This window comes from Nelusetta ayraudi, unplaced genomic scaffold, assembly GCF_046127955.1.
Source record: "Nelusetta ayraudi isolate G7.1 ecotype Tasmania unplaced genomic scaffold, CSIRO-AGI_Nayr_v1 ptg000004l, whole genome shotgun sequence".
Taxonomy (NCBI): Eukaryota; Metazoa; Chordata; class Actinopteri; order Tetraodontiformes; family Monacanthidae; genus Nelusetta; species Nelusetta ayraudi.
Window position 1 is genome coordinate 7,380,366 of NW_027466054.1, and position 72,089 is coordinate 7,452,454.

General features: G+C 46.6%; 1 protein-coding gene across 9 annotated transcripts; it reads right to left on the reverse strand.

Annotated features, from left to right (window-relative positions):
- Positions 1-778: 778 nt before the first annotated feature.
- On the reverse strand, positions 779-42,855 carry lef1 (lymphoid enhancer-binding factor 1). Of its 9 annotated transcripts, none has more exons than XM_076032178.1 (11): positions 41,690-42,853; positions 39,679-39,745; positions 38,409-38,533; positions 20,519-20,644; positions 17,221-17,312; positions 15,451-15,570; positions 14,646-14,808; positions 13,627-13,734; positions 11,596-11,635; positions 11,041-11,076; positions 779-2,389 (listed from the first exon to the last, which is right to left on the reverse strand). In XM_076032178.1, exons 1-10 carry the CDS (start codon positions 41,897-41,899, stop codon positions 11,048-11,050), a joined length of 1,080 nt encoding a protein of 359 aa, XP_075888293.1. In that variant the 5' UTR covers positions 41,900-42,853; the 3' UTR covers positions 779-2,389; positions 11,041-11,047. The 9 variants fall into 9 exon arrangements, with proteins under 9 accessions (XP_075888293.1, XP_075888291.1, XP_075888292.1 ...); XM_076032176.1 differs by having other exon boundaries at positions 11,041-11,082; XM_076032177.1 differs by having other exon boundaries at positions 11,596-11,638.
- Between the last annotated feature and the right edge of the window lie 29,234 nt (positions 42,856-72,089).

The following is a 72,089-nucleotide window of genomic DNA, read 5'->3' on the forward strand; positions in this document are numbered from 1 at the left end:
ATAGCCCCTCCACAAAACGATCTCTTATAATCAGGATATAAAGTGTCAGAACTTCCTAATAAAAATGAAAACACTAACAAACCCAGACAACCAAAGTAGCAACACTAGGAGATCACAAAGGTGCTTTCCTATGTTCATTTACTTCATACAGTACCTGTGTCTCTATGGGCAATAAATGGACTGCACTCTCCAGCACTGTCATGGTACACCAGAGCACTTCACAATTGTCTCTCATTCACCCTTTCATACACCAATCTGCAGCTGCTGCAGTGCAAGGTCCATTAGGGTTCAATATCTTGCCTTGTGTGGACAGTCAGAGCTGGGACTTGAACCGCCAACGCTTCGATCACTTGACAACCTTCCCTACCAACTGAGCCACAGCCGCCCCAGTAAATCAGGACTGAACTCTTGTTGTTGTGACTGATGAAAGAAGCCCTTGAGTTGGAGCCCGATTATAGTTCATGCTCAGATTAACCTTGCTAGTTGTTTCAGGGACAAAAGGGGGCGCTGTTTTACTTCAGAGGACAAAATTGTCTATAAATAGTTTTTTATGGGCAGCGTTATACTGAGAAACTGAAATATAGGCAGATCTCATTGTTAAAATCATGACTAACCAGATGAAAAGAATATATTCAGACTACACCACTTTCACTTTTCATCTTTCATTTCTATTACAATGCTATTGTTTGGGTCTTTACATAGACCAATTCAGGTGTCACAGATGGAGACCTGTCAGTCGCGCATGTTTCTGCTGGTCAACACACAAGTGATCACATGAGCCAATGGTGCCTTTTTTTATTTTTCTTACAAAAAAAATGTTTAAACAGTTCAAAATGACCACTTGGGAAGCAAAATGCTAAACCAAGATGACAGTGACCCAAAACATGATAATAAAAAAAAGGAATTTATCAATTAATACTAAAATATAGCATTAAAATTAAAATGTTACAGAGATGCTTGCATGGAATAAACAACATGGCAAAAGACCACACTATTAACTACCAGAGAGAAAAGACAAAGGTCCATTGCATTAAAAGAAAGACTGCCAAGTGCTGGGGTAAATATATATATCTGTCTCATTTGTCATGATTTCCAACAATAAAATATAGGCCTCTGAGCTGTCACTCTCGCCTTTTGTCCTAATGATGCCTGCAAAAATACCGAGAAAATTGACATATCCTGACAGTTTTTAAAAAGTACACATACTGAGCATTATTTTACATCTGAGCAAGACTCGAGGTCACTATTTGTTACAAATAGTTATCAAAAGAAGCCTTAAGTTTTGATTTTCTGCAAGACGCTTCAACAAGAAAAATGGCTTTCCTGTGTCCAAAGCTTATTTTTATATATATACCACTATATTAAAAAAACAACAAAAAACAATTAAAAAACACTGAAATATACACCAAGAAACTGAAACGAGGGTTCGAAGTACAAAAAAAGCATTCAAAATAAAACAATCCGAGACAAAAAAAAAGCAATCATTTTGAAAATGTTGATCCTTTTTTTTTTGTTGCACCAACTGGTTGGCAAGGAGCTAAAAGAGCGTCTTGAGGACATTTCTTCGACGAGATGAGATCCCTCCATCTTCCTTAGTGCAGTGTTAGAAGAGGTGTTTGGTCAGTCGGGCCAAGAGCCCAGAAAATGGTCTCAAACAAAAATAAAAATAAAAGTAAAAAAACAACAACAAAAATAAGGAGGGACAGAGAGACGGAGGGAAGGTGTTGAGAGGTCAAAGGTCAGCCTGATGAACTATACAAAGGAATAAAGGTGACAAATAAATTACATTAACTTAGAGGCAGGTGCGTGGGGTGTCTGGGCGGTGCAGTGGGTGACTTGTTGATGTTTGTTTTTTTTTGTCTTCTTTCGTTTTATCGTTTAGTTTTTTCTTTCAGTGCAGTGCGCTGCAGTAAAGCTGAGAGGAAAAGGAAGGAAAACGGACGCCAAACTGGAACGTTGGGGGGCGGGGGGTGTACTGTTTTGGGTGCTCCGACTCGTCGTGATTGTCTTGTTCAGTTCAGTTCAGTTCAGTTCAGTGTCTCTTCCAGCAGGCGCCGTCACCAGGGTTCAATCAGTGGAGTGTGGACGCTGTGGACGGCGGGGTGTGACTGCGTCAGCTGGGGAGATGCATGGTGCAGGTGTGTGGGTGCGAGTGTGTGTGTGTGTGTGTGTGTGTGTGTGTGTGTGTGTGCGTGTGTGTGTGTGGGGAGCCGTAGTGTAGGAGGGTGAGAGGTGGAGGTGGTGGGGTTGGGGGGTCCCTCTGAGAAGCGGAGGCCTCAGTTTCTTTTTTGGAGGATCTTCATGGAATCTTAGCAGGCCTCCATCTCCAGCAGAGGCCCCGCAGCTGCTGCCTTTGCTTTGCACGTGGAGAAGTTGCTACGTTTTCCCCCTGAGAGCCGAGAGAGACACAACAAGGAGGGAGAAAGAGACGGGAACGTCGGTCAGCTGAATGAGTGACTGTTTAAATACACAGTGAGCCAAAGTTTCAGTTTCTCAGTTCAAATTAAAAAAAACAAACACATCTAAATAAATAAAATGTAACTAAAAATAAAAATCATCTTTTTTTTAAGGAATCTGGAAGTGCCGGCATAGCAGTGAGTCACAGTGTTCACGTCGTCGACTGTAAAGGTCAGTTCATCCTGGAATCCAGGGTCACACAATTAATCATTCAATTAGATCTAATTAGATTAAGTCTAATTAGCCCTCTGATTGCAGTCCCCTGAAAAAAAATACTCTGGTGTCTCTTCCTGCTAGAACTGATGCTTTGTTCTACCTACGGTGGGCAGAACAAACAACGGCGTTGTGCCCTCTACGACGTCACAAAGGGCAGATTTTTAACCACAGTTGACAAATACAAACAAATCCATCGACAAGTTTGACACGCACGCACGCACGCACGACTTGGAGCACAGTGGTCCAGAAGTCGGAGTTAAATGGGACTCGGAAGCAAAACCAGAGAGAAGACGACTTGAAGGAGCGACTTCACAGCCAAGTTGCGTCCAAAGTTCAGCACGGGAGTTCAGCACGGGACACAATCAGTCACTATTTGAGTGTTACCCCGCCACCCCTCTCCTCAACCCCCCCCCCTCCCCCGAGGTGTTATGACGGACCGAAGGAAGCCGCCCCGGCGCTGCGGCGGTGAACTACAGAGCGGGTTAGAGGTCAGCGGCAGGATGTGGGCGGGTCCAGCTTTCATCTGCTCCTCCACCAGGGTCGCTGTGACCCAGCTGGCAGCCCCCCGAGACCCCCGCTCCTCCACCCTCCCGACTGGCTCCACCCACCAGCTTGTGGCTGACATTTTAGGCCGGCGCCGCTGCAGGTGGGCGCGGGGGCGGGGAGAACGGGGGAGGACGGGGGGAGGGGGGGATGGGGTTGACATGCTGACCCAAGCCGAACCGAGTTCACAATACTTTAGCTCAGCCCACTTCTCCGAGGAAATGGTTTGTCAAGCCGCTAAAAAACTGATGATCTGCCGGCACCGGACTCCAGACGGAGCCGAGTGAGCCGCACATATTGACAATGGGAGCTATTTTCAAATAGAATCCCTGATCAAAGTGGAGCGGCAGAGACGGAGGTGGACAGAGGCGTCCCGCCACTGAAAAAGACGAGTGTTTTGTGAAAGTCGGGGAGAAAAGAAGAGTGAAACTCTATTATATTGCTTTTCCCTGGCGGCAAAAGCCGAGAGTGTCTTTCTGTTTTCTCGCAGGAGTGAAGTCAGCTGGGCTGCATCCTAACACTTCTTAAGGCACACGCGCACACGCACACGCACACGCACACACACATGCACACACACACACACACACACACACACACACAGCAGCCGGGGAGGACTGGCTTGGCCACATGTGGATAAAAGGGATGTGGGACAGAGGCCACCTTCCCCGAGCACGCCGACCCCGAGCACCGGCTGAAAGGAGCCGGGCGCCCGGCGAGAGAGAAGAGAGAGGAAGAGAGAGAGAGAGAGAGAGAGAGAGAGAGAGAGAGAGAGAGAGAGAGAGCCCCTGTCGCTTTTATTTACCTCCGCCGCCCTCTCGCTCTTTTCATCCTGGGATCTCAAAGCGGCCCTCACGCCCGGCACTGCGCCCTGTTTCCTGGGGAGCTTTTTTCCTCCCTCTCTCCCTCTCCCTCTTTCTCCCCTTCCCCACCGCAGACATGAAAAGCTCTGGCCTTCCTGCCTGGGGAAGAGGCCCGAGGGCCCGTTGGCCAGGAGCGTGTGCGAGTTTTTTTTTCTTTCTTTTTTTTTAAAAAAAGGGGGAAAAAGTGCTAACAGCAGGGGTGTGTGTCTGCGTGGTGGCTGGTTTTTAGTGGGGGGAGTGTGTGTGTGTGGGTGGGGGGGCACCAGGCCAGCCCTTCACAGGGTCCAGCCGACACAAACACTGGGATTCAGGAGCAACTTGACCCCCCCCGCGCCTCCTCCCTCTACATTAGCGCTCAGGAATGCTGAACGGAGAGAGAGGTTTTTTTTTTCAGGAAATGAAACGCTCCTCTGTTCGGACGGACTCGCGTAGGTTCAGCCCCCCCCCACGCAGGACGAAGGAGGTGGTGGTGGTGGTGGTGGTGGTGTGTGTGTGTGTGTGTGTGTGTGTGTGGGGGGGGGGGGTCGGACAACTTCTCGGCCGGCGTTTGAAGTGTGGGAGGTTAAGATAACTGGCACGGGGCTCGCGTCTCAATCGCCGCTTTCACCTCCTCCGGCCGAATCAAAGCGGCCGCAGCTGGGGTCTGCCTGCCTTGTAGCCCCCCCCCCCCCTCACACACACACACACACACACACACACAACACTACCCCACCGAACCCTCCCTCCCCCCCTCTCTGGGGGCTTTTTCTTTTTCCTTTTTTTCTCCCCCGGTGCCATTAAAGAGGAAAACACCGCCGACAAATTGCACTAAAAATAAGCCAAGTGGGGAGAAGTGAGTCGAGGTCAGAGGTACGGAGGAGCAGCGGGTGGAGGAAGAGGGCGGAAAAAGAAGAAGAAGAAGTAAAAGAAGAAAAAGAAGAAGAGTTGTGTTAAAAAATATGAATCTTTGAGGGTTGATGAAACTGAAAATTTAAAGCCAGCGATGTTGAGAGGTGTGACTTGCAAATATCTGGGGAACAGGAGACAGCAGGCGCTGACAGGACGGTCTGACACTTCATACATTCCAGTCGAGAGGGCCGGCAGCCGCTGAGTGGACCTTTCACATGAGCTGCGTTTCCATTCCACCTAGAATTACGCAAAACCTAAAAAGTGGTAATGGAAACACCTAAACTTGGAAAAACCTCTCAAATATCGCTAAAAGGTCTCATGAGGTGGTTCTTCAGACGGGTTGATATAGAGGTATATCACAAAACTGCAAATCGCAATTGTACTTTGTCGAAATTTTAGAAATATTGCTGTTATTTTGTGAAAAACTGTCATGGAAACGCAGCTATTGAGACACTTCAGTGGCCTGAAACTGCTGAAGCTTGTGCATTAGTTTTAGGAAGGAAGTCCAGCACGGAGGAGCCGGTCTGAGCCTTTGGACGTCAGAGACGTTTGTACTGAACTGAACTTCCAGCAAACTGCTCACTGTTGCACCGTTACGCAGGCAAAACATTATTTTTGCAAAGAAATGCAAAGGCAGCGGACTTCAATTCTGAAGGCTTAAAATCTGGGGAACGGCTGGAAGCAACGTGAGGGATAAAGGGAGAAGACAGAGAGGGAGCTGGTGCCACAACGTGAGGAGGAGATGGGGGGTTGGGGGGGTGGAAGCAGCCAATGACGCAGGATGACCGAAGCCTCCTCCAGTTATGGAGTAAAAACCCCGGAGTCCTCTGGAGTCGCCGAGTCTTTGTCATGTTTTGTCGTAAATGACTGAAAAACGTCCTAATCAGCGGCAGTCACAAGAACCATGTGAGGGATTTCTCTGTGGCTTGGCCAGCTGCATTCCTGCGTTCATTCATACATTTCATTTGGCTCAGACTGAACGGAGAGCAGCACTTCTACACTTGGGACAAACGTCTGTGAGATCCCACCACCCCACCACCACCACCACCCTCCTCCAGCTCAGAGCTCAGAGAAGACCCGGGAGCTCGGCCGCGTTGATCGTCGCCACGTTTTGCGTCTTGCGAAAATGTCGCTCGGGCGCGGCGTCAGCCTCGGCGGCGCTTTCATTCCGCCAAAAGTTAAAATCCGTGACATCAGGATGAGCTGGGAGAAGGAGAAGCACCTGAGGGCAGAGCAGCGTTCGAAACAAAGCGCTCGGCGCAGTCAGCGCCTTCTTCGGTTCCCAGATACACAACAACAAAGACTTTGAATTGTGTAACCTCCAATCAAAAAACAAAAAAAGCTGAATGGGGGGGTGGGGGGGGGAGCTTTCCCGACTTTGGCTATCACAAAGTTCCTCTGCAGTCAGATTGGGGGGTCGGTGGGGGGGGTGCCAGGGTGGAGGAGAAGGGAAGGGCGGGTCTGGCTGTGGTCAGAAAGAGGTGGTGGTTGAGTGGGGGGGGGCACCCTAACCCTAGACCTCAGGCATGTGTGGGCGGGATTAGGGGAGTAAAGCGGCTGCGGGAGGAGAAGGGAGCGAGGGGGTGGTGGGGGTGGGGTGTCTGTAACGGGAGGCGTCGCCCACATCTGAGGCGGCGGCATCACGGGTGGCGGCGGGCCGGGCTGGGGGGGCTGGGGGCGGTAGGGGTTAGCAGAGTCTGAGCCGCTGGGGATTTTTTTTTTTTCCTTTTTCTTTTTTGTAAGGGGGGGGGGGGGGTCGGGTGTTTGTGCCATTGCTTCCCCTCTGCTTTCTGTGGTTTGGGCTTCAAAGGACCTCCTCCCTCCTCCTCTTCTTCCTCCGCCGCCACTTACACTCTCCGTGCAGACGGAACAGACATAGAGGCAGGAAGAGTGAGGGAGAGAGAGAGAGAGAGAGCGAGAGAGAGAGAGCGAGAGAGAGAGAGAGAGAGAGCGAGAGAGAGAGAGAGAGCGAGAGCGAGGCTCCGCCGCCGCCAACGCCAACGGCCGGCCAGAGTGAAATAAAAGTAATGGCCACTTCCTTCTGCACCGCTCTCCACTTCCTGTCCGAGCGTCCTGTGGTACCCGGGGTGGTGGCGTGTTCAGTCAGTCAGGGAGGAGAAGGAGGAGGTAGCATTTTATGGGGTCAAATGCAACAGCCGAGTGGAGCAGCGAGCGCCAAGAGGAGCCGTGGGGTCGAGCGTGGTGGAGGGGGGGGGGGGGGGGTTACAGATGGAAGAGAGAGAAAGAGAGAGGGGAAGGGAGGAAGTGGAGGAGACATCACAAAAGGGGGAGGAGGTGAAGACACTGGGACCCTCATGCTGCTGCTGCTGCTGCTGCTGCTGCTGCAGCTGGACGGAGCGACACAATGGGCCCGTGACTCAATCAAAACACGCTCCCAGCCTCAGTCTAAACAACGGGAGCACAGCAGCAGCCGCCTTTATTTTTCTCTCCCACACGTAAACACCGGCCCTTTAAGAGGGTCACAGCACCCCCTCCTTCGCCTGAGACCCCCGCCTCCAAACACACACACACACACGCCGCTCCTCGAGGTGTCAAATGAGGTTTCCCGGCCGCAGATTCGCACCTCTGAGCCGAAGCCAACAGCAAGGTGTACGGTGTACAGGGTTCGCCGCGCTGCCCCCTGGTGGCGGCGTCCGCACGGCGTGGCAGCTGCCGGCGGTAGTGGTGACATGGATGTCAGATAAGAACTGGATACCGGACTGCTAATATGGTGGAGCGCCGAATTTCCCCAGTGGCCACTCGAGGTACTGCAGCAAAAAAAAAAAAAAATCCCATGGGCCCAAAAAGTATTTTTCCCATAGATCGCAATACAAAAATAAACGCCTTGAAAACGGCTGACCGAAAGGAACATTGGCTAGGGCATTGCTGTGCCTCAGGTCCAACCACACCACCCCCCAACCCCAATCACCCCCCGCCCTCCGTCCAATCATCCCCCTATTACCCCCCGACACCCCCACCCCACCCCACTCACGACTGTTTTGAACCTCCCCGCCGTGGACGTGGAAGCGCCACTGTTTTAAAAACACGCTTTCACATCTCGCATGCCGCTCAGGGCAACACCCACAGTCTTTTTCTTAACCCCCCCACCACCACCACCACAAACCTCCCCCGTTTGAAAATTTTGGAATCCTTCCCCCACCAATTATCCCCGGTCACTAATAAGGCGTGCGGAGCGCGGAGGCACTGGGCTGTTGCCGCGGTGGCCTTGAGGCTCGCCGCCAAATTGAAACGATTCGGGGGGGGGGGGGGACGGAGGCTGGATCTCGACTTTAATTGCGAGGAGCGAGAGGGAGGCGAGACAAGAGACGAGGAGAGATGAGGGTCACGGCGAGGAGACGAAAGAGGCAGTAAATAAAAGGAGGAGAGAGAGAGGAGGAAGGGAGGGCCGGAGAGAGGGATGGGATGAGTGGCAGCCGAGCGAGAAAACGGGCGAAGTTGGGGAGGACGAGGGATTTTCTTGCTGGCCTTCTTCTTCTTCTTCTTCTTCCTCTTCCTCCTCCTCCTCCTCCTCCTCCTCCTCCTCCTCCTCCTCCTCACCCTCCCACTTCCCTCCGCGCTCATCAAAGCCTTTGACAGCTGACTTCTGGCTGCACACATCAGAGGGAGCCGAGGCAGGGCCACGGCAGAGGCAGAGAAGGAGGAAAAGATGGCAGCCACCGAGAGCTCCCGCCTGAACAAAACTCCCTTTCATGCGTCTGAACCCGGAACGTGCGGCTTGCAGACGACCTGCACTCCGCGGCTCTCTCCGAATTTGCATTTTTTGAGGCAAAACGATCGAAGTGGGTTTTCTTTTTGTTTGTTTTTTTTACCTTACGAGAGTTTGCAAGTGTCTGCGACCCCCGCCAGCTGTATTAACAGGCCATCTTTGTTAGGAGCGTCCCCCCCGCCCCCTCGCCTTGGCTGAAAGGTGGAGGAAGAACTCCAGGGTGAGAGTGAGTCCCGGCCGGCCAGATTACTATCTCAAAGGCGGTAAATCAGCGGGATTAGTCAGACAAAAGGAGCCAGAGGGAGAAACTGAATTAGGAAGGGTGCAGGGTCGGGAGGAGAGCTGCATACTTCCGAGCCTCCATGAAGTAAGGATAAAAATAGTGTGACATGACAAAGGTGAAAGAATGGAATCGCTCACTTCTGCACTTGGCAGGTCCGGCGTTTAACACGTCGAAGAAAAAAACAAGCGGAAGACGCTGCAATGCCAGAAAACAGAAGCTCCGCAGCTCCTGGTTGGTGAGAAACCCAGCGGAGGCCCAGAAATATTTCAATATGCAGATTTACTGGGTCAGAAACCCTACCTGGAGTTGTGCTGACTGCACAAGCACAAAAATAGAATCTATGGTAAACAGTATGAACACGTGTCTAAATGGCCAATGGGTTTGACACAATACGACGAATAGGAATTGACAATTGATTTTTATTATTTTCAGACTGTGGTGATGGAGGAGAGTCCAGAGCAGATGGAGGGGGGGGGGGGGGGGGGGGAGAAAAATCCAGACAAACGAGTTCATTTAAAGATGTTTTTGGCGTCTACGCCACGCTAACCTCAATCCAGCTCTCCAGGATCTGCATAAATTGAGGGCTCGGAGAGTTGTGGCAGTATCCTCGGTATTATGCATATTAGTTTAAGGCTGTCACTGAGAATCAGCAAGGGTGTCCATCCCGCTGCGGCTAGGCACTGCTAATTACTGGATCAGAGATAAAGTGCTTTTTTAGCGCACAGTCCGTGTGCTTTAGAAAAGCCCGGCTGCGGCGAGAGGGGAGAGAAACGAGGGAGGGGGGGAGTTGGGGGAGGTGGTGTGGCGATGGAGGGGCCCGGTTGGTTGGGTTCAGGGAGAGCCACTGGGTCGGGAATCGATCGAGTGGAAAACCTTTGTCTGGTAGGGGCCGATTTCCACGTTAGAGCAGATTTGTCACATCTGCCCGGCTTTTTCTGCCCTGCGAAGAGCGAGCGGAACGACTGGATGGAAAAGCGACTCGCAGGGGGAAGGAAGAGGGGAGGGGTCGGAGAGGGAGAGGGATGGAGAGCACGAAGAAGCAGAGAGGGAGAGAGAGAGAGAGAGAGAGAGAGAGAGAGAGATGAAATAGAGATGCCTCAGCCACAAATTGGGAACATTAATCCTTCTTTCCCAGTGTGAAAAAAAGGGGGGGGGGAAGTGGCAGTTTGGTTTTACATGTCATCTGATTCAATATATCTCAACATATCAGTCACCTGGTTAAAAAAAAGAGGAGAGGACTGTGGAGTGTCTTTGTCAGGAAGGTATTATAGACATCCCCGAAACCCCAGAAAGCGTGAAATCTGGTTAAGGTATAGCATCTCATTAAATTCCTGCCAAACAAGCTGCTGAGTCCTGCTCCGCTGCACAAAGATGCAGAGAGCGAGAGAGAGAGAGACAACACATGTGGTCCACATGGGGCCGAGATGACGTCTCAGCTCCCACCGGCAGTGGAGAAAAAGAAAAGAAGAAAAGAAAAGAAAAGAAAACAACAACATTTTGGGGCTGGCAAACCTGTTTTCGAATGAATGACTGTTAGTCTTTTTTTTTTTTTTTAGAAAGAGACGATCGAGTCTAAATGAAGCGGATGATTCGTCGAGCAATTTATTTCAACTGACTACACACACGCGCACGCACACAGACACAATGCAGTGAGGAAATAAAATAATAAAAGCGAAAAACTTCAATGTGAAACATGTCTGACAAACACACACATGCACGCATGCACACTCACACACAAACACCAGGGTACACACACACACACACACACACACACACACACACACACACACACACACACACACACACACACACACACACACACACACACACACACACACACACACACAAGGGACAAAGCCTAATGCCTTTTGTGCTGAGGCCTTTGAGCAAACTCGGCACACAAAGCGCAATCCCTCTTTGGGCCGTAACACCAGTGACACGGGGACCATGGCGAGGTGAGGTTGGACCTTTTTTAGGATTAGTCTTCAGTCAGTGTTTAGCAGTTTGCAAAGACTGAACAAATAGTGAACTGATCAGACACGGAGGGGATGGACGGGTTCTCTTACCATTCTCTCAGATGTACGCCGTTTTCATTCTCTGGCCTGTACCTGCAGAAAATTGCATTTTTAATTTTTTGGACGGCATGTCTGTGTACCCTCCGTCAGGCCAAAAAAGAAAAAATACATTTTTTTTTAATTCTCAGGGTTCTCAATGGATTACATGTGCAGTGCTGAGAAGGCTCGTATAAGCGCAGCTGAAGAGGGTCAGCAGAAAGAAACAGCGTGGTGCGGAAGCCAAAAAATATATACTGCAAAGCCCAGGGATTGTAAAGAAGTCAAATAGAATGGACAGACTAATCCCAAAGTAGGTGTAAGATGTGAAGACAGGAACGAGGGAGAGGAAGAATACAACAAATGGATGAGGGTGCGACACAGATACAGTCAGCGGGAGAAGTGAAGGGCTGCGAGACTCGTCACCTCTCTAGTGAGGATACATAGAGTCTGTCCTGCCCACTGGGAGATGTTGAGAAGTTTTCACAGCTTTGCAGGATGTTAATGACGCACACACAGAAAAGATGGCGCGACTAGCGGCCGTCAAAGACGAAGAGTGAGAGAACTCACCGGTGGCCGTTTCCTGCATCTTCTCCCTCTTCCGCTTCTTCTTCTTTCCCTAAAAAATATACAGAGGAACACATAAAGTGTGGCTCCAGCACTCACGCTCACTAGACCACTCTGGTATCCTGCTGCTGACTGCCATGTTCACTCATCCCCTGCTGGACGACCGAGCAGCATCCCTAATGCTCCGGACCGGGCAGAGCACAAACTGTCACGCTGAGGGAGGTGGACGGAGGTGGACGGAGGGGGCCAAGCTGAGGGGAGGAAAGTGTTCTGTCTCCTGTATGTTTGTCTGATTTAAAATGACTTGATTTGGGAAAAAAAAAAATTAAAATAGATTATTTTTTCCCGAGGTCTGGGGCCATCCTGTTCAGACACAGGTGCAGCTTTGTCCTGCCTTTGAAGTCCCTGATCGTGACAAACATGAACCTGAAGTGCAATTAAAACATTTAAAAAAAATCCCAGTGTGGTAATTAGGCTGGCCTGGCTCAATGACGGAGATGAGCACCACTCTCCTTTCCGGCGAGCTGGTGGGAGTGCGGAAGGATTTATAGCTTATGCTAAATCCCCCGGGTGTGTGTGTGTGTGTGTGTGTGTATGTATGGTAGGGGGTTGGGGGGTATAGGTATAGATAGCAGCGCCGGAGTCGTTCTAGTCAAATATGAACAGCACTTTGGTTTCCTGCTGCAAAGTCTGCTAATCCACTTATTCATGAGCTAATCTGGCTCCTACTGCCGTGGCAGCGAGGAGACGGACTGAGCATGTGTGTTTGTGATGTGTGTGTGTGTGTGTGTGTGTGAAGAGTGAGGGGCGGGGATGTGAGCATCACGGCAGAACCGTATGTGCGATCCCTGCCAGCGTGGTACCCACTGTGGATGATTCCAGGCATGACGTAAGGATTTTATTTGTAGGTTGGAGGGGAACAGGAGGGGGTCACGGCGGCCCAAATACAAGGACAGCGGGAGGGAGAGTCCTTATCCTGAACAAGATGGCGCCGCTCTGATAGGCCGCCTGTTGCGGCAGCTCCCCCACGTCTGTGTCTTTTCATACTTTTTCTTGCGTAGCGTCCCAATATGGGATCAATAAAGTTCATCTGTTCTATGATATTCTATTCTTAAGGCTGGAGGACCGCTTGGCTAATAGCTAATGGCTAATTTCCATGAGTCAAGGGAAGATGCTGAGTGAGAGAGGGGAGTTGTTGGAGGCGGTCCGTCAGCGTGACAGTCTGGCAGCGGGGGGCCGCTGGAGGCAGAAGGGCGAAGGGATGCCGCCAGTGTCCGAGGAGAAGCAGATAAACACCACAAAAGCACTTTTTGGTGGTGGAGTGAACGTGAGTGCCGGAGCCACACTTTTAATGAAAGCCGGTGCTCTTTCGCTCACACACACACACACACACACACACACACACACACACACACACACACACACACACACACACACACACACACACACACACACACACACACACACACACACACACACACACGATCCATCCACGCTGCTGACCCACGAGAAACAAGGACACACGGTTTTGTGCTGACACAGAGAAACACTCGGCTACATCTGGAGTCAGCCGCCAGAAACAATAAAAAAATGGGGGAAGTAGGAAGGTGTTCTGCTCGGGTGTGTGCGTGTGTGTGTGTGTGTGTGCGTGAAATCTAGCCTCCTTAGCTCAGTCCAACAGGTGCCTATTACCTCCGCGGCTCCCCCGCTGATACGGGACATCAAAGACGGAGGGCAGAGGGGAGGAGGGATTGGGGGGGCATTACCAGGCAGTTTTTCACCCACTGCAGCACTAACAACGTCCAAAACCGACAATCCATTTTTGGCGCAGACAGTGAATCACAGTGTTGTGAATCACACGTGAAGCTAAAACAAAGCCGGGAGGCGAAGCCGGGATTCTAAAAGTGGCGGCCGTGGCACCGTTTTGTAACCAGTCAGGCAGACGTAAGGGGACCGACAACACAACAACAACAACACAACTCAGCACAACACACTCATGCGCACCTCTTGCCAGTCTGTTCTGTTGGTACTTACATAGTTGTCCCGGGCAGACCAGCCTGGGTAGAGCTGCATGTGGAGCTGCCGTTCCTTGCGGGCTAACTCATAATACTTAGCTTGCTCTTCCCGCGATAAAGCATGCCACTGTTTTTAGTACAAGGGGGAGATTAGGGGAGAAAAATAGCACACAGTCAGTCGCCGACAAGCACTCGCATGTTCGTAGGCAATTAAGTAGCATGCTTTGGGAGAAGAGACAGAGAGAGAGAGAGAGAGAGAGAGAGAGCGAGAGAGAGAGAGCGAGAGAGCGAGAGAGAGAGAGCGAGAGAGCGAGGGGAGAAAAGTCGGATTTCGGCCTCCGAAAAAGAAGGAGGTGGCACACACGACGAAGAGATTAACGTCCAGGAAAAGGGAGAGACAAGGGAGAAAAAAAAATCTTTGATTTCATATCAAAACACTGGTTCCAATTTAGCAGTCGCTTCTCATTCAAACTGTGTCAGCAGGCAATTACCCTGTGCAGACCACAAACAAGGCTTTGCTGTGGCTGGCTGACTCAACCAGCGGGCTCATTCGTTAAGGCTTTTAACATGGCTCTGCGGTTGCACTCTTTCCCCCCTCCGATCCTCAAAAGGAACAAATTTTGTCATTTCCAACCGTGCCATTAAGCCGGCATATTTTATTAGGGCCAATTTGATTAAATGTCAGTTAAGCGGGCGGGTTCGCCGCATCGGCCGTGCCGCCGAGAGAAGCACTAATTGGTCGGGGGCTATCATTACGACAATAATCACAGCGACTTCCTAAAAGACTGCATTTTAATAGAGAGACGATTCCTTGTACTTTTTTTTTTCTCTTCTTCTGAGCTAATTGGGGCGCTGGTAAGACAGCGTGGGCTGGCCCTTTAAAAAGGCCCGGAGTGTGATCTTTTAAGTTATCGTGCTCAAATCAGCTAGCTGCGAGAGACTTGAGCGCAGCGGAGAAGGAAAACGAAAAAAAGAAAGAAAGAAAAGTGGGCCAGAAGCGCCGGGCCGGCCGGCCGGCCTGCCTGCCTGCCTGCCTACCCTCCGTCCCAGGATCTGATTGATGGCGGCGCTCTCCTTCAGCGTGCACTCGGCGACCACGTTGGCACGCATCTCTTTCATGTAGAGCATGAAGGCGTTTAGCGGCTTCTTGATGTGCGGTCTTTTGGGCTCCTGCTCCTTTCTCTGTTCCTGCTGGGGTTTCCTGCGAAGGGCAGAAAAATAAGATGAAGAAAAAAAAAGGGGGAGCTGGAACGGCCGCAGTGGCGTCGGAGAAGCGTAGCGGGTCTGGATGCTGTCGCCCCCCACCGCCTCCCTCGCCCACCCTCGCCTCTTTAATCATGGGCAATTGCACTTCATGCTAAGAGATTACTCTGCCAGTAATGGCAACCAAACCTCATCCACTGCACATTGGAGTGGTTTTAAAAAGTGCCGCACACTCCCAACAACACTCCCGACGCTAGCGCCAATCAGAGGCGGGAACAGTGGGAACATCGGGGGGCGGGCGGGGGGTTCACTTTGCTCCGCAGCTCATCCCAGGCACTAATCTGGGACCTGCATCTTACGCCGGCGGAGTTTGCTACCGTCCCCGGAGCCCAATGAGGCAAAGGCCTGTTATCAGCACCGCAGTGGGGCAGAGTTCCTTATCTGCTCCCATCAAGGGAGCCGCAACACAGAGCTGCTGCTGCTGCTGCTGCTTCAAAAATACCTGGAAGTGTGTCATCACAGGGAGCTGGAGCCCAAGAGTGTGTGTGTGTGTGTGTGTGTGTGTGTGTGTGTGTGTGTGTGTGTGTGTGTGTGTGTGTGTGTGTGTGTGTGTGTGTGTGCATGTGTGTGTGCAACTTACATGTGCATGATGTCCGTTTCATGCAGAGGCTCATGTTTGACCTGCGGGTTGACGATGGCTGGGTGGGGGATCCCTGTGGCGTGAGGGCCGGGCGGGCCGGGCACCATGTGGTGCGAGAACCTGCAGGAACAGCACGCGGGTTGGTTAAAGGTGGAGGAGAGCGCGCCACGTTTACAGACACGCACTTCATTTCCTTCTTATCGCTTTCAGTTTCTTGTACCAGAAGAGCAGAGGGAGAACAGAGGAGAAAAGCAGCAACAACATCGTGCAAAATGGTTACAGAGACAGAATTTAGTGGAGTGTGACGCAGTTGCCCGGTATGTATTGCTGACACACAAAACTAAGCTATGCGTGAGATTTTTACCCCCCAAAAAAACCCAGCTGTGCTCCACAAAACAAAAGCCAACAGGGTTATGCAGCAGTCTGAGTCACCTCACAGCCTCCATAAGGCCACTTCAAGTTCTGTTCACATCGATGTGAGATCACTTAAAGAGGTGATTAACACTAGCAGGTATTTGACTGGGTTCTAACTTCTGTCACTGTGGGAACCTTTTGTGATTTTGGACACAAGCTGCAGCGAGAACGGCCAAAACAAACAAAAAAAATTGCATCGAGTTTAAGAAGGAGAAGAATGTGAATCGCTGTGCCACAGGAACCAAGTCAGTTGTGCTTGTTTATCTCACAGAAGATCAAGAACAATTGAAAAAAAAAAAAAGAAATAGGAGCACAAGTAACAAGTTTTGAACAAGTTTTGAAAATGTCCATAAACTAGTTTAAAGGCCACAAAAGCAGCTTTAAATGCCACTTTCACGCTTGAGATTTGTTGTTGTTGAATGTCGCCAAACCTCATTGCAGCTCCAGTGGAAAACTGAAAAGAAAATTGTTTGCTTTTATTTTATAATGTTTCATCTCCGGTTTTCCCACCGTAGCTTTGGTTTTTATTGTTTCGTCACTCACTCCATCACACCGTGGTTCAATTCTCTGTTGTTTTAACTACATCCGCGACAGAGACAAGTGTCCGTGTGAAGTTTTAGCTGCAAACTCGATGCTTCCTCAGCGTGAAGCTCTTGCAGGAAAGGCATAAAACAACAGCCACGGGGGCCGCACATTCAAAATCATAGTCCGAAAAGTGAGGAAAAGTTCTCAAATTTATTGGGGCAGAAACAAAGCAACAACAACGAAAAAAAGCAAAGGTTTTAGAATTCCCGGGCAAGAAAAAAACAGGGAGACAGTCTTGGCTTCGACCATTGCCTGATCCCCGCACATCCCATCTGGCTTCACTCAGCGTTTGCCTACAGCCTCGTCTTAACAAACATGGTGCCGACAGACACGGAGATAGTTGGGAAAGAACAAAGGACGAGAAGAAGAAATAGAGAAATGAAGAGCAGAGGCAGCAACCACACAAGAAAAATAAGACAGAAATAAAATACATTCATCTAAAAATTGAACAAAAGTGTGACTCAGACAGAAAAGTGCTTCCAGGGAGTTTTTGATGGGGCTGAGCGTCCATATGGTTTCACATGTGCCACGATGTGTTTGGCGTGCTGGCCAGGCAGAGGGACTGGTGCAGCCACCACTGGGTGGACGCAGAACAACTGATGTGAAGAGGCAGCAGCGTAATCGCTTCTTGTTTACAAGGATCAACGGTGCGTGTGTGTGTGTGTGTGTGTGTGTGTGTGTGTGTGTGTGTGTGTGTGTGTGTGTGTGTGTTGTGTGTGTGTGTGTGTGTGTGCATGAGTTTTTGGGGTTTTTTTCCTGTCCGTGACTCACCAGCCAAGCGGTGGCGTGATCTGGCCAACTCCTCCGGGGGACAGGGAGTAGAAGTTGGTCATGTCTGGTCCGGGGTGCTGCCTCTGCATCCCTACGCAAACAACAAGAGCAACGACAACAGCGGTGCGTGAGTGGTAAAAAGCTGCGGACAAAAAAGACGGGAATGTCAACAGAAAATTGTAACTGGGGGAAAAAACAGTGCTTGGATATGGATGGCGCCTGGGGATGAGGGGTTGTGACACGGAAGTGTCTGCAGTAGTTCCTTAAAACTCACATTAGCTGCGTTTCCATTACCCCCCAGGATCGCTCAAAGCCTAAATATCGCAATAAAAAACTGGTCATGGGAACAGCTCAACTTCGCGTTAGAAGGTTTTGATGCTGTCATGAGGTGGTTTTTCAGACGCATCGATACAGAGGTATATCGCAAAAGTATCATGGAAACACTTTTTTCGCATTTGCACATCACCAGACGTGACGTACAGGGTTACGTGGCCAGTTCACTTCAAACAGCTGCTCCAAAACTCCAAAAATGTTTGGCACCTCCATCCTCCTCAAAGTGGGGTCTCGCAGGACGGGGATTTACGAGAACTACGGATTATGCGCTTCACACCATTCAGTGGAAACACCTGCAAATCGCAATTGTACTTTGTTGAAATTTTAGAACTATTGCTTTTATTTTGCGAAAAACTGTCATGGAAACGCAGCTAATGTTGCCCCTGTTTGCAAACATTTTGGTTGAGTGTCGCCATGATGGGAGCAAAAACGCTCTGAATTTCTCTCACTGGGGATAAAAATGAATCTTCGCGTTTACCGTCCACTTCCTGCTTCTTTAACGTTCCCTCTTTCCTGCTCTGTGTGCTTTAGGACAGTGCGTGCGTGTGCACATGCACACCTCAGGACTCCCTCGCATAATTCAGCCGGTTCTAAAGGATGATATTTTTGCCTCTCTAAGCCGGTTAATTGAGGCGTCCTCTGCTGCGACCACAGGCCCGCCTCTCCCCGAACACACGGGATGGATTTGGGGGGGCGGGGGGGGACTGGGCCGAGCACCTCCGTCTCGCCACCTCGTCCACCGGGCTTCAAGGTCGAGGGTCTCTTCTCATCTCAGCACAATGAACTGGAGTCGGGCTGAACTTGTTTAGCACTTATTTGCACTTCGCCGACGAGTTTAAGTCTTGGCGTGTCACAGAATACGGCACATAAATAGACAAGTACAGCGTGTTTATGTGCCAGCTCACACACACACACACACACACACACACACACACACACACAGATAAAAAGAGGGCAAATGCCTCCAGATTAGCACCATCCTCTAATCCCTGCCGGAGCTGCTCTTTTCTGCCCTCCTCTATCTTTCCTCTCGCCACGCTCGGGTCTGAAGGGGCCTCCCTCCCCGGGAGGAGGCGGGCGGGGCGGGTGGGTATCTCCGAAAAGCCAGTGTTGCAACACCGGAGTTACGGCGTGAATAGCACCACCAGCTGCCCGCTAATCCGCCGCGTTACACTCCTGAGGGCTCTCCCGAGGGCCGGAGGGGAAGGAGGCGCGGCGGCGAGTCGCAGGGGGACGAGGAGGCAGAGACCCCAGCGAATTAACCCCGTCACTCACCGCCCCGAGCTGCCTGATTACACCCCCACCGCCCCCTTTGTTCACGTGCAACACTTCGCACTTCACGCCCCCCTCTTTCTTTCCCTCTCCCTCACTCAAAACAAGCAACGTTAAGCGTCTCGCGACGTGTGCGACGTCTCTATCATAAGATTCTAAGATGGCAGGAGCAAAATAATTGAAAAAAAATAACACACAGACACACACAAAACATCTACATGAGGTGCCCCTCCACGAGACGCATAAAAACAAACACGCGCCGACGCCAGCTAGACCTTCCATTTTGTATTGGGGGCCCCGCGCATATTAGAGCTCATAATGAGAAAATCCATGATTGTTTTTCATAATTAACGAGCAGATCAAAGTCTAAGCCCACTGAGGAAGGACAGAGCAGCAATTGGTCGATATGAGGGAGAGAGAGAGGAGGGCGGGCGGGCGGGAGGGAAGGGGGGGGGGAGAGACGGAGGGGGGGTGGGCGAGAAGGAGAAAAAGAGATTTTAGGATCTTCAGCTCAGCTCTGATGATACACACACACATACAGCATACGCCTGGGGAAATCATTTTTGCTGCTAATTCTGCAATTAGGTCACTTGGACATGGATTTCTGTTGTGCTGCAAGAGCAAAAGTCAAATATAGTAAGACGAGACGATAAAAGAGCCTCACACATTTTTATTTTTTTTGTTTTTTTCCTTCCTGCGGTTCGTTTTCCAAGTCGCACTTCGCCAGAGACGGGGCGGCGCCGACATCAATTGCGCAACGGTGACAACAGACATTTTTTAAAAAATCAAAAGTGCGCTTTGGACGCTTTGTATTCACCGCCTGACTCGTGTCAGGACGACTCTTTCCCTCCTCCAGAAATGACAAAAACACACGACAAGACGTGTCGGACGCGTGATTCTTCTCCTGACATATGTGGAGCGCAGTCAGCCGCCGTCTCCCGTCTCTTCATCCTGCCACGCCGCGCACCCTCGCTCCGTGTCGTTATTTATAGCCGGTCCCCTCAGAACCACCCCGACTCGTCTTCCTCATCCTACATCCCGTCTGATCCCTCTCCTCCTTTTCAACTGGCAGCCGGCAGGGGAAGAGAGAAAAGGTGTCGGGACCGAACTGAGGAGGGGTGGGGGGGCACATCTTTTCTCATTTGGCAAGAAGCTGCCAGCGTCTCCAGCTGTGAGGTTGCTGTGCAGCTCATCCCGGCTGCTGAGACGCTCCTTCTGCAGCTGTCAGTGCGGCGGCGTGACGCCGCTACCGCGGGGCAGAGAGCGCAGTGGAGAGGGCAGCCGAGCTCGGGGTGCCGCCCCAGAGGCACTTTTCAAACGAGTTCACGTGAGGAGAGACGACTTTGACTGTGACACTGTGGCTTTGTGCGTCTCTGCTGATCCCTGGCGGCAGCTGACGGTGACAGATCCGAAAAAAAACGCTCGAGAAATCATCTTCTATTAGACGTAAACGCAACTTTGTTAGCACAAATATAATGTTTTGAAGAAAATCCCATATACCACTGCCCTTTTTTTAATCAACAGCATGTATTTTTGGACTGTCATGTGTGTGCATTTGCAGGATTAGGTCATTTCAACTCTAATGTACTCTGAAAAGATCAAATACATTTAAAACAGACTTGCAGCATTGTCATTTAGAAAACATCATTGTGTCACTGCATCAAATCACTGCTCGTACTGGGTCCCTACCTTGTTTGTTGTTGTCCTGGGGGTGATGACCAGAATGGGACCCTGGGGCAAAGTGCTCGTCACTGTACGTGATCAGAGGGGTGAGCGGGTGGACCGCATGGGACGGCTGCACAACGGGGACTTTGTTGGACTGCGGAGAGAAATGCAAGAAGGTTTTAAAATGACACGAAGGAGCAGCGACATTACAGACAAGCTCCGATTGCGTTATCGGAGGTCCCATTTTTTCCCCGCCAGACGATCTGAGGGGCAAAGTGGCGCGCCTCTGGAGATTCGGACAAATACATTTTGAGGAGAAAAATTCTTTGAATTCCTCAGTGAGCCCACCTCGACGCCATGTTTAGCTGGGGTCAGTGGGATGAATACACTCTATCCCTTAAGAGAAAGAGGAAATAGCAGCCAAGAGAGGTGCACGAGCGGGCTTTAGACTGCAAAAACAGTGAGACGTCAGTTGAGCTGGGGTGAGAGGGGAGAGAACAAGCGGCAGCAGACCAAAGAGAAGGGAAAAAGAAAAGAGAGATTCACAAGGTAGAGCTACAGCAGAGGTCTTAGGCGGGGAGATCAAAGGCAGTCATTAGCTGGTGAATAAGGGGAGTTCATTACAGAGCAAGAGCCGGGGGAAGGAGATATGAGGGATGGAGGAGGAGAAGGGGGAGCCGGCTATGGAGGGAGAGTGAGACAGATGTCTGCAGTGGTACTTATTGCAGAGGGTAATCACGTAAACAGTGGCCCGGCCACAGGCCCCGACTATCCCCGGCTGACTCGGAGAGAAGTGCCTTCCCACAGCTGAATGAGATCCAGCAATGGCCAAAAAAAAAGAACCCATAGCATCCAATCCCTTCCCCCTCCCGCTCCCCCCAGCTAGCAGCACTTACACGCTTCGGCGGCAGCAAACACATGGTAATGCTTAGCCACGCTACATCTACCATTCACCATCTGAGCCCGGAGCTGGGCTGGAGTCAAAATATCACCTGGACAGCTAATCTTAGAGGCATCGTCGGGTGAAAACATTCGACCCCAAAATGCTTGACAAACTTTAAAAAATAAATAAAAATAAAAAAAGATTTGGTGTTGTATGATGAATTAAGGGTGAGTGGGTTTAATGAAACACCGGTTCCTCCTCCTAGTAAAGTTGGAGACATGGTGACATTCTCGCATTGCTAAGTCTGCAGTGACTGGCGGCCCTCCTCATTCGCCCACTCAAACACATACACACTAAATTCATTGGACACAAAGGTGGCTGGAATGTCTGCATTTCCTCGGACCTCTCGCAGACTGGCACCAAGCTCAACTTAAGACCCTCCACCCCCCACCGACCCCCCTGGTCTCCCCACCTTCTGGGAATGTTCGGACTTGGAACTCAAACTGTAGAAATTAGCAGTAAATGTATCCAAAAGAATCTGACAGTCAATCATATGGAACGTCTGACTCTTATCAGGTTGGCAATCTTGTCTTCAAAGCGATGTTTCTTTTGTCTCTTGACTGTAAGTACAGACATCACTTGGTGGAGGACACATGACACCATCTGAGAATGTACCTCAGCGATACCACAACAAACCCTGCCTGGGACCGAATCGAGTTTGGATGAAGAGTCTTTTTCTCCACGCTGGCCCAGGTGAGCGTGGCTCTTGACCCCGGTCAACAAGAGTCAAAGGTGATGAGATAATCTGTCGGAGTGGGAGTGTCAGACCTCCTTCTACAAAGGGAGAGGCCTTATTAGTGAGGGCTGCGAACCCTCAAGGAGGACTAACCAGGACCAGGATGACTGGGACATGCCTACACCAGGGGCTAAATAATAGCATTCGCACCCATATTATTTTACGCCTCTCCACTCCCATTTGTTATCCCGTAGGAATGAGATAAGAACCTGGGGGATTATTACTGGGGCTGGAATTCCTCTCCAACTTGAAGCAGACGGATCACTAAGGGGAGAGGGGACAAATTGGGGACAAAAGTCGCAAAGTCACACAATGTGATCTAGTAAAAGAAATATAAACAGTGATAATGATGGCGGTTTTTGACTCAATACCACCCAAGAAATACAGAGGTTTCTGCACCAGAAGTGAAGCAATCGTTTAGGCTTTTTCCAGTTCCAGCTGTCAAATCCCATTATTCTCAACTTCTTAATAAACTGTGCCCATTGTGGCAAAATCCGCTGAAGAAAAACCTGTGTGACCAATACAGAATTTATGGTCACTAGGTGCCAATTTACATAAACTGCATGCCACAACCAACCACAATATACGCTCTGACAGTTAGGCTTCTCACATTCTCATATCTTCCTCAGCCTTCACGCCACACCGAGGGTAAGAACTGTATCAGGGTTAAGTAAAATCATCCTACTTTCTCTCCTTTTGAAGTCATTTTAAAATACATTCAGACAGCCTTAGTGGAGCAACAACTTGAATTGTCCCAGGTAAATGTCACATCACTAAAAAAAATCTGCAAATATACTAAACAAAAACAAATGACAAGCGCTCAAGAGACCACAACCGCCCATCGTCCGGAGGCCTCCGGCTGTGGCAACGTGGTGTTGTGATGTGTGGTGGCCATACAGGAGGTCCCTTTCATTGTACAGGAGAAATAATAGGCTTAAGATCTATCTATTCATATTTTTTCAGGGCGAGCGAAAGAGGAGAGGCTGCGAGGATTGAAAAGAGAATGCTCCAATTGGAATTTCATATCCAGGCTTGGCCGGCCTTTCTGAAAGAACCTCTCAGATGTGGTTTTAAGAGAAATTCATTGTGCGGATCTGGGGCTGGCAGGGAGCCCTTCATGGTGGAGACACTCCAGTGTGTTTCAGCACAGGCAACCAATGACTTGGCATGCTGTTTGAAATGGGGGTGGGGAAGAGAAATTGGATGTTTCAATTTTATTTCTTTTTTTTCTCTTCTTGACGTGTTTTTTTTCCCCTCCTGAGGTAGGGTTTTAGTGACGGCATGTTGCTGTCTCTAAGCTTGTCAGGTCTCACCAACATCCTGCCGTGGCTGCTGGAGCAGAAGTGCGTGTCTGTCTACGCGTGTATGTTTGCATGCGTGTCTGTGCGGTATATGCACCATTCATCCCTGCAATTTGCCTTTTTTTAGCATCTCTCCCTCTGTCCCCTTGCAGCACTGCTTTTGTACTCTACTCAATTATGCCACTTCTGCAGAGTGGAGTGGAAAAAAGGGAAAGCGGGAATTTTATAATAATCACTTCCCACTTCTGTAATTTATATGCAATGAGGACTCTTCGTGCCTGCAGCTACAATCAAGTGTGTAGAAACCATGTGAGGTGTTTCACAAACAGCTGGGGAGATGGCAGCTCGAGTGGTAGCGATGCATTCCCATGCTGCTAAATCTTTTCACTAAGAAGTCCTTCTCACCCAAAAAGCCCACCTCATCCCCTTCGTGAGATTTTCTGCACTCTTGAGAAAAAAGAGGCTTCAAAAAGGCAAAGGGGAAGGAAGGGGGAAAAAAGGTTCTGCGATTACTAACAGTATCACTGACTTTGCCATACATTTCTAATAAAAGGGTGCCTGCCTTTCCATTGACTAGCAGACAGTACTTACCCTACTTTGACCCGACTGTTTGGTTAAGATTTGATCACAAAGAAAGCCTTATTCGAGATTTGAAAAAAAAAAAAAACACAGATAGGAGTGCGAAATAAAAGTGTGCCTGATACTAAAACTGTGCTCACTCTCAGACGAGGTGTTCATGGTGTTTGTGTGCAAGTCCTTTGTCCAACAACAGTGGGCGAACGTTTTCCCAAAGCAGCTTCTGAGCGCAGAGAAGAAAAGGGACAGCACCTCCCCTTCCCCTCCCTCTTTACCAAAACCACTGGAGAACAACCTGAGGAAGCTTAAATAAATAACCAATTACCATTCGCGGAGCAGGTTGAACCCCACCAGCTTTGAGTGGTGTGCTAAAAATGGAATGTTTTATTGGCAGGATGGCCCCTTGGCCAGGGGGCTTAATGTAACGAAACCCAATTAATAGAGAAGAAAGCTGGGCCGCCAGCAAGCGAAGGAGCGCCACGTGCCTGGGGTAATGAATCGAGCAAAGCAAAGCCAACTGCAGGGACAGGAGTGGAGGAGGCTACAAATAACAGGAAAAGCCTGCCCTGGAGAGAAATTTACATCTGCAAAGCCCTCCAATCTCTCTTTCTCTGCCTTTCTTTTCAATCATAAATTTTGTGTGTTAATCAGAGCCTAAAAGTTGCACAGAGACCAGAAGAAGAGCATTGTTAAGATATTTACAAAGATAATACAAACTTTACCGTTTAACTTAAAGAGAAGTAAAAGTTGCACAAACCATACCACATATACCATCCTACTGTATAACGGCTCATTATTTATGATGGGAAATTTTCAATCTTTTCTCCAAATACCAACATTTCACACATACTATTTGTTGACACACATGACCAGTAATTCTAAACACAAGTAACAAGTAACACAAGTATTCTTAGAACGTAACTAAAATTTGGTCATGGTAATCTGCAACTGTGATAACCACGCATGTAATAAATTTAAAATATATGCAGGATGCGAGCACAAAGAAGCTATTAACGGTTGACTGTCTGCTTTCCCACCAAAGCTAAGAACAACTGAAAAGGATGAGGTGGATTACCAATCATCCTTCAGTTGGCATGAAGAGCATGTGCTCCGAGCAAACCAATCACGCTTGCTCTTACACTTCACAATCTGAACGTGCAAAGCAGATAATTTGTGTGAAATATGCCTGCCCCAGTTGAAAAGACATTATCCGCTTTTGAAAGTGTTCTACTCCTAATTTCTATATGTCACAGAGCTATTAAAAAAAGCAGGGGAAGGCAAGAGAACGGTAGAAATGATCCCTGCTAGTATTTCTAGTTCCCGTTGAGCTTCATCAACTTTAGTATGTTGTGGTTTAAAAAGTCTCACAGGAGGCTGTGAAGCAAAGAGTTATTTAAGTTTTGGCCAAAATGCATTTAATAAAACATCATATTGAAGCTATGTAATATTTTCAATATTCTTCACTGTTTTTCATAGGTATTGTTTTTAATGTTCAAGGGCTCGTTTACACAAAGACAGGTTTCACTGAAAACGGTAAAATTCTCTATTGTTTCGTCTTTGTGATTACACGAGCCCGACGGTTCACCAAAACCGCACATCTTTGAAAACGGACCCCCGGATGGGAACGTTTGAAAACACTGCTCTGCTCTGTCCATCTTTGTGTAAACTGTATTTTTTGGGAAACGCTGATGTCACAGGCCCAACCCTGCCTCGCAACCTCCCCCGTGACACGCAGAGAACTACTCATCACAACTACTCATGACAACAACAATGACGGGCAACAGATTTGTGTTACTGCTACAAAAGATAATTAGCCTGAAATATTCTTCTTCTCTACAATAAGGAGCAAACAACAGTGGACAGTAACTTACGATGCTCTTGGACCAACTGTGGATTGCGTGTCAAGTGAAAAAGTGATTTCTAGAGCACTTGTTTTTATTTTTTTCCTTCCTCTGGGTAGGCTGGCTGGGATATTGAGACAAAAGAAACCTAAATGACTAAGATATAAGTGAACTTTGACTGCCACGACTCCCAGTCAACCTTATCATGGAGCTCTGCGGCTTTGTGTTCTAAAGTAACTCCAAGCACAAGTTCAACTTTGTCGTCTGTCCTCACTGTCTTTTGCATTATTCGGCATCGTGGTAATATGTTAGCGAACAACTCCAAGTCTTCTTCTCTGCCTTCAGGGAGTAAATTCACAGTGCCACTCAAGGTCTGGCCTAAGTTCTACAGTCCCTTCAGTCGTTTACAGTGGTTGCATCTAAATGCTAATATTTTTTGGAGACTTCGTCCTAACAGTTTTATTCTAAAACGGTTCAGTAAATGGTCGGTGACAAAAAAATACCATCTTTGTGTAAATGGGGCCTGATGTCCCTGTTAACATGGTGCAAGTATTCAACACTTATTTTGCAGTTGAATTCTTTTGGGAACCCAACAGCCTTACTGGCAGTTTAAACTGAACGAGCAAAATGCCATGAGATTGAGGAGATGTCATGGATCAATTCTCCCGGGCGCCTTGCATTTTTCAGTCAAACAGCCATGCACGAGTGGGATGTTTTCTGGACAACAAGCGCTGTTGCGGTGGATTATGGAACTGTGCTTGCGTGCTCTTCTGACTGACACGTTTATTTGTCTCTGTCGAGATGTGGACGTGACGCCGCACAGCTGTGATCAGTGAAGCTGATGGTTGTGCACAACTGTTTTCACGTGTCCTTGCCGCTGTCATGTTTGTTTGTACTCACAACTCCACAGTAGGACATCTTATGTGCAGGCACGCTGTGTTTGTGTTCCGGTCCGCTCCCATCATAGGCTATTTCACCGCCGGCTATCGCCCTGGCATGTGTACTACAGTTTCCTTCAAGTAGACGTCAAGGCACAGAGGAAAGTCCTTTACGTTTTCAGCGGCTCCCATCTACACACAGCCTGAGTGTGAATGGCAGAGGTGTGGATGGGGGTTGGGCCGCTGCTCTGGCAGAGCCCTAGGCAAACTGCATGATATTCACCTTGCGACGGGGCACGGGGCTCATTATCACAGCAGGACATGGTCACATCAAAGGACTAAGGAAAAGGGCAAGCACTCTGCTGAAGTACCACCGTCAGCAGGCTTGCAAGCCCCTCAGCAATCGCACAAAACACAAAAGGCAGACACCCGCACCTCCCCCAAATAAACACAAACGTGGGCATTACACAACTAACACTAACTCCCTAAAAAGTACAGAGATGCAGTCGGTAGTGCCATCATTTGCCAAGGCAGCTTTACCTTCAGCCACAGAAGACACAACTAGCTGCATCTCCGGACACACCGACTGTGACCTATTGTACTGCCGAACTTACCTGATCATTTAAGCATTACAAAACGAGAGGAAAGTCATTCTAGGGGGGCTCCTCGCCTTTTTGCAGCGGATCAAGAGCAGAAAGTGTTTGGGACTCGCTTGCTTTCTCTAAATCGTGAATCAATCGTCATCACTCTCCTGCGACTATTTATAGCTATGCGGCTGCTGCATTAACACACTGCATGAGTTATTGTGAGGAGCCAGCCCCAGTCTGCTGAGTAGCTGCATTCATGCCAGGCAGCTCAGTGGTGCCAACATCCACATTCAACAAGCAACACACGGTAGGCCCTCCGAGATGCACATGAATAAAATTTGCAGCACAAGCTAAGTTTATGGGGCGAGCGTGTGAAAACGTTAGCCGCAACACAATACCGGAGACGGGGAGAGAAAACAGTGCAGAGTGGAGGAAAGTGCTGATGAGTTGCCTCATGCAGGGGCGCCGTAGAACCATTGAACAAGAGAGGATTTGCCTGCGACACCTAGATAGTGCACCCCCCGCTCAAACCACCCCCACCCCCTTCAGCTTTTCGCCCAGGTATTCTGGGCATGAATGGCTGTCAGTTTGGATTTGGGAGCTCAGCGCTAAGGAGGAAAATAGAGTCTGGTGGGGGTCTTTGTGTGCTTCTACCTGTGGAGACGAGGGCTAGACGTACCACACCAGCGCCGATGCAGTCATTCAAATAACATCTCTGGGAAAGCAAGGGGTTAGTATTTGCACCGCGTGCTAGCCACGGGGAGAAACGGGCGTAGCCAGACGGCAGCAGGCTGTGGCTGTGCCACCGTGCTCGTATGGGAGGTTTTCAATGGCACAAACCAGGAAAATGTGCACAGGGGAGGTGATTTGAATGAGAGCTGGTACTGCCTGAGCTGTAGAGAGTATTGACCTAGATTTCCTGCTGTATTGTATTCACACACACACACACACACACACACAACCGCAGACACAATGTATACAGAAAAAAAGGACTGAACAAAACTAAAACCATTGACAGACAGATGAAGCTGTGTATCATTAGTGGTAGAAGAATAGAAAAACATGTATAAATACCAATATTTTGTTAAGACTAAACTAATGGATAGTCTATGATGTAATGTGCTGATGTAATGTCATGAAACTGAAAGGTTGAAAGGTGTGCTGCAGCCTCTGGTGTCAGGGAGCTTCCGTCTTGCCGCCAATCTGAGCTTCTAATCACACAGTTGCATGATTAACCTCAGAGACACTTGCACGTGGCCTCCTTTTGCTTCAGAATAAGATAATGACACAGGAACCCAGACTAAAGTGCTTTAATTTTAACATTTTGGTTTTGGTTACAATGGGGCATGGCTCATGCTGCAGTGTTAAGACGAGGCATTCAGGGGTGTGGATCACATTGCAAACCTTCCGGCTTATGTGCCGTGCCACAATAGCGGCGGCGGCCCACTGTTTGGGTGTGATTCCACGTTTTTAAAGGGATTAACTGGTAAAGACTACCAACAACTGCCTTTCAGTCTGGAATTTCCTCATTAATCAAACCACACATTTTGGGCCTCCTTTCCAGCCGTGCACACACGCCCCTGTCAACATCTAAATGAAAAGCACAAAGCTATTCAAATCTGATCCCCTCCCTACAAATGGCTTTTCTCCGTCCAGAGACGCAGAGGACCCTTCAAGAAACCTCTCCGAGGATCAGAACGGTCACATGCCCCTGTCAATTAGCTTTGAGGCAGGGTTTTGTGGGCTTTTAAGACAAACAAAACAATGACCATGTATAACATGGCGAGGTATAACAGCTACTTATCCCTTGATACCCCCAAAGAAATGGTAATAGTGAATTTCTAGAGCACAAAAGGGACTCCTTAGGCTCAGGGCATATGGTTCGTGCAACAGTATACGGCACACTCCTGCACCTGAGGCTGTTAATCTGAATGATAAGCTATTCAATGAACAAAACATGGCTGTAATTCAGCTCTTAGCTATATTTATTCATAGAGGACGGAGCACTGGGATCAAAATAATCTAATTTGTCTACTGGGAGAAGGACGATAGATTGAATCGCATTCTAAATGTTAAAGTCTGAGGATTGAATTACGCATTTTTGGCATCATAGTACAATAAACTCAACTGGACTCTGGGTTAACTATGTGCAACAATTTTGAAATAACCGATAACATTAACACTCCAAATTCTATAATATAGCAGTGCAAAAAGTGCACTGAAAACGAATGAAAGCTCAAAATGATTAGCCATTCAGATAATAGAAAGAGTGAACCAGCGGAAAAAGAAATCAAACACTGCCACCATCTCAATTTCTTATTGTTAATTAGAACTGTTGGTATAGGGATTTATTTTGTCTTGAAGCTCCAAATTGTTCTATTAGTGTGAAATGTTAAAATATTCATACACTGGAAAGCTGCTTTCAACTTTCAAATCTAAAGACATGTAAGGTTGGGAAAACAGTGGGAATACATTATAGTATCACTTGTCAATGTTAATCATCGAGAAAGATAAAATGCAGATTTCCAGCATGGTGTGCAGGGGTCTCTTACACCTTCTTCCGCAGCTTTCATCTCCAAAGATATGGAGGCCGCGGAGGTGGACTGATTTGATGTTTTGATGCATTGTTTGATGATGTGCAGCACAAAGTGGAGGAGGCCTCTGTGATGTGTCTCCATTGGAGGACATGAAAAGCGTCACCTGGCCCTGAGCTGAGGGTTAGGGCGGCTGGTGGATTTGAGGGCTCCTGCAGAGCTGGACGGTGGCTCCATTGATGCCACATAATCCATTCAGCGTGACCTTTATATTTTTAGTGTCAGCTGCACATCCCTCTCGGTCCTGTTAGAACCATCAGCGGTGCCAGAGCCCTGATCGACCAGGTTCTGTTGTCACGTGAGGGTAAGTGTAAATTATTTAGTTTGTGTACTGCACAAAGAAAATAAGCAATAGGCGTTATCGCCAATGCAGAAGTCCAATGATCAAAAGAAACACCAAGCACACAGAGAGCTCATCAAATAGGCGAAGACATTCTTGCTGGATATCTTTGTGGGTTTCATCATCCTGCATCAAGTGACTGGTGAGGAAATAACAAAGCCTTGTTCTCATCCCTGTGACATCAGCGCAGGCAGGGCGCAGGGGAAGAATCAGACCGGAGGCAACCTTAGACTTGGAATCAATATCAATAACGTGAATCTGAAATTTTCCCTCTGCCTTTTTCTTTACCATAAATTAAGTTAAAGAAAACACATAAAATACCAAATCAAAAATACCATGGGCTTTAAAAAGAAGTCACACACGCAAAAAAAGAAAATAATCTCATAACGTACGCTAGTGGCATTAGTCATGAGCATCAAACTCCTACCTCGTTCTAGATTTGCCTAAACGAGGAGCACACATAATTGGGGTAAATCTCCTCACTAAGCCACATTAAAAGGCAGAAGGGTGTAAATTGTTCCACCGCTGTGTGTTAAGACACTGAAAAAGTTGCACAGATGAGACGAACCGCGACGGCGGTGGCGCTGGTGGTGGCGTCGGGGGAAAGAGCAGCATTCAAGCCCGCCTGTTTTCCTCTGTGACTTGGGGCCACTGAGTTTTTCACCAGCCATAGTAAATTGGGCGCCTGGGGCAGGGAGCCTTGGCCAAGCTTGCATTTCGGAGCTGACTGTGGAGGGCATGAGGGATAGAGATATGGCACTGGCAGAGGGTGGGGGGCAGGGTGGCAGAGAATCGGGTGGGGGTGGAAACAGCAGCGATGGTGACATTTTGTACAAGTTTCGACGCAGAAAGAACCCCGGCTGGCCGGAGCACTAACCAGCGAGCTCCATGGCGATCGGCTCTCAGCCTTCAACCCGCTCACATTATCATAAATATGGCTACATCTGCAAGTGTAATTACTCTATTGTACTACGATTTTCTGCTCTGCTGGACAGCAGAGCGCTTTTCAGTCTCTCTCTCTCTCTCTCTCATCCTCCCACCTCCTACCCCATGAGCGCGCCCCGCCCGCCCCCACCCCTACCCAAAATGCCCTGGCCTGTTCCTGGCTACTCCGTTACCGGCGAGGGCCGGTAGTGTCTCACAGATTACAGAGCTCCGGTCGCTCAGGTAACAAGAGTCACTAATCTGGCCAGGGTTGAATTACACATAATTGCCTCGGCACCGTGATTGATTTCAGCCCTGGAAAGGAAGAGACGACATTCCCTCCCTCCCTCCCCCCCCCCGCCTCCACCCCCAGCCCCCGCTCCAAAAACACCCCCACCTCCCTCCCTCCCTCCCTGCCTGCCTGCCTGCCTGCCTGCCTGCCTGCCTCTCTCCAGCGTTCACGAGCGGCAGCCAAGACTCTCCATCTAGTAGGAGGCAGGAGGCTTTGAAGAGATCAAAGCCAAGGCCGGGAGCAGTTGCGCGCCCTGGGAATACGGGAGAGAGGCTTTCTGCTCCTCAGCCCTATTTTCTAGCGTCATGTCGGATTGCAGCTGTATTGCATTTCGCCAGTTTTCTTAATGCTCTCGGTTTTGACTTTGACATCAGTGATCCCCCTCGGTTTCTTCAAAAACAAGGGGGGAGGGAAAAAAAAGAGAGCGACTGAAGGAGAGAAGAGAGAGAAAGCTGGGGAAAAAAGAAAGAAGAAGGGAGGGAAAAAAGGATCGGGGTAAAGGAGATGTACAGACTAATTTTTATTTTCACAACTCTATAATTGGCCAGTTCAAAGAGAAGGAGGGAGGAGCGTAGCATTTGTTTTCAATTCTGCTGCCGATATGAAAGGAGCGACAAACTTTTATGGGTTTCCCAAAAATTAAAGACAGACTTTTTCACAGTCAAAGAACAGGGTGTTTTTTTATAGCCGAGACCACACAAAATGAATTGATAGTAAAGCCCTCCCTCTTTGTCCTCTCGCACAACGAGGCACAGCTTTGCGTAGCTTTTACACTCATGCATGTGCACGTGCATGAGTAAGCTAGCAAGCCTGCTGCCAGAAATCACCAGCTCGGTGCATGTGCTGGGGATCGTCAGACGAGGGAAGGGTAGTTTGATGTTAAAAATACAAAGGGGGCATTAAGAAACAGCGCAAGCTATATCCATCTATTCATTTAACAGCTTGGCTAATAAAGCCTGGTGGCAAGAAAGCAGCCTTTGTACTGGAATCCGTGCAGGCCATATACCAACCTCCTACACCCGGGAATATTAATATTTCAGTACTGTCAGACACACGTTACATGTGAGCCTCTTTAACGCTCACACCCACAGCAGAGAGAAATAATGAGCCCATGAAAAATATGAAATAGATAAGAGAAGGGAAAGAGGGAGGGCAGGAGCAGGCAAAAGACTGAACGACTTCATACAACACAGCATCTACTGTATTGATCATAGCTCTATTTATTAGCTGCACACAGCGAGGGCTGTTTAAGTTCCTCTGAAGTCACACAGCTGGCAGGATTTGCACCCATGTTTCACTCCCTTCACTTCCATTGTTGCTTTGGTTGTAGTTTAGTAGCTTGAACTGAGACTAACACGCAGTCACGATGACGTCAAAAGAAATTATCGTTTTCACCAATTCTGTGGCTTTCCCCCAGTCAACAGGAAGCCTCTGCATAACTTAGCTGAACCTAGTCTGTTAATTGAGGCTCGCTGTTTCCAAAGATGATAAGTAATGTTCTGAAATGGAAAACATATTCCCCAAGATAAGGCGAGAATATCTGAGCAGAATATATGAGTATTTGAACACACACACACACACACACACACACACACACACACACACACACACACACACACACACACACACACACACACACACACACACACACACACACACACACACACACACACACACACACACCCTTTATTCTGCGTCTGATCCACCCTTACAGGAAGTCCACACCCTGGCCATTCAAACACAATTGGGCAGAAGGGACAACTTTGGCAAGATCCTTGACTGACCCCTCTGGAGATCGGAGGCAGGCTGCGAGCGAGGAGTGAAGACCTTTGAGCAGGTGTTGGGGCTTCTGTCGAAAGTGCCCAAGCTAGCTGGCTGGCACTACGTAGACTCGCTAAAGTTTTCTGAATTTAACCGCCACGTGTCGTCGGGACGATGGGAAGCAACGGCTACCCCTCATATTGCTGTGAGCAGCACTTTGAAATAAAACTCAAGAATATTTCTGCATGTCAATCACTTTCTCTTACCAGTTGAATAATACACATTTTTGCCACAATCATATCAATCTTGACATCCAAACAATAATCTAATAAAAACATCAATTAAGAATACATATTATGTAATGTCACTGTCAAACAAAGAAATACAATATAAGAAAAAACATGCAAACTTTTCGTCCTGCAAGACTCCACTGCGCTTCTAATAGCAAGGCAAAATTCACGTATGTGGGATTTGAACCACATAGTGTCATTAGCAGCGTGCATGGGGACAAAATGTGTTAAACACCATCGACCATACATAAGAGAAACCACGGTCTTAATGGGAGATGCTTATGAAACACCACAATGCATAAGCACTAAAGACGGTGGTAGACAGGAAGATAGCGACCACGAGAGTTTCGCAACCTCCCTGGTGCTGTCTTTCACTCGTGCGCACACATTTCATCATTTAATGCCGCTACATTGTCGCCGACATTGATGCCCGCATGAAACTTTGATTCCAATGCTGCCTGGCGGAAGACAATTACTGATTTAGCATTCACTGCCTAATTTTAGCCCATTGTAGTCTAATCCGTCGACAGTTACTCGATCCTATTTTTAGACACACCGCCATACAAAACATGAAACGAGCTGACAGTCGGATGATCACGTGTACTGCTACCGCAGGCAAAAATGCTGCATTACAGTACCAAACGCACAGTATCTCCAACCAATAGTGCGACGTAAAAAAAACAAACAAATAAATAAATAAAAAAATAAATTCAAAAATACACTCGGTGCCATAAGCTGGAATATTATGTGTGGACATGGAGGGCTGCTGGTAAATGTAGTGTTCTCTTTAACAGGGATCTTCCACGGTAGTGCTGGGGGCATGAGCTCAGGACACACATGGCACTGAGGGACACCAGAGCGGTCCTACCAAATCCCGTTAGGTAAGCCTGGGTTAGTGATTCCACGCTGCGAGACACCGGCTAGTAGATCCGTCACGTTCTCACTACATCAAAGGAAAGCACTGCGCAGCAACCCTCCCCTCCCCGTTTTTTTCCGCCATGAGGATCTGCAATTGAGGGTCCAGAGGGGAAAAAAAGGCTGCATGGCAAAGGAGAGAGAGAACACTCTTTATTTCACCCCCACCACTGCAAAGCACGTCTTTAGAGAAAGGATTATGTGCATTTCCCTCCGAAAGCTGTGGCGCAGACCAGGAGACCATAGATCACCAGAACATCTTCACCAGCAGGTGCAAGACATTGTGCTGGGTCTCTGTATGGACACTTTGAAAACATCAGGCACACATTTGGTTAGTTAGAGTCTTGGAGAGTGATATAGACAACGGGACAATTTTAACACATCTGGTTTTTTTTTTACCCTTGACTTGCATTTAGGGGGCTGTAGGACCAGTTGGAATATTGACTGTCTCATAGCCAGCAAACCTCTCGCCCTATTCACACAAAACTCTTGCAGCTCTTAGTACTACACTTTGTAACCACGGTCTCCACATCATATCATGCTAAAATGCCGATTCTCACCCGAGAAGATTCCTTGAATTCCTGAGAATTCCCATATACTAGAAATCACAGGGACAAACTGAAATCAATCTTCATCTCCATCTTCATAATTATCCGCTTTACATACCTTGAGTGCAGTAACAGAGGTATGAAGAAAATACATTTTTCCCACAATATTCTACATGCTCAAGTGCAAATTACGCTCTAATGAGACAAGAAAAATCGTGAAATTCTAGCATAAAAAAGGAGATCCTTTTTCAAAAGCCAGCCTAAGGTTGCAATTTTAGGATCCAACAACAAACAAAATGACACAGTCTAAATGCAGAAAGTCTCTGCAATATTCAGTCGCGAGTTCCATTCATCCAATTTCCATACCTGCTTCTTCCTGAGCTCAGGGTCACATTAAATTATGAGTGGACACATAATTTAATGTATCCACTCATTCCTTCTACAAATGTACTGACATGCATTAGAATTCCCTCGAATAAAATGGAGACTAATATCAACTGACTGATGACTGCAACAAACCAAATACTCATGTGTCCATCACTGTTTATTTTGCACTCACAATTCCCCATGACTATCAAGGCAAAAGGCAGGGCGCACAGCCCTCGAAAGATGGACTAACGTCTAGAATGAATGCGAGTTTATTTTCCCTTTTCTTACAGCCAAGAGAGCCAGACACTGTCTTAAACATAAGCATGTACAGAAATCTTTGAAGTGGCCACTGCCCTTTCAAATCCACATGTAAGTGCAATTAAGCACCATTCCACATCTTGGCAACAAAAAGTCTCCGCTCTTGTGGTGGAGGTGACTTATAAAGCAAAGACCCCAAAATCTGCTGACAATCAGCTACTGCCGACAGCTCCATCAGGACTGGACGGCATGCGGAGGAATGTCATGGTCAATGGAAATCAATCTAAACTACTGGGATTGGGGGGGAGGGGCGTGGTGTTGGGGGGCGGCAGGGGTGGGGATGGAAGAGAATGAAAGGCAGAATGCGCCTTTGATCTCAGTGAAAACTGATCCCAGGCCTGCAGATACTGTGTCTGCGGTGGCCAGCAGCAGAGGCAGCAAGCTGACATCAGTGAGAGAGCCAGAGGACTCGTGTTCCGCGATACCCCCCCACCGAGCCACGGCTCATTTTATTGGATAAGTGAGAGAAACGTACATGAAATGACTACCGTTTTATTGAAGACAGAGTGCGGGGGTAATATTGGGCAGGGGGGAAAAAAAGAGCGACCACGGTAAGTGAAATGAAAGCATGGCCTTAAAAGTTTTGGCAGCAAGTGCATGCCCTCATCCATCCGCACTGAGTGGTAATTTTCTCTTATAGAGTCAGCTGTTCTCCATACAGATCTTTCGCAAGCTTTTGGGCAAGTACAAAGCACTAGGACAATTACAAAGTCGACCAGAATACAAGCAATTTTAGGACATTTAGACAACATCGCATCCCATAGTTCAAAAAGCTTTTCATTAGTAAAAACGCAGAGGGTGATTCATGGAGTCATAAAGATCAAGTCTTGACCACAATCTCGCATGTCGCTGCAAATCTCAAAGAGCAGAGGCAAGGCAATATTCTCTCAATTGGCCCTCGCTGGGGATTTGAGTGAATGAGGCCGAAGCATGTGGCATCATTCTTAGAATAACACACAAGTTGCGTTTCACAAAAGCGGTGCATTGAAACTCACACATATGTGCTGCAGAAGCACACAGAACCCGCTGGTTCCTTTGCACCATGTGTGAGTATTTCCTGTACGGAGGCACCAAACCATGGCCAGACAGAGGCTGGTTGTCTTCCCCGAGTGTGATCCAGGGACGTGGACGAAACAGGATTAGGGTGGACAGCTGCTGGTGTGCCCTGCGTTTTATGTCTGCCTTGAGACGAGAAATTTGCAAACGGGACAGACACAGGAAGCCGGCAGCCAGAGAACTGCAGCTGGCCTGAAATTAATACTGTTCCAGGGGCCGATAGCTGCGGCGACATATTCCGCCCGTGCAAGCTCCTACAAAGTCCTCTGCAGGGCAGCTTGGGAGACGTGATGTTGCCTCTAGGCCTCCTGTCATGCACGGCTAATTAGGGGGCTTACTTGGGTCATGCAGACATGCATCACTTAAGATTTTAACAAGATGAAAAATGCTGTACATCTCATGTTAATCTTGTGGAAAGTATGGCTCGCACTAGCTTTCCGAAGGGTTACTTGTGGTCAGACAAGGGGCTGAGGGGGACTGCGAATGATAGAAATTGAGGAGATGGCCATTAACAGCTTTGTTTTGAAAATATATTAATATATACGCATATATATACAATATTTATATTCAATAGAAACCTCGTGAAAATCAAATAAGGTCTGACGGAAGATCATGGCCTTGATAAAACAATTCAGAGATGCTCGACCACTAACTTTTAGAAATGCTTTTTTTTTCAACTTCGAAAGGTCATTACTTTGATACAATTAAATGTAGCTGCTTTTGTCAGAGATTTGTTTTTGTGTTCTATTCCAAGACACATAGCAAAATTGTTTTGTTGTGGTTTATTTGTATGAATTTAAAAAACAAACTTTTTGCCTTAATTTTCCTTATTAAATGCATTTTATAAACTGGTTGGTCTTGAAAATGTTTTAAAATGAGCAGCTGTTTTTCTTTAAACATTAGTCGAAATCATAAGCCAATCAGTTTAAAGTGACTGGAAATTATGAAATTTAATCAAATGGTAATATTGAAAATAAAAAAAAACTAAACAGAATGAACGCATTTGGGAAAAAAAAGCGAAGAAAAAGAAGAAAAAAAACGCATGTAAATCTTGCAACCATTAGGAGCACTCTCACATAAAACATGATTTCTAATGACTTTAATGACTTTCAAAATAACCCTATATCTTTAAAATATATGTATAATGGATTTTTTTTTCACATTTAATGTTTTAAAGCCAATGTGGAAAGACGGCAAAAAGTTGTGTTCAATTTCCCGCAGAACTTTCACAATCACACTTTACAATAAAACGCGACAATATAATTAAATCTCAGCTGAATATAGCTTTAAACTGAGCATCTGCCTAGTAAGGTTTATGTTGTTATCCAGGGCTGATAGTGTGTTTAGAAACAAGTGAAACCAATTTCTAAATCAGTGCCAAGATCAAAGAAAAACTGTCTTGAGAATCATAAAAATAAAACAGTATCTTGAATTGTTTTTCTGCCCTTCAATTAAAAGCAGTGGTTTATGAAGCAATTTACTGCAATTTATGCAGTACATAAAAAACTGCCTTTATCTTTTTGCTCTTTTCAATAGTTTTTAGTGAAGTAGTTGAAAGATAATGTTCAGCCATGCTTGTTTGTTTTAATGTTAGATTTCACGGAACGCGTACTACTTTGTGCATTAAAAAAAAAAAAATTGTCACTGACCGTTCTGGGCATGGGCGGCGAGAGGGAGCCGTTCATGTAGGATGAGTCGTTCATGTTGCTCATCATGATGTAACCTGGATAGCCCTGGTATGCATGGCCTTTACTGTACAAGTCTTGGAGTTTTGCTGTCGAAAGTCACAAAATTCAGGAAATTGTTAATTGATTTTGCAACAATTTCCAAGCATCTCTCACAAACTTTAAAAACAAAATCAGCTTCAGATGGTGAAGAAACACAGCAGTATAGTCCCGCCTGCATTTGGAGACTGTAATGATATCAGTCACTTATCACTTGAACCCATGCCCCATTTCTCCTTGGCCTTTTGTTTACGCCCTTTCTTCCCATCTCGTAGAGTGGGGTCATATTATGCAGCGGAACAATGGAGCCCCTCTGTGCCAATTAGCGCCAATTAGCAGAACATACAGGCTGTGTCAAAACAGTCTCGCCCCGACTGTTCCTCGATGCCTTTGACCTGAGTGGGGGAGCTTTATACAAGAGGCCTCCAAACAGCGGCACTCGCCACTCAACTGTGCGCGGCGCAATAAGGCCGGAGGGGGGTGGGGATTGTTTGTTGTGCATAGCCTGACGGCAACATGGAACTTCTTCAGAAGAAAGCCAGTGTTTGGTACGGGATGGGGCGGCGCAGCATTCAGGGAGTGAAAGGGGAACAAAGAGGGGACACGCTCCTCCTCAAAGGCCGCAATGATGACCTGCAGCAGCGGGGTCAGACTGCTCGGGACGGGGAACAAAAGCAGGAGGCTACAAGTTGCACGTAACACAGAGGGACTTGACGGGCATTTGGAGCTAGATTGCTGGAATATGGAATAATTTAAAATAAATGCAGACAGCAAAAGTAGCCCGGAATTACCTACTATTGTCAGGTAAAAAAAAATAAATAATTTCTATGATGTAAAGGAGGAAAAAAATATTATTTTTCTGTTTGTGTGGGCGTCCTCATCTTGGAGGAAGGTAACAGGTAGCTGCATCCATGAGGGTAAAGCTTGTCCTGACAAGACTTGGATCAGAGATTATCAGTCTGTCTGAGAGGAGCAGAAATGGGAGCCCTGATAAGAAAAGGAGCGAGCGTGCAGGAGTGTGACGGATCACCTCTGTGACGGCTGGGGAAACAGGGGTGGCACGCTTTCACCCTGTCCCCTCTCAAGTTACACTGAATCATCGCGAGAATCAGAGCCTCTATTGCTGCCAAACAACGCACTAACTGTCTCGCATATTTATTTTAATGAGGTCTCACTGAAGGCCATGTTTACTTACTGTCTTCTGGATGGTCTCTGTGCTTTTCATGATATGAATCTTGTGGTATTTGGGACTGTCTTGCTGCCTGTAAAAATAAGAAAAATTTTGAAATGAGTTGGAATCAATTAGGAAGGTCTAAAAACAGATATAAATCCAGACGTGTTGCTACGAACGCACACCCTCAATCACACTGGTGTTCCTTTTGCTTGTCGCTGATGCGTACATGCATACGCTCTCACACACACACACACACACACACACACACACACACACACACACACACACACACACACACACACACACACACACACACTGTCTACAGAGGGGTGATGGAGCGGCCTGCATCAAAGCTTCAGAAGAACCACTTAATTAAGCTTCATGTCCTTAAGGAGCTTACAAATTAACTTGTTTTCAAGTCCACTCTCATTTTCACGTCTTTGCTTAAGCCCTCTTCTACATTTAAATTCAAAAAAGCATATTTTTGTTGTGCATCGTGAAATAAAACCATTAAATGAAATTGGAAAACGGTGAGAATTTTTGGAAATTTAAAAAAAAATATGTCCAGCCTTTCTCACATCCATTTCCTTTCACTGTTCCCCCCCAGAATTGAGAATGGGGACCTCTTTTTGGAGTTCAGACCCCTCAGGATGGCTTCAAGCTGTGCGAGGGAACTTCACCAGATCCCTAATTAACATTCAGTCTCCGTCTCGTACGTCTCCAGGACATTTGGTCGTGAATGTTGCATGATGTCGCTCAGGAGGTGCCAAAAAACAGCTTTATAAATATGAAAATCCAAACACTGTGGTTAATGGCTAAATAAGCATCTGATGTTGAAGCTGTAGCCTCCATCCTCCAGTCAGTGCACAGGTACACCAATACAGTGGGGGGTGGGGGGAATTAAAAACACATTTTCCCAGTGACATCATGCCTCCTCTAGATGCAGCTAAAACAAACAGCATGAAAATATAGAATTTATAGCTAGTTTTAAATTTAGAAACATATAAAAATCAGTTTTAACAATTCTTCCATCGAGACTCTGGATTTACATACCAGATTAAAGCAAGACATTTATACATAATGAGGATTTTCTGAGGCAGGCCTGTATTGCTTTGTCTCTGTTATATCAAAAAGAATTACAAAAAAATCTCCCTGAAATATAAATACATTTTCTTCATCTTAACAACTAAAGCGAGTGCATTGATAAACAAACGCAATAATAATTAATGGTGCACATTAAAGTTTCATATAAATACAGTAACACAATAATATTAATAATACTACAATCAGTCTCATCTTTATTATTTAAGGGTAAATTTTAGTGTGTCCATAAGAATAAATGAATGTGCTTATTCATACAGTGGTCTTGAACCATGTGTGCTAAATAAATTCATAAGCAGGATTTTACAGCTGCTGATCGTGCTGCTAGCCTGCTTGTCAGAGGTAGGTCACAAGGCCTATTTTAATCCATCTTTTTCAAATGTTTCTCGCACACAATTGCCAACAGGGCCACAATTTTTAGATGGAGGCACAAAGTTTTGCCAAGCAAACATTTATTTACGGTATTTGATGTAACATGCAGCAAAGACGTTGCATGTCACTGAAGATATTTTATATTACATTTTTTTAAAACTATACAAGAAGGAAGCAAAGACTATAAATACATCTGGAATGTATTTATTTTTTTATTCATTGTAGTAAAAAATATGAACCTCTGCTCTAAAGGGATTAGGAAGGAAGGTCTTTACTGGAGGAAACTGATATTGAGGCCTTCATTGTCTATTTGCGTTAAAAAGGATTAACATTCGCCAAGATAGAATCCAAACGGGGATAAACGCACGGAAATTACGAAACTGTGATGACATTTTTTTAATACATATTTTTCAAAAAATTAATAAAACCTCTTTGCACCCCAAGTCTAATGGGGTTCAGCGATGACCTTCTCTTTGCTTTTCTCCCTCAGCATTCACACACACACACACACACACACACACACACACACACACACACACACACACGGTGCATTACTCACATCGTGGCTGTTGCTGTTGGGGCTGCTCTCTGACTCGTTGACCAGAGATGACTTGATGTCTGCCAGGTCTCCCTCCTCCTCGGAGTGGCTGAGCTCGGCGAAGATCTGCTCTTTGTGCGGGTCCCCTTCGTCTTTGAACGGGATCATTTCGTCCGTGGCGCACAGCTCCGGGTCTCCGCCGCCGCCACCGCCGCCTGATAACTGGGGCATGCTGTCGCTGTTTTTGGGGTATGGACCGGTCGTTTCAAGCAAGACCAGAGCAGGCGGTCAAACCCACACGCCGGCACTGTCCGTAAAACTACACAACACGCGAGAACTCCCAGCGAAACTCCCCCCCGGAAACAAGTTGGGAAAGCGTCCCCCTTTCTCCCCTCTTCAAGCAAAGCGCCGACAATGAGTCACTCGGAGTGGGAGCGGCATACAAACACGCCGCCGCCGGTGTGATTATTTTTTTGTAGGGGTTGTTGGCCGGAGCAACAGGAGGAGAGGTGGACGCGGTCGTCGGCGTCCTCGACTCAAAATGACTGAAAGTCACAACTGGAAAAGTTGCGAGGAAACTGCTCGGAACGGGAGTCCGGCGTGAGCCTGAATGTCATGAGGAAATATAAAAGTAAAAAAAAAAAAGAAAAGAAAAGAAAGAAAGAAAGAAAAAAAAATGAGATGCTAAAACCACGACTTAAAATCTCATCACTTTTATTCTTTGAGTCAACACAAAACAGGCGTTCGTCCAGTTTTTTTTTTGTTTTTGAAAGTGGGAAAAAAAAATAGTTCCTCTCAGGTCCGGTGAAGAAGCTTCGGCGTCCCCTTGGCTTGGAAAGGCAACCAAGAAAAGTCGGCAAACGAAAAAACACAAAAGACCGTCAGGCGGAGGAAACTGATTGATGTGCAGCTCGAATTCAAAAAAAGGACAGTTTTTTAAACACTCGGACGAGACGAGGCGCGACACAACACGCCGCTTCTCACGCTCCAAAGTACATCCTCGGACCGGCGCGGACGAGGGAGGATTAAAGTCATTCAGAATAAACAAGGGAGAGCAAGATGAGTGCGAGAAAGGGAAAAGACAACTGTCGTGAGGTTCGCGACTTCCCGGCGCTCCGCCACTGCCTCCAAAATGTAATGTAACCAGTGTGTGTGTTGGTAATGTAGCCTCCTCCTCCTCGTCCTCCCACCGCCTCCCCCTCCTCCCTCCTCAGTCATTGGGAGGAAGGGAAGATGAAAGGGAAGCCGAGGCTGTGATTGACACCGCACCGATTGACACTCCTCCTGAGAGAGAGATTTATACGCAGCTCACAACAAATGGGCAGACAGACAGGAGGGGAGAGGAGGAGGAGGAAGAGGAGGAAGAAGCGCCCGAGCACGGTGTGATGGGCGCAAACACAATCGAGGGTAAATAAAAACGATAGCATAATTAAGAGAGAAAGACGGGGAGGAATTAAAGAAAAGAAAAAAAAACGAGAGGTGCCTGTTTTGGCTGAGGAAGAGGAGGTGGAATTTAATCCAAAACGCAAGGAGTGGCAACAGTGTTACAGTCAGGGGAAATACCCAAAACAAGCCCGGGCCACATTGGAGGTAAACAAGGAGGCCTGTTAATGGGTTTTCCAGTGTGTGACAGTCAGGTATACCTGCAGTGCTGCAGGCTACGTTATTTCACTAATATTGGCCACATGTGAAATTATTACGTTTCATAAATATGTTAATGTGCCGGTCTACTGGCCCTTTTTGCATTTCTGTTGGTGGTTCTAGTCCAGGGGTGGGCAAACTTTCTGACTGGTGGGCCACACTGGGTTCTAAAATTTGACAGAGGAGCAGGAGCAGATAGATGGAGTGTTTTTGGTGAGCCACCCCATAGGTGACATAAAATATATCATGGATATGTAGAAAACATGTGCTTTAATGTCAATTGAAAATGAACAAAAGCAAAGTGACAACAAAATGTGTCTTTGAAGCCACCACTGTGTTTAGCGCTTTATTGAAATGACATGGATGAAATACAGCTAATTTAACACTTATGATTAATATCATTTCTTCAAGTTCAGCGGGCTGGATTAAAAAGCTTAACGGGCCACATACGGCGTCCCTAGTCCCTAGTCCACCCCTGTTCTATGAGGAAGAGAATATAAAACATATATGTATATATATACATACATATAAAACATGCACAGAAATCCAGTTCAGTCTCTTGCCATTTTTTTCTCTCTGAAAGTTTGTATAGTTGGAAAACAAGAGACTCAGTTCCACAAGTTAGGCCATCGACCAAAACAGGCCACGATATGCACATATGGGAATGAGACGGAGAGAAAGAAAACTGCTTCTAGAAGAGAATGTTTCAAGAGAAAATACGGGGTGGGGGGGAGGAAAAATAAACCCCTTGGAAAGAGAGGAGGGGGCAGGGGGGTGAAAGTCTGTGGAAGTGGTTGGTGCGCTGCTTTTCTGCGTCTGTCTGAGCGGGGAGAGATTGCGTGAGAATCAAAGTTGGGATGGGGAGGCAGATCTTTATAAAGCGCGGAGGTGGGGTTAGCGGGGCGGAGCCGCGGCTGCCTTTGATCTTGCGGCGGCTGGCTCTTTCATCCCCGACTCACCCCCTCCCTCCCTCCTCTCTTTCCCCTCAGCCCGGTCTCCCCCCTCCCCTCTCCCTCTCCCTCCCCCTCCCCCCGCTCTCCCCTCGCCTTTGTATGACTAAATTTGGTCCGAGTGTGGAGCCGGGCCAACATTTCCACGTGTGCGTTCATCCCAGCTGAGAGAGAGAGAGAGAGAGAGAGAGAGAGAGAGAGAGAGAGGAGAGACCGAGAGTGAGGGAGAGAGGGAGAGAGAGCAAGAGAGGGAGAGTGAGGGAGAGAGAGAGAGAGAGCAAGAGAGGGGGGGAGAGAGAGGGGGGGGGTTCTCTTCCGGGTAAGGAAGAGAGGAAAAAAAGATCAAAGGCTTTTCGGTTTTTGGAAACCGAGTGTGGATTCAAAAGAGCCGAGACTGGCTGCATTCCAGAGTATAGCGGAAAGACGCGCGTGCACGCGGACGCAGAGGCGCGCGCGTGCGAGCGCAACACCGCGCGCACGCGACTCGGGCACCGACGAACGAGTGTGAGTGAAGAGACGAACAAAAAAAAGAGAAGGAGCTGAAAGAGAGGGGAGTGAAATTAGATAGATTTCACAGCGGCAGAGCCCAACAAGCAAAGCTTTCATCAGAGACACCGTAACATTTTATTTTCTCGTTTCCGGCCAAAAAAAAATAGAAGAAGAAAACTGTGATACAAGCCATAAACTCCTGTCTGTTTTCCTTCCTGTCCTGTAGAAAGTGTCGGTTCTGGCTAATTACAGTGCTTGTTTAATTTAATTATCCGCTACTTTTTTTTTTTTTTTTTCCTGGCGCAATCTGGAGCCATGCTACTTAGAACCGCCAGCCTAAAACCACGCTAAGAAAAAACCGTATTGCCTCGAAAATGGGCCCCGTGTATTTTGCTACGCGGCATTCACCTTGGTTATGGTTTTAATCGGAAAATTGTAAGAAGATGGGATAGCAGGGTTTTTTGTAGGCCTATTAGGGAACTAAAAAGAGACAACACAGGCCTGCAGGGCCTTCAAATCAGAGGTGAGAAGATCAAAACCGTGTAAAATGAAGAATATTACCCACAGGACTTAATGATTCACGTTAATTATTGAATTTGGCACAATATAAAATGGGAATAAATATAAATGGAAATATATAACACCATAAGAGATAATCTCTGGTGTTGAGGCTCTTTATGTCTTAGTGTATTAATATATCTCTTGACAATGTTTGAGTTGATGGACAGCACCAAAATATCTCAGTGTATTGCCCCTCCACTATGATCTAAGTCTGACGCAAGTGGACCAAAGTTCTTGTAAAATTGGGCAATATCTATAGTTTACATATTATACAATGTACACTTAAACAAATTAATTTTCTTAATGAATATTCCTTTTTTTATAATATGCAATTCTAAATCGTTTTGATCAGTTCTATATAGGCTAGCATAAAAAGATGGGACATTGCAATCAAAAATACAAGAACGGAAACTAGTATTTAAAATCAACAGTTTTTTGTAAATGTATTAACTCAGAGTAAATTGATCAACTCAAAAAGCAATCAGCAAGCAGTAAGATAAAAAACCAGACACACTTCAATAAGGTGCTGTGATTAAAAAACAAAAACCTCATTCTATCAGAACTGAAGGGTAATAAAAAATTGAAAGACCAAAAAAGACCAAGAAAAGCAAGTGCCAAGAAAGAGCAACAAGCATCAAGGAATTAAAATGAAATGAGACAAATAGCAATTCCCCCCCCCCCCCATCCAATCTTATTTAACATGTTGTGCAATGGAACAGATACTGTTCATTTTGGGTTTTAAGCCTAGGCAGTTTTCAAAATAATCCAATAAAGTTTTACAAAACTTTAATGAACTAGCTTTGAAAAAGAACCGAGAGAGTGAGACATTCATTATTTAATGCTTTCTGCTCCGAGATGAAGGATCGCTGCGGAGAGCCCGACCTTAATGCTGAAAGGCCCACAAAGGGGTCAGCTGGCCACCGCTAATATACCGTAAACACATTAGAAAGCAGTAACAGTGTTCTTTTCATTCTCATTTATTTTCCGCCATGTATTATTTTCAGCAAAAGAGCCTCAGAAATAAGGCAGCAAGAGATCAGATGAATGAGGCTTTGTGTGCTGCGTAAGCCTTCTAGTTGTGCAACTGGACGACAGGGCGGCAAATGACAGCCCCGCCAATGAAGACAGCGTCAGAGCTACCTTACGCACCTTTGTTCGATATCACAGGATATTCTCGTGTGAGCCTCCGCGTAAGGCTGCCCTGGTTGTTAAAATACCCAGTAAAGTTGGAGTGCAGAGGAAAGCAGGAGGGGAGGAGAGGAGGAAAACAGAGGTACATTAGCATTTTTTCTCCTAATGAGTTCATAGAGTGACCCCTCTGGATCTCACATGAAAAGAGAGATTTCCTGCTGCGCTGTGACCTGAATTTCAGTTGTCTCTCACTTAAGATACTAGGTTTTGCATGTTATATAAGTTACAGAATACTACATCTATACACACGGCATTATTCAGTAGCAGATTTCCATTCCTCATCTTGGGCCCATAGTGGATCTGAACAGGATAATAAATACAATAAATGGAGTCAACTGTGTTGGGATACTGCGCAGAAAAATCTGGCATATTTAGCAAATGTGTTTTCCTCCTCCTAAAGTTTGGACAGCGCATCGGTTTAGCATACAACATGAATTGTGTCAAACTAAATGGTCTCTGCTACAACAACACAGTCAAGGACCCCTTTAGATCTAATATTGTCTCGTCTTTTTATCTGTTCTATTTTCGCTGCCATGCATAATACTTCAAACAAAAATTAGCCTAATTATCCCTCGTTCATACCCTGTGCTGTCTATGTGTTTTTGTGTTCAGGCATGTGTACTTGTGCTTGTGTGTGTGTGTGTGTGTGTGTGTGTGTGTGTGTGTGTGTGTGTGTGTGTGTTTGCATCAGCCTGTTATGCGTAATGATTTGTCAATATCAATTGCCAGATTCACCTGCCAGGTGAGTTCAAGGGTGAAAATCCCCACTCTTCTGTCTATTCCACCTGCTCGTCACCCATAACTGCTTCCTTGATGGAGAAATTATAGCTCTTGAGCCCGCAGCCATATCCGAGAAAACGACAGGAAACAAACATCAAATTATGATGAAAAGAGCTAGCAATTAAAGTCGGGAAAAGACAACATTTATCAAAGGTGCTAATCAAAAACAGGGGAGGTCCGAGGTGAGTGATTATACAGGCTGCTCTTTGATTGATGGAGAGTGAGTCAGCGTCTTGAAGGGGAGTAAAGTGTCTTGGGGGTAAAGTGATGAAGAGAGGGGTAGATGTGTGATCTGTTGATTTATGGCAACACTGTCAAGACGCTGTCTCAGCCAAACTGTTATTAAAGCAAAATCAGGAAGAGAATTCGCCATGCCATGTATATATTTTGGAAGGGTCCCAGTCACTAGTGTACTATTAACGTTGAGTTCAGCAATACAGGCCAAGTAAAAATGGGATTATATTTATTTTTTTAAACAAATTGTGAAATATCTATCCATACTTCACAATATATTTCACATATTTCGGTACATGTAACAAATAAAGGCTCATTCCATTCCATTTGTGAAAGCAGAATAGAAAAAAAAAGTTGGATAGAAGATAAGCAACTGTGAGCCACAAACACCTTGGGACTCACAGTTGTTCACAGGGCTCACTTGTTGGAAACAGCCTTTTGTACAAAACATAATGGAAAACACCAGATTGCTGTTTTTCTCCCCCCCAAAAAAACAGCCCATGCCTGTTTCATCCAGTGTCAACTACAACAATGCTACTGATTGGTTATTCCTATAAAAAAAAAAAAGAGTGGGATGTCCACCATCCTTGCCATTCTAGATCTCCACTAAAAAATGAACTGAGTGCTCTGTCTCTTATTGAAGGTCTTCACACCAGTTGGATAAACAGATTAACACTTGAATATGCAGTTCTTGTATGTGTGCCTACTCTACTCTATTTATTTATCTTTTTTTCATCAGCTATCCCCATGGGTTCTCAACCTTCTCTGTGGGAGACCAAGCACCAGGGCACCATTATGATTGGCACCTTCGAATGTTGCCCCCATCGCAACATCCATATTGAAGGCTAGTAGAGGAAAATCCAATCCCCCACCCACTACCAAATCCAATCAGCAGACTTGTTCATTGTCTTACTCGCAGGGATAAAGAACGACTCACAGCAAGTGGCACCTGACTCCGCCCGTCTACCTTTGGTAGTCAGTGATGCTGACAGAAAAGAGAGGCACGCAATAAGCTCCTCGGAGAAAGAGAGGTTAGTTAGGGATCGCTTTTCCCCTGGGACTTGGCTGCCTCTCACAGACGCGACAGTATTAGCTTACATTCCCCGAGCTTCGAAAACCTTAGAACTAGCATCGGGCGAACGCACACATGTAGGAACACAACATACGTTTCTATAATTTTTTTTTAACGCTCCCAACACTGTGTGTTCCCATAGCAGGTGTTGTCTGTGAAGCCAAGAGAGCAATCCTTTGGGGCGTAGCGTCTCATGACAGGTAGCTCTTCTCTCCTGTGTTAGTACATGCAACTCTTCTGCTGTCAGTCATAAAGTCATAAAGACTGACACTTGGCTGACCCAGGCACCTTAAGGGGAAATGGTGGCGACGATGTTTGGCCACAAACTTCAACCAACTGGGACAGTCAGTGCCTCTCTCTTCCTGCTGCCAATCACAGAGATATTTTTCTTTTTGCTGCGAGAATGGCAGGCAAAATTTCTTGTATTTACTGCAAAGTTTATTTTTTATATTGTTTTTAGTGCTGCAACAGTGTAGTTATCCAATTTGAGATGAATAAAGTACATATAGTATATTGAGAGAGAGAGCACCGTATTGAATTCAGGAAAGAGAACAGAAGATCAGGAAATAGTTGAAGGTATTTTTTTGGAAATGTTTTAAGGCGTTCTCTCTAGAAAAGTAGTGTCGTTTCTCACATTACAGAGGAGGGACTTTCACAAGGCGTGTGCAGATGTGTAGTGGCTGGCCGAGCTTCACTCCCAGCTGCCCTGCACTGTGCGCTGCCGTGTCGTGCCACATTCTTTAGGTCCAAAGGGGAAGTGGTCCGGTCCTTTTAGCGCACACAGCTACTCCTTTCATCCCACTGTGTTACGGGAGAAAGCGTGGAGCACTGCACAGAGGCCCGCTGTGCCTGGGTCAGGGGTCAGAGCTGACCTGCTAAGAGGTCGCGGAGCCCCCATCCAGTCAGTAATCAAGCACACAGTACACCCCGCTGACCCCCACTCCTCTTGTCGGTCCTGTGGCCTGGCCTCAGCCAGCCTGGGCTGCCTGAGATCAAACACAAGCCGGCACTACCTCTGGCCCTGTGTTATCAGCCTGGATGTCTCATGACATCAACACACAGGGCTAAACAGTAAACACAGCCAGCCTGGGTTTGCTCCCTGTGCGTGCGTGTGTGTGTGTGCGTGCGCGCGCATCTCCAGATCAGTCTGAAAGATTGCGCGTGCATGTGGGTGCATGAAGGTTAGAGTGTGGTATTTAATCAATGGAGATATTTTTTCCTGTCCTTATCAGACCCCACTCTTCTTGTTTTCCTCCCTTTCACTGGGCCAGATAAAGGTGTGAGCAACCAGTCGGCCACGAGTAGGTTTCAAAAAATGTATTTAACAAGGCCCTAAAAATTCCCAAACTACTTAAACTTGTGAAATGGAGTTTGTCCCATTAGTTCTAAGCTATAAAGTAGTGCATTAGTACATCATGGGAGATTTAACAGTAAACCAGCCTGATTTTTGGTTTTAACCTGAGGTCAATATTTCAAAAGCAATAAGAATATAACATTTATTTGACAAAATGTATTTTTCTACAGTTAAAATATGCTCATTGCATCTACAGTGACACACCTGCTTTCTGCCTTGTTGAAGGAATAAAACCTTTCTTGTTTCATATTTGAAGTGGATTCAATATTTAGTCAGTTTTAGATCCCCAATCTATTTTTAGTTTTAGTTTTTTAATTAATTTATCGTTTATGTTTTTAGCCAGGAGTTTATTTGGATTTGTTAAGCAAATATACATCCAACTAATTTGGGACGACCTGCAGCTGAGAATTGGCCTGCGTTAAAAGTCACAGCAAGCAATACTGAACTAGGTTGGGCACTGATATCTTGTGTGCACCAGCCTACACTATGAGGATATTAACTGTTAAAACCACTGGAGTGTGATAATTACTCACGCTGATTGATTTCTTCTAGTCTGGTCTTCAATTCCCAGGAGTTGTTACTGAAGAGCAAAGCATTTCCAGACATAGGCGCACGCTGCCAATTTGACAGGTTTTGCAAGGCACCTAGTCTCCGCTCCCCTCCTTTGTACTATTTAAAAAGCATCAGATCTGAATGTTGTTTTAAGGGAGGCATTGTTTGACTGTCTTTAGGAACAGGGAAGCAACTTGCCTCATTCCTTTGTCTCCGGGTTTTTCCCCACAGTGTCTCCCAACATGAAGAAATTGTTGCAAATGAGTCATTTCTTCTTTGCAGGCCTTAGGCAAAAGGAGAAGAAAAAGGATAGGCATATTCTGAAGGAGACAAAAGTGATTTAGTAATCCTGTCACTACTTTAATTACTTAGGATACAACTGATGATTACTGTTATCGAAATTCAGTTTTTATAAGATTTTAATTACCCCTTTGAAATTTGTATGATTTACTTTTGTCTCAAAAAGCAACTTGATGCACGCAGCATGCTGACAACAACAAGAAAGATTTGGAAGAATCTGTGTTGATGTTTATATGGATGCATGAATTCAGTTGTTTGTAAAAGTGTGTGTGTTCCTTTTGGGTGGGATGAGACCATCAGAAACTCATCTGAAAATACTAGATCTTTCACCCCTGAGTTTCTTTGAGCACCGCCTGACATGCAGTAGCAGGTTATAATTTAGAAGTGCCATACATTCAGCGGAGGGACATACACTCTACAGTAAAGCGCAGCCTGTTTTATCTTGTCACAAATTTTATGACCGCTGAAAAACGCAGCCTCGAGAGATTGCATGAGCTTTTGGCCTTCGTCTCACCCAAGCCGAAGCCAGTTTGAGCCAAATCCGAAACAGTAAAAGTCCAGGATAATGTACAGTTAAGCGGATGTGCCAAAATCTGTCATGCCTTGCCCCGTCCTGCCATCTGCTTTATGAGGTGTTTAGGCCTACAAAAGAATGATTTAGTGCTCCTATCCAGACTTAAAGGACTGCTCTGTAAACATATCATTTGCCAAATTCCCTCAGACTTACTCCAAACGCATCAATCATCAATCAAATGCATTTTTTGGGTAGTGCTGAATGACTGCCCCTGTCCGTTTCCCAGTCTCTCAGCCTTCTTCTGCCTGCTAATATCACTTACCCCTTTCTAATTGTCGTGGCTAATCTATGCTCACTATTTGGAGTGTCGCACTCCAAAAAATGACCATAGTAGATGGCTGTTGGCAGTCTGGAAGCAATAGCTGGTGAATGTAAACTAACAGCAGCTACGTTGACCGACTTTGTGTGTTGTTCACAAATAGCTGCTCTCTGTATAGTTTGTCTGCAGTCACACCATTTTCAGTTGTGCAACTAATTTCACATGCTCCCCGAGCATCCTGGAATACAGCGTTTCCACGTGGGTTAATTTTTGCGGGACAGCACTTGAAACTTGCGTGAGAAAGCGATTAGGCAAAACAAGAAAAACACACGAGCCAAGTCAGTGTGTTTTTTTCATTCACGGTGTTGAGCCCACAAAGTGCCGTGCATCCTGGTCTGCTGCTAAAGCTGCAGATTATGTCTACATTTCAAAAGTCTTGATTTTCAGCAAACAAATGCATTTTTCAAATCATACAAGTCATACAACAAAATCATCAGAATTTGGAAAGCAGACCGGAGCAGAATTGCCGGCATCACTTCCTACTTGGCTACATACCGTGTACGCATCGCACCAAACGTCACCACGCCGGCCGGCATGTTGCCCTGCAGCGTTTTCACATGCGGGTAAGAAAAAAAAAAGACGAGGAATTTTCCAGGCTTTTTCTCTCTCCAAAGATGCCGCCTTTCTACATCTGTGACCATTTTCACATGAGGAGGAAATTTCAAACGGCTTTTTTTTTTGTTAAGTGAAAACAGAGTTTTTCAGGTTTTACGTGTAGCATTGTTTTATGTATCGCAGACAAGACACACTTGCAGGTTTTTATTTCAATTCTAACTGACTTTCCTGATAAAAATGAAATGAATATTTAAAAAAAACAAGCATCAATCAGTAAATGACCCGCAATCAGCTATATGCAGCCCCAGAAAAACTGTATTGTTGTTCTATAAATGAAGGTACAAACTCCACCCAAGGTAATGAGCAAACCAACTTCAGCGCTACATTGTCAAGAGATTGCAATGTTACATCATTAATTGAGATTTCAAAAAAAAAAAAGATGTACATAAGCCAAAGTTGTGATACATAAGCAAAGTCATAAAAGTTTGAAGTTTAAAGAGGTAATGACCGAACGGGCATGGGTGTTTTATTTCCTGTGAGGTTCTTGCATCATTAAGAAAATTAATTTATCAGAACAACATTCTTAGGCACTTTATCTAAGTACACCCTTTTGTCAGTTTCCCATTTAGACCAAAAAATAATTGACATTACACATACAACACTGGCATTATGGCAGCTCGCTAGACTGCTTCTTCCGCAGGAAAGCACTTCCTGCCATCCATTTCATGTCGCACTGTCACAGAAAGGTAATGTGAAGTGCATGACTGCCCCTGCCCCACCCCTGTCCTGCAAAGATGATGCTCTGTGGTTCACCTTTTCAACAAGAGGTGACGTGCCACACATGGCTCCAGAACTATTCAGACTTATGACATATGTTTCCTCAGTTTGCCACACTGCTGCACTGCGTAGTCCAGCTTAATGAATGATTTCAAACAGGATGTACTACAACCGCGGTGATTAAAACAAGACAAACTGAATGAAACAGCAAAATTAATGTTTGAATATAATTGGGCGAGTAACGCAGGAAATGTTTTTGTTGTCATCTGTATTTATACATTTTCTATAAAAAAAAAAATTATACAAACAATTTTTTGGACATCCTATAACACATTTTAAAATTTGCTATTGAACGCCTAAACTCCAGCACAAACAAAGCAAATTTTCAAACAGCAAATATTTCTTGTAAAATGTTCCCTGTTCCCGGTCAGTGAAGGGACACGCAAACTGGTTTCCGTGGTCGTGTGAAAGACACAGTACAGTGCCCTCAGTGTTGATGTTGGGCAATATTGTGAAAAGAGCATTCAGCCAATATTACAACTGGACTGGAGTTGAAGACGCAGCATGTGTGTTGGAGCAGTATTTGTTTAAAGCACACACTGTGAGTGCTGCTTGGCTTCAGCACATTGGCAGATCAACCCAGAAGCACAGTGTGATATTCTTGTAAAGGATGCGGCCATATCACAGCAGGAGAAAATAAAATGAATCTTTATCCAACATAGCTCAACTGTTTCTCCGTTGTGATAAGAGAGATCATTAAGAGCAAACAAAAGCAAAGTATGCATATCTCCGTTGTTCGACGATGTGACAGAGGTGGGTGGGAAATTCTTTGTTCTCGTGGCTGAGATCAAATGCAATGATTTCTGAGCAGGGGAGGGGGAGACTACATATTTTCACAAGATGCCACCATCGAGACAAGGAGAGAAATTCTCCAGGAAAGTCCAATTAAAAATGTTTTTGATGTATAATTTAAACAGCTTAATACATAATAGAACCTTTCGGTTTATAGTATGACAATTTCATGAGGAAGTTTAATCCTCTGCCGTTGGGAGTGTTAAAGGGCAACGGTCGCAGTGTTTGCACGGACATCATGTTTAAAGACATGGCTAAAGGAAATTACGAGCTGACACGACGTGGAAAAAAAAAACAGAACCCACCGAATGCACCATGCCTTGGTGAGCAGATGACACTGCCTTGGCATACATTACACATGCATATTATCTTTGCTAATCATGCTATTTGTGGGCTTGATTGCAGTGCCGCCTAAGACGGCGTGTGCGGGGGGTTTCTTTGTGCCCAAGCTAATGATGTCCCTTTGTGATAGGGCTGGGTGTGAGGGTTAAGGACACTGGAATAGACTCCGAAGGGCTGCTGTGTGGGTCTTAGCGTGAATGACAGCTGCGGTAATCCGCCCTTTGTGTCTTCAACAGGGCCCCACTGAGCTCCCCTGACAGGGACCGATGTACCCAACTCCACCAGACAGCCCAGATGGGCTGAGTGACACAGAGGGAGAGAAGGAGGCAGTGAGGACGGCGGGCGCTGAGATAGATAGGGAGAAAGTCGGAGAGAGAGGGACGTAAAAGGTTGAAGAGGAGAGGAGAGGACTTTACGGGTAACGGGAAAAACAGCTGGGAAGTGAGCGCGGCCGCTTCCAAAAAGCTTCTTGAGGGTTCTGCTGGGTTTAAAATTTGTCAAGCTTAGTGCCTTCGGATTAGGGCTGATTTGTTTTTTTTGTCTCGCAGAGTATAATAAAAGATCCTAATGGCTGAAGAAAGAAAAAAATCACAGCCAGACAGACTTGACTGCAGTTACACATTCAGAGCTCACTTCCACTCTCCCTCGTGTTCTTTTTTTTTTTCTTGTCCTGACCTTCATGTGTCATCTCGCGGTGGTGTTAGTTTTATCTTAGTGTGTAATGGATCTATTTTACCCCAGACAAGTTGTCAGTTTGACTGCAACATAGAGACATACACACACATTCAAAACTTTGGGCAGAGTTGACAATCAGTCAAAAATCTCTAGCCACAAAGCAGCATAGCCGTATAGGAATTGTGCAGGTACAGGGCATGGCAGGGCGGGGGTCGGCAATCTGGAGGATTTGGGTGGATTCGCAGTGGGAAGTTTCATGCTCACTCAACTTTTGGGTAACTTGAGAAAACAACACTGACAAAGGTGTTGTTCGTTAATTTTCTCTTATGGTACATGGAGAGCCCAACCCCTCTGCATAGTAATAGACCAGATAGGTTGTATGATCATCCTATTAAATACAGCTGATTGGGTCCATCTTCAAGTTTGACTTGTAAAAGTTAGTCACCGGCAATCAGCTGCTGTACCAATTGCCTGCCAACACAATATTCATCAGTCAGGATCGACAGAAGGAAAGAAGAAGCGAACATGCAGAAGGCCCCAAACCCGGAGATTGAAGCTGCGACCTTCTTACAATGCTTACATTGTACCGTGGCCTATTTAGAATGGCTTTAATGTTATATAGTCAAATGTATGCTAGCATAAATGCAACACAGCTGGATACTGTTGATGCTATTTGAATTTCAAAGTATTAACAGAAACAGCTGTGATTTGCCCCTGGGAGGATGATATAACCTTATATTTCAAATGTATATCTAAATTTTAAGCCAGCATAATATTGAAGTGAAATAGCCTATTACTTTTTGTTATCAACCAATCCTAGAGGTGGGATTTTTTTTGTTAATTTATTGAAATAGGATTAAATTTTTATACATTTAGTGACCTCCCCCCTGAGCTGCCACCTTATCGTGGTGGGGGAGTTTGAGTGCCCGAATGATCCCAGGAGCTATGTTGCCCGGGGCTTTATGCCCCTGGTAGGGTCTCCCAAGGCAAACAGGTCCTGGGTGACGGGACAGACTAAGAGCAGCTCACAAACCCCTATGAACAAAACCAAAAAAAGGGCCGTGACGTCGCCCGGTATGGCGCAACCGGGGCCCCACCCTGGAGCCAGGCCCGGGGTTGGGGCTCGTATGCGAGTGCCTGGTGGCCGGGCCTTCGCCCGTGGGAGGAGCGACGCGGGTCCCACCTCCTGTGGGCTCACCACCGGCAGAGGAAACCGTAGGGGTTGGGTGCAGTGTGGTTTGGGCGGCGGTCGAAGCGGAGGGCCTCGACAGCCCGGGCCTCGGAAGCAGCCTCTGGCTGTAGGGACATGGAATGTCACCTCGCTGGGGGGGAAGGAGCTCGAGCTGGTGCAGGAGGTTGAGCGGTACCGGCTAGATATAGTCGGGCTCACCTCTACGCACAGCATGGGCTCTGGAACCCAGCTCCTCGAGAGGGGCTGGACTCTCCATTTTTCTGGCGTTGCCCGCGGTGAGCGGCGGCGGGCTGGGGTGGGCGTGCTTATTGCCCCACAGCTTAGCCGTCACGTGTTGGAGTTCACCCCGGTGAACGAGAGGGTCGCGTCCCTGTGCCTTCGGGTTGGGGACAGGTCTCTCACTGTCATTTCGGCCTATGGCCCGAATGGCAGTGTTGAGTACCCGGCCTTCTTGGAGGCCTTGGGAGGGGTGCTGGATGGTGCTCCGACTGGGGTCTCCGTTGTTCTGCTGGGGGACTTCAACGCACATGTGGGCAGCAACAGTGTGACCTGGAGAGGCGTGATTGGGAGGAACGGCCTCCCCGATCTGAACCCGAACGGTGTTTTGTTGCTGGACTTCTGTGCTAGTCACAGTTTGTCCGTGACGAACACCATGTTCGAACACAGGGGTGTCCAGCGGTGCACTTGGCATCAGGATGCCCTGGGGCTGAGGTCGATGATCGACTTTGTTGTTGTGTCGTCTGACCTCCGTCCCTGTGTTTTGGAGACTCGGGTGAAGAGAGGGGCTGAGCTGTCAACTGATCACTACCTGGTGGTGAGCAGGATCCGCTGGCGGGGGAGGAGACCGGAAAGACCCGGCATGCCCAAACGTATTGTGAGGGTCTGCTGGGAACGTCTGGTTGAGCCCTCTGTCAGTACGGTCTTCAACTCCCACCTCCGGGAGAGCTTCTCCCAGATCCCGGGGGAGGTCGGAGACATTGAGTCCGAATGGACCATGTTCTCCACCTCTATTGTTAACGCGGCTGCTCGTAGTTGTGGTCGTAAGGTCTCCGCTGCCTGTTGTGGCGGTAACCCCCGAACCCGGTGGTGGACACCGGAAGTAAGGCATGCCGTCAAGCTGAAGGAGGAGTCCTATCGAGCCATGTTGGCTCGTGGGACCCCAGAAGCAGCTGACAGGTAGCGGCAGGCCAAGCGTGCTGCAGCTCGGGCGGTAGCGGAGGCAAAAACTCGGGCTTGGGAGGAGTTCGGGGAGGCCATGGAGGAGGACTTTCGGTCTGCCTCAAAGAAGTTCTGGCAAACCGTTCGGCACCTCAGGAGGGGGAAGCAGTTCGCCACCAACACTGTTTATGGTGCAGGCGGGGAGCTGTTGACTTCGACTTGTCCGGCGGTGGAAGGAATACTTCGAGGATCTCCTCAATCCTGCGTCTTGTCTTCCGCGGAGGAAGCAGAGGCGGGGGACCCGGGGGAGGACTTGTCCATTACCCGGGCCAAAGTCATCGAGGCAGTCAGGAAACTCCTTGGTGGCAAGGCTCCGGGGGTGGATGAGATCCGCCCCGAGTGCCTCAAGTCTCTGGATGTGCAGGGACTGTCGTGGCTGACACGTCTCTGTAACATCGCGTGGTGGTCGGGCACAGTGCCTGTGGACTGGCAGACCGGGGTGGTGGTTCCTCTTTTTAAAAAGGGGGACCGGAGGGTGTGCTCTAATTACAGAGGGATCACACTCCTCAGCCTCCCCGGTAAAGTCTATTCCAGGGTGCTGGAGAGGAGGATAAGGCCGATAGTCGAACCTCGGATTCAGGAGGAACAGTGCGGGTTCCGTCCGGGTCGTAGAACACTGGATCAGCTCCATACTCTCCGCCGGGTGCTCGAGGGTTCATGGGAGTTCGCCCAACCGGTCTACATGTGCTTTGTGGATCTGGAGAAGGCGTTCGACCGTGTCCCTCAACGCATCTTGTGGGGGGTGCTCCAGGAGTATGGGGCCCGAGGCCCTCTGCTAAGGGCCGTGCGGTCCCTGTATGATCGGAGCAGGAGTCTGGTTCGCATTGCCGGCAGTAAGTCAGACTTGTTCCCAGTGCATGTTGGACTACGGCAAAGCTGCCCTTTGTCACCGGTTCTGTTCATCATTTTCATGGACAGAATTTCTTGGCGCAGCCAGGGGCCGGAGGGAGTCTGGTTCGGGAACCACATGATTGCGTCTCTGCTGTTTGCAGATGATGTGGTCATGTTGGCTTCATCGAGCCAGGACCTCCAACGTGCGTTGGGGCGGTTTGCAGCCGAGTGTGAAGCAGCTGGGATGAGAATCAGCACCTCCAAGTCCGAGGCCATGGTTCTCGACCGGAAAAAGGTGGTTTGTCTTCTCCGGGTCGGTGGCGAGATCCTGCCTCAGGTGGAGGAGTTCAAGTATCTCGGGGTCTTGTTCACGAGTGAGGGGAGGATGGAGCGTGAGATCGACATGCGGATCGGTGCAGCGGCTGCAGTGATGCGGTCGCTGTACCGGTCCGTCGTGGTGAAGAAGGAGCTAAGCCGAAAGGCGAAGCTCTCGATTTACCGGTCGATCTACTGTCCCACCCTCACCTATGGTCACGAGCTTTGGGTAGTGACCGAAAGAACAAGATCGCGAATACAAGCAGCCGAAATGAGTTTCCTCCGCAGGGTGGCTGGGCGTACCCTGAGGGATAGGGTGAGAAGCTCAGCCACCCGGGAGGAGCTCGGAGTAGAGCCGCTGCTCCTCCGCATCGAGAGGGGCCAGCTGAGGTGGCTCGGGCATCTGTTCCGGATGCCTCCTGGACGTCTCCCTGGGCAGGTGTTCCGGGCATGTCCCACCGGGAGGAGGCCTCGGGGAAGACCCAGGACACGCTGGAGGGACTATGTCTCCCGGCTGGCCTGGGAACGCCTTGGGGTCCCACCGGATGAGCTGGAGGAGGTGACTGGGGCCAGGGAGGTCTGGGCATCTCTGCTAAGGCTGCTGCCCCCGCGACCCGACCCCGGATAAGTGGCAGAAGAAGACATTTAGTGACAATAAAAGAAAATACAAACTATACAACAGGAGGAGCATAACTGTCCTTTATTTGATTTCAGCCATGTAAAAAGCACTGAAGTAACATTGAAAGCGAACAATTTTGTTTAATTTGTCATTTTTTGACTATCTACTTGAGCAACAGGCAATTTTCGACCACAAAGTCATGAAAACCTCACATTACTCAAACAATTCATCACAACTCAGTCACTCAGCCATTCTGACAGCGTTCCAGCTGGGTTTTGCTCCCACAAGGCATTTCAGTGGTCTCTGATGACAATCAATAAGTGTTAACATGTTGGGTCAGCAGTCGGTGAGAAAACAGTCAAACAAGCCTCCCAGTGGATATATGGGTTTCCTAAAGGCTTTAAAAAGGAAACCCATAGCCAAAGTCTTATACCTACATTATATCTGCTCTTACTGCAAGCAAGATGACAGCTCTTTGATTTTAGCACGAATGAGCTCTTCACTCCAGACATCAAACACAACATAAGACAACGGGGATTTTGAGAGTGAAAGAGGCCCCATTGATCTTCCGCTTTCGTCTTAATTTATATTTAACAATTGGCTTGGCACCAAAAAAAAATGTGTTTATGACCCTCTACAATCCATCATTAATTTCTTACTACTAAATCCAGGCCAAACAGTCTTGTAAATAAGGTTAATGAAAGATGAATCCATGCAACATTTTCCCTCAAACAGGGCTGTATTTACCCCTGCCCCGACAACAAGCTGTTGAGCCTTAAAGTCTTGTACAATACTGCAAGTGGAAGTAATAACTGTCTACACTGGATTGCTTGAGCTCAGACAGGAAATTGCTTGTATGTGTTTGGAGACTAATAAAAGACAGAAAAAGAAAGCAGCTTTGGTGAAGTGAGCTGGATCCGTGTTGTTTCATACAACTATTTTAAAAAAATTAAATGGTTTTGTGTGTGTGTGTGTGTGTGTGTGTGTGTGTCTGTGTGTCTGTGTGTCTGTGCGTGCATGCATGTATGTGTCTAATCTTGAAAATGAAATAACTTAATTTTTTTTTCAGTTATTCTCTTGTAACTTGAGTTACTGAGTTAATTCAACAAACCTTTGCAGAAAAATATTAATTTCATCCATCCATTTTCTATATTCGCTTTCTCCAGCATTCTGGGTTGCGGGGGTCAGGAGAAGGCAGGGTTAAACCCTGACAATTGAACCCCACATTGAAAGACATGAATTTTACCGTTTTGTCAAAAATAAATTTCTAATAAAAACAAAATACAAGGATAAAAACCTGAACATTAAAGTGCTCATTGTCATCGGGTAAAGAAGCCGAAGAAATTTTTTCTCATTAAAAAAACAACAAAAAATGATAATTTCCTGACACACTAAGAAGTTAATATAGTATTATATCATACAGTATATCATTATTGTTATGGAACAAAACAACAGATACACACTCACACAATAGTCAAATATTTTTTCAAATAAATTATATTGTAGCAGATCTTTAAACAAATTACTAATAATCTAAAAATGTTTTTTTCCCCGAAATGTCCAGAGTAACAGCCTTAAATTATGTAAACATTGAAAGGAAGTGGATCTATTTCATAAATCAACAGCATGCATAATAACTCATGTTACTGGACTCTGTGGATGTTCTATTCTGAGCTGGAGTAAAAACTGTAGAGTCACTTCTATCTTTGTTGTGTGTATTATTATAGCCAGTGAAGAATGGCCTTGTGTGTCATTGGCACTAAATCATTAGCGAGTTTGGTTTGGAAATGTGGCGTTTGAGGCCCCCCGATTATACGTTGGAAATGCTGAGGACTCTCTGCAGCCAGTGGTTCACTTTCCCTTTCCTTTAATGAGACTCTTCATGAACGTGCTTTAAAACAGCCAACTGGAATACGACATAGAGGCAATAAAAGCTGACATGGACGGACCAAAATAAAAGTGGTAAACAACAAGCAAGAGGCACAACAAAACTTTCCAGGGAGTTTAATACACGACTTTCACATTCGGGTAAGTCATGTTTGAGCTTGGTCTCAAGTGCTGCTTCATGAACATGATGAAATGGCTTTTTAAAGTAGTCCCAGAGGAGCAGACACTTCAAGGGCGTCTTAGAACCCACACCACAGCCTTGTATCACCCCGGGAGTGGGGAGAGAAAAGAGGGTCAAAGAGAAATAGAAAGAGAACGCCAGAGACAGCGAGCGAGGGGGAGAAAACTGTGAAACCGAAATGCAAAACAGTCATTGCGGCTGGGATGAGCGCAGTGAGAGAAACTTAAAATGAAAGAGTGTCGAGTCTAAAAGCGAAAGAAAAAAAAACAACCCAAAATTCTTAGTTGATCCGCAGATCAGATGAGATAAGAGCACAGTAAGTTCAATCTCTGCTCGCAGCACAGTTCAGGCGTCTCTCTTTATTTTTTTTCTTCCAACTTAGGGAATGTTGGACTAAAAAAAGAGGACCAGAGGAAGAAGGAGACAAGAGCGGCGTGAACGTGCCCACTAGCTTTTAGTCAGGGAGCCTAATGAGTTCCTGTGGGATGGGGCTTGGCTGTCAATCATCTTTATTCTTCTCCAACTCTACGCCGCATCGTCCTGCACATGCAGAACCAAGGGGCATGAAATAATTAGAGGTGGACCAACCAGCCACAGTGACTTATCGGTTGTCTGGCAGAGAAAGGAAGTCACAGTCTCTCTCTCTCTCTCCTCTGAAGGGCGAGAGACGGAAGGAATGGGGAGGGGGGAGAAGTGGAGCTGTTGGAGAACGCTTGTTGGAAGACACTGTGCTCGCCTTCATCGCGACAATGAGGTAACAGTGTTTCAGCGCGTTGCGTAATGTCTCCAAGATTCCTGACTTATTGTGGGGAGGAGGGGTGGAGGGGTTTTGGGGGAGTCGGGGGGGATGAAAGAAGAGGGAGCGAGCAATGGATTCGGCGTGTGATGAAAGGGAGCCCCTGCTGATGGGGCATCTGTGAGCCTCTCTTTAAGGAATAAGCGGTGGCGAACGAGGGAAGAAGGAAGGAAGTAAGGAAAAATGGATGAGCGCAGGGGCGGGGGGGGGGGGACGCGCAAAAACAAAATGTCTCGGCTTTCACGCTTGCGCACGTAGTCGGCGAGAGCGTGCGCGCGGGTTCATCACGCAGACCGCACGCCCAATTAGCATCTCGGTTCCATCCATATTTTAACCTCCTTCTTTTTTAGTTTTTTTTTGGGGCGACAAGGACAAAAAAGGCAGAAGGAGAAGGATGTGTGGGAGGAGGAAGACTGAACAAAAACAAAAGCCGTCCTTGGGTTAATAACAAACAAACAAAAAAAAGACAAGAGGAGGATTTAGCAACATCTGCATGTGAATGACGGCTGGCAGGGGCGGCGACGGCTCTGAGTAATTACCGATGAACAGTGTTACGGAACCAGCACGCTGGGGGGAAGGACAGACGGACGGACTGAAGCCTCGGCGTCATGTGACCACGGCTATCTTTACAACGAGCGCAATGTTTGAACCCTGTGACTGTGCAAAAGTAGATTTAACTGTAACCTTCACGGATGATTCACACTCAGTAAATTAAAGTCGGAGGAAACACAGCATGTTAAACCATGGCGTGCGTTTTCAGCGTTCTCGATGATGGAGAGTAATGCTAATCATTTTCATCGCTGTTGTTTAAAAGAAGGATGGCGCACTAAATCATTCTGTAGGAAAGAACATTGGTAAATAAAAAATGAACGAGGGGGAAAAAAATCCTTTAAACTTGGCGGATCAAAAACATTTTGTAGTCTTTCACAGCTATTTGAAATATGTCTGGCTTCGCAGCGAATCAATTGTTCGGCATTGTAATGACGCCATGCTAATGTTATTGGAAAAATCCCCCAAAAATTTAAGGTCTCACATTATCAGTGTTTCAGTTTTCTTGGGGCACATTTTGCAAACCAAGGGCAGCAAGGAGCAAAAGCAAATGCACGAGAAGCGGATCAAACTGAGGTCTGAACAACAGAACATTTGCCTTCCAATTTGAATGAAAAAAAAAATCAATTGTCACTGTGGAGAGTTAATTAATTTTCGGCCAACCGTTTGCTGAAGCAAATATAAATATGGCGTCCAGGGCAGGCTGTGCTGCACTACACCAGAAGCTCAGGCTGAGTGAGCAGCCAGCGAGCCACAAAGGTTAATGGAAGGTTTTTCATTAATGTAGCCCCCACCACCACCACCCACCACCTCCCTCCGTACTGGGCGAACGTGTCTGACTGTTAGCTAACCTGCCCTCCCCTCGACAAGTCTTGACACAGAGTGAAAACACCCATGCGCCAAGGTTAATTACACTTCTCCCATCTCACACACAGACAAACACACACACACAAAAGAATCTGCATTGTATCCCCTTTGGTTTGTGTAAAAGCTGGCAGGAAGGAGGGAGGGGCGGCTCTGCCAGGGGTGGTGGTGGTGGTGGTGTGCACCGGCTCTGGGGATGGAGTGTGAGGGTGGGGGAGCGCATCCAAGTCTGACCTACGAGGCAGGGCAGGAGAATTGGCCCGGGATCTGAGGCTGAGCAGCGAGGACACTGGGGAGCCTGTCTATCTGCGGGCACGGCGCCAGCTACGCCAGCTACTGTGTTTCCCTGTCAGACGGGCCGGCAATGCACTGACATCAGGGAGGAAAAGGAGAAAAAGAGGACAAAACCGCGGCAAGGAAACGAGGGGCCCAGACGTTAGCCAACTGCTAAGACGCGAACGAGATCATTCTGTGCGCTTAATCGCGCAAAGACAAGGCCCGAGAGTTGTCAGCGGTTAGCGTTAGCCCGCAACTGACAGCAACCCACCAGCCACAAATTTGCGTTAGCGCTGATTCGTTTAACGAGCCAAACGAACACAAAGGTCACACAGCATCGACGGGAGCTCCGTAAGTCGGATGTGAAGCTGGCCACGCTGGGAGCGTTTGCCCGCTAAGGATTCGCCAGTGACCCGCCCCTGACCTGAGAGTCGCAGGGCCAGCCGGAGGAGCACCGCCTCCCGAGCAGGGCTGGAAAAAGGATAAATTCAAACGCAGAGTTCCCAAAAGGTCATGAGTTCCAAAGGTGGGAAAGCACCTTCTGTCTCCACCATCCAGAGGAGAAGCTCCTAAAAGCTTATCAACTTCCAGCAGTTCCCATTATTTCTTCACTTTAACAACAAAGCACTATTTAAATTCTTCCCCCTGATTTTCTCACATTTTCCAATTTCCTCTCCTCTTGGTTTCTTCCTCCTGCCTTCACTCTCCATTTCACCATTCCCTCGCCTTTCTCCCTGGACCCAGCGTTTCCTCAAGAGCAATGAGACAGTTCTGGGAGGCTCACTGTGTGCGGCGCTGTCATGGCCTGAGCTCTCCGAGTTGAGGATCCTTTGATGGTGCTGGGGATTATTCACCCCGTTCGCTGGGCTGTATACCACTGTCACATTGCAGTGGTTGCAGAATATACATACACATATGTTCGCATAGGGGCGCAATTTTGAAAGTAATTGCATAAAAAAAAAAACTCCCACTCGAGAAATTTCATTTCGTCCTTTGACACGGTTTAATGCGTTACTACAAGTCGAGCTTTACGAACATTACGACCATGTGGCCGTTGTTTTTAATGGGGAAGGGCATATCACATGACTTTACAGTAAATATCCTTCAGCCACAGCGCTGATCAGCTGTGATGGCAAAAATGGCATCCGAGAAGACGTCCCGCTTCACACCAATTTTTCTTCTTTCCGTTATTTTCATTTCTCAGCCACGACCATCAACGCCACCGGGAAAAATGATGTGACAAAATAATAACGTATTTGATCAGGAGGGGTTATTTTTCATATCAATTTTTCATATCACGTCACATTTACATCTTTTGCCCCAGCCCGGTCTGGTATGAAATCTGTGTGTCACTCTAAACTCAACACCAAATGTAACTCTAAAATTAAGAATTGTCCAAAGGGTTTGTCTTTCTCTCATTTTTCATTATTCTCCCTATTAGTAAAAGATAATAAATAATAAAGCCAATAGTCATTCATCTATGTGTTCATGATGCAAGTACAGTCCCTCAAATGGACAGCAAGGCATCATAAATATCACTTGGATCACAAGGAAAAGGGAATAGACCAAATGAATTAACAGTATGCCTTAATATTGCTTCAGGAATTATTCTCGGGTAACATAAATAAATAACATGAAAATGGTAATGCACCTTATAATACATGGCCAGTTATTATAATGTGACTCTTCTGACCTATTGTGGGTGAGTTTGTTAGGATTCACAAATTAAATATCCTGGTTTGGCTCTTAATTAAAAAGGTTTTTGATAGATTCTTTATAAAGACTGTGTTTTGTGTGTGTGTGTGTGTGTGTGTGTGTGTGTGTGTGTGTGTGTTCCATCTGAGGTGTGGCCGCTGGCGACTGCAACATTCATCTCATCCAAACTTGTGTGTGCCAATCGGCCGATTCTTTTTTGTATCTACGTATTTTTTTTATCCAAGTCTTTGCTTTCTTGGTCCCCGGAGGAACGAAGGAGCAACCCCTTAATGATCCTGGATGGTGCAGCCAGGGCTGTATGTGGGCTACTGGTGTGTAGGCGATGGGAGCTGGAGCTGAGGCAGGGCTCCACAGCACCTCATTAGGCCCAGGACTCCCAAGCTGGAGCCACATTAAAGAGCAGCCATGCCTTTCAACATGTGCCGGCTGGTCTCCGCCGTCCGCTTTTCCCCTCCGCTGGAGAAGTCGCTCGCATTTCGGATTCATCCACACATGCACGAAAAATATAAGGAGGGATAAAGGGATGATGCGGGGCCGTATGGGGAAGGCGAACAAGGGGGGGTGCGGCTGGTGGGGAGCAGGGGGAGGGTGTCTGACACTGACTGATGGTGGCGGCGTTTGCTTTTGTTGTGCTTGGGGTAAGACGCGTCTTAGTCAAATCTTCAGCATATACCTTCGGCAATTTAAACGTTAAAAAAAAAAAAGCAGGAGAAAAGTAACACGACGATCCCCGTTATACCCTGACTTTAAGCCCAGACGCTTCCAAACTTGTGCCGGCCAAGTCGGGATCACAATAATCCACTTAAGCCCTGCACCTTTTCACACAGAAGTGGAGGGAGGTCCCGTGGCCCTTCTGAAGTTGGTCGACGTGAGGTTCCAACAGAGTCAACCCCGCCGTGCCCGTCGTCGCATCGATAAAATGCTAAACTGTTGCGATTAAACGCGCTGACAACCCCTCCGGAGAGAGGCCGTTGCTCCAGGAGAGAGATGGGGGGGGGTTGTTTGCTCAGGATGGGTACTCAAATTGCTGTGGGAATTTTGCACGCATGCGTCTGCTATCTGTGTTTACGATTTAGTTCGGTTTTGCTGTAAACAAGCAACCATGAGAGAGCTGTTTGGATGATGCGATAAAACACACGTCTCTTTTAAGTGCTGGAATCAATATCCGACATAATCATAAACATGAGGGCATCAGAGAGCGATGTTCTTCTGCTGTCGCAGGGACACGCGCTGTGTCGTATTAATGCACTTTAATTCAATTAAGCTCTTTGCTGGGTGTGCCACGGAGGCCCAGAGGGATATTTTGTTGACGTACGCTGCAGTGAGCGAGGGAAGCGAGCTGACAGAGAGACAGAGAGAGAGAGAGAGAAAGAGAGAGAGAAAGAGAGAGAGAGAGAGAGAGAGAGGACTGCCAGTTATAATGTGGTGATGTGATGAAAGCTTAACAAACTGAAAAGTTTTAATTAAAGCCAATGTTGGGACTGCAAAACTTTCACACACGCACAAAGTTGGTTGCGCCCACAGGTTTCAAAAAAGGCTGAAAGAGGAAAAATTCCAGTCGGAGTGTCTGAGTGGTCGCCCCATTCAGTGTGTCAAACAAATAAGTCATTACAAGTATGAAACTCCACGCAAGCAAAATCGAAGAGAAAAAACACAACACCTTTTTTTTCTACAAAAGCAAAAGGCAGCGTTCCAAAAATAAAAACACAAAGAAGAGCCCCAAAAGGTTTTGCCTCTCCTGTGAGCGCCTGCCACAAGTGACACAAGCACTTATTTCCCTATTTTCACTTTGTTTCATTTAAATTTCCACTCTGTGTCTTAGAAATGAATATTTGATCTTTTCCCCCCTGAACCTGTCACAGATGGGCCTTTGAAGCTGCGAGACAGCGCATTGTGTTTGTGACACTGCGGGATATACAGCAGCGAGAGATCAAACCCCGACGTGGTGGAGGGAGAACATGAAATGGTAAACATTGTGTCCTGGCACTTTTTACCTGTTTAGAGACCCTCTTTGTTTCAAATGTCCTGACCACAAATGTATCGGGGCAACAACGTCGCACAATATTTACTTTTCTGGAAATGATTGCCTGCTTTAATGTTTTCTCTTTTTTTCCCCCTTTCGTGAATTCTGCTGTGGATTGCAGAAAGAGAAATACTTTCCCTTCAAAATCTTTGCATTTTCCTTTCGGTCTTGTTGACTTTTCTGCTGCTATTTGCATTATTGTGACGCGTGTGCATGTGCATGTGTGTGGACGGCAACACTGGAGGTCTGCACAGTAGCAATATTTGGAATTCCCCCACCTGCATGGGATCAAATGGGGGGAAAAGATATATGGGCTCTCACTGCTTTCCAATTAATACCTCACCTGCCTTAACAGGGAGATAAAAACTGATAACGACAGAGTCAGGGACAGCCAGAGGTGAAAAGAAACTCTGGGTGAGCTTTAGAAGCATCATTAAAGGGGAGACAGATGTTCATAATAGTCCTCTCCCGCAACTCCGACTAACGTGGAAAAAAGACACTGTGTAGAAGTTGAACAAAATGTTCATTTTGTGCTCTCTACTGTATGTTAAAATAGAGACAAACATGATAAGCTCATATTAAAGTAAAAACCGAGCAGCCTAGTTAGTCATAATTAGCTAATTTTGTCTGTAAGGTCACGATAGCACTTGAAGCCTCTCTGGATCCCTTCCCGTGGAAATGCAACCATGCAACACAGGCAGCCCTTTTGTGTGCCAGCGAGCACTGATGTGCTTTCTGTTTCCATGCCAACTCACTTTCATCTTTCATCTTTCTTACCAGCTCATCCTACGCTTCAGATGAATTAGGTTTGTTGCAAATTCTTTTGAAGTGTACGCGCGGCCCCCCTGTACCACCCCACTTCAGCGAAACAAAACAAAAACACTGAGGAGCTACAAATGTAAGCCAGTAATCTTGCTCGTTTCGGCTCCTTGGTTAACCAATGGCACCGCGGATGGGATATTTCCACTTCATTTCAATTTGGAATACATCCCTCGCTCCTTCTACCTCTTGGCTTCCATTTTCTGCTGTTGTGAGCTGCACAATTCATTTCCATTACGCAGACAGTCGCTGAGAGGGTTGCATTGTGGATCAGTAATGATCTTCAATTACCCTGATGCCTGTACCCAAGGGGTAAAAGGAGGGTGGGGGTCTCTTAAGGATCAAAGGTTTGGACCTGAAATGGACTTTCTATATCCACGCAGATGCATTTTCTTAAGAACCTCTGATGAATTCTGCCTTTGGACACATACAGGCAATTTCCAGGCCTGGGGTTGTGCATGTCAGTAATAGAGGTGCAGGAAAATATCTGGAATCGTCTGGGGCGACAGCTTCTGAGATAGTCATGATAAAAGGAGGCGCATAAGTAGAAAGGAAAATGACTAGTGCTAGTACTTCACAGATGTTTACACAGTTGTGAATCTAGGAATTGTGAAGAATTGAGGAAGCTTTTTGGAAACAAGAAACTATGGAACCGATGGTGAAAAAAGGTCAAACAACCTAATAATAACTGTTTTGGAGAAATTTTAAAGATGAAGAATAATAACTTATCATGTAAGATAATTTCTCATTTCTCATTAAACATCATCTATCTTCCATGGCATAAGCCACAACGGCTGTCACCTGAACTAAGAAAGTGCTGTGGTAGTGCAAAAAAAAAAATATGAATGCTCCTTTGCTCGTTCATGGCTCAAATGCAGTTTGGTGCCTTAAACCTTCCAATTAAATAGATTTTCAGATGTTTTTTTTATACCAAGAATATTTGGAACAGTATCTGAAACATACTAAATATTTTAAGGGACAACGAGCACACACATTTTGGATGTTGAGGTGACTGATATTTTGTTGCCCCAAGTGGACAACACAACCGCGCACAGTGAGCGGTCTTGCTTTAGAAGATGGTTTTGAGCAGGAATGATGCATGTACACACATGGTGCGCAGGTGACGCATAAAAAGAAGAAAAAACAAAAGAAAAGGAAGTGGACAGTTTAAATTAAAGTGTCTGTACAAAGTGGATGTCAAATTAAGGAAGCCGGCAAGATGGTTGTTGTTGGTACCTTCCAAAAAAATAATTTAAAAACTCAATTATTCATGGATGTGTTCTACACTGGTTCAGAGACATGCTGAACTGCAGTCAACATGGACAGTTGTAGCCTTGCATATGACGCAAGTGCTTTCTTCTTTGTAGTGTGTTTACTGGGATTCGGCAAGACAACGCAATATGCCCTGCCCCCTATGGCATTGGACTGTGTGCATATCGAAGAGGGCTCAGGCACAGGATGACGTTACTGATGTAAAAACTGACCAAAGAAGGGGAAAAAACTGCCTCTGAGTTTTTTTTTTAAATCTCTTCTATAAACAATTGAAAAGTATCGAAAACATCACTTCATGGTGTACAGTTAAAACTGTATTCTATAAATTCACACACAAATGGCCACAATCTTAAAAGCACATAAATTCTGTTAGCCGACTGTTCATTTGCATTTGACTGGTCACGTCTGTATTGTTTCTACATGTTTGGCATTTAAACTGGTAGAATTGGAAAGCTTTATTTTATCCATTTCAAACAATATCCCACTTATAAGGATCATTTATTTGCTGGATGAACACCACTGAGAAGAGGGTGAGGTCCCAAGGAAAATGTTTCAAACTCATCTCCTGTTGTTGACTACATTGTTTTGTGTGGTTTGGGATTTGGGACGTTTTAACTCTATCCATAACAAGGAAAAAACAAAACAAAATGGTAAATTAAATTTTTTTACTTGGTGAGCAAAATAAGGAGCCACAGTAGCCGGAGGGAGATTTGTATGCGGTCAAAACACAACTCCTCTTCGTGCTGGTCACCAGCCTGGTCACACGAGTCGGTCAGATGGCATCCCATCCCTCAACCGGGATTTGTCGCAGGTTTGCCACGTTGGTTAGGTTGGTCACCCTGGCACGAAACAGCACATTTAAGCAGATCCCACAAGTGTTCGGTTGAGGTTGAGGTCTGGACTCTTGGCAGGCAACTCCATTCTCTCCACAGCCACGTTCTGAAGTTAGTTTATAGTAACCCTGGCTAAACCTGTGGGGGCCAGCATTGTCATCTTGGAGTATGAGGACCGGTCCTGGACTGTGGAGATACAGATACAGAATCTCTGCAGAATATGGATTTATACTTATATAATATTTTCGTTGGGAACTCATATGCCTCTCATATGTGCTAGGCAAATGCTTCAAATGCACAGTCCTTACAAATGGTGGCTTTCCAATAATACCAGATTCATAGCTGAGGTAGGGACAGATATACAAAGACTTAACCAACCAAACAAAGTTTGACGAGCTTGTGCATTTATTAACGTCTGTCATCCATCTTCCATATCCACTTTCTCCAACACTCAGAAGCAGGATACTTTATTAATGTCTAAAGAGCAATTTATCACAAATCCATGTCAGTCTCATTAATGAAGGAAAGGCTGTTAAGCCTTCGTAAAAGAATATATGTTATTTAAGGTCTCAAAAGTCAAACCTCTCCAAAGTGCAGAAACATGCCTGTGGTATGTCACAGAATGTACTGAGCCTGTTCATAGCTGAGCGTTTCACCTCCCTCTCTCTGAGACTTCAACAACAGACTGGACTGCAATATTTGTCCCTGATGGCATCAAACATACTTCACACTATCTGGGTGTTCTTTTGAAGTTCGCTGAAGAAAAGACAGAGACAAATAACATGTTTTCTGTAGCTTCACTACAAGCGTATCTGGATGCGATGCTTCTGATTTCTTTTATTCTCTGAAGAACACAAGGATGCCAGCTTTGGGTGACGAGAGTTTAGCAGCAAAGCTAGTGTAAAAATAAGTTTTGGGGTTATCTCTGAAGTTGATCTATGAAAGGATGCAGGAAAAAAGAAAAACACTGGAGGAAAAAATGAAAAGTTGCAGAAGTAATGCTTTTGTTTTTTGCTCGCAAACGAAGGCTCGTGCAGGTCAGAAACCTCAAAGCACATTAAACCATTTCTGGTCTCTCAGCAAGAAAAAGCGTTTCGTTGTCAATGCTGCCAAAGCTGTTTGCGTCTTAGCAGCCTTTACCGGACTTCTTTGTGATTCATTCTATCCTCGCAGTGTTTGCTTCTTGCCTCTAATTATTTTCCTATCTGCTTTCAAACACTGACAACGTGCCAACACTACACTGAAGCACAAATGCGAGAGAGCCCAGACTATAAAATGCCATAGACGCTGCTGCCAAAGCACATCAACGTGCAAACAAAGAGGATGCATGTAAACATGTATCCCAAGTTGTCAGAAGATTGGCTCATTTGACACCCGACCAAGCCTGGTAGTCGGTGACCAAAATGAGAGATACTGAAATTCCTTGGTCAGCCTTTCAAAGCCAGGACGCAGCAGTAATTTACTTGATTAGAGCACAATTTTGAAGTTCAATTAATTCAAAGCTAATTCTGAATACATTACGGGAAGACAGACTTATTTAGGTTAAGCTCCCATTGATGGCGTTCAGGAGAGCGAGCGGGTTTTAAAGGCCCGACATTTTGTACAGTGCGGAAGTAAAAAAAAAATAAATAAATAAAAATTGAGGCCCTTGAAAAAGGCTAAAGGAGCATGAAAGGAGCCATGGGTGATACTATACCCCTCCAACATTTGGTTAATTGGAGATTGGTCACGGCTGTAATATTTGACTGTAATCTGAAAGGCCTGTAAAAAGCAGGAGTGTGCAGTGAGTGAGAGAGAGAGAGCGAGAGAGAG

Coding starts and splice junctions, on each gene's coding strand:
- lef1 (XM_076032158.1), bottom strand. CDS start 41,899: ATGCCCCAGTTATCAGGCGGCGGTGGCGGCGGCGGAGACCCGGAGCTG. Junction 39,746..41,689: donor CCAACAGCAACAGCCACGAT/GTGAGTAATGCA, acceptor TTATTTTTACAG/GCAGCAAGACAGTCCCAAAT. Junction 2,390..11,595: donor GATGCAGGAAACGGCCACCG/GTGAGTTCTCTC, acceptor CTCGGCTCTCAG/GGGGAAAACGTAGCAACTTC.